Genomic DNA, 63865 nt, shown 5'->3' on the forward strand with positions numbered 1-63865 from the left:
CTGTGTTTGTTTGTTCTAGCGGCTGCAGGGACTAGGACACCCACCCTGTGCAAACACTGTGTTGGGTTTGGAGTGACATTCCACAAACACTCACAACTGGGGGTGGGGGGGGAGGGGGGTTCCTATATAATATTTTGAATACTAACAGGCCAGTGAAAAAGGTCGTAGCAGGAGTGCACGAACATGGGAAGAAATGGATCAGGTGCTTAGGTCTGGGGCAGACTTTAGGAGCGGGGCTGGGGGGTGGGGGGGTGGGGGGGTTTGAACACTGACTGGGATGGTTTAGAGGGAGAGTTGCATAGCTCTAGGCATTAAGAAAAGACCCGGAGGGCAGACATTTTCAGGGAAATGCAAGGAGCTGAGTTGAGGGCGACCATGTCAGTAAGTTGGAGGAAGGGCAGCGGAAGAGAAGAGGAGGCCGTGTGGGAGGCCAGGCGGCCAGGCTAGGGGACTGGCAGGCCAGGAGGAGCGTGAAACCAGGAGCCCTAGAACTCATCATTTGCCGAGGCCCTCCCTCTCAGGCACCCACCTGCACTGACATACTCCCAAGAGGGAAAGTCTCCTAAAATTTTGTCCCACATTTCTCTCCCCTCCCTTTAGCCCAGGCCTGGATTGTACTGAACAAACCTCGTGATGGACATTGGACAAAGAGCCCATGGCCTGGCAGCTAGTGAGCTCTCTGAGTGCAGGGGTCATATATTTTTATCCGTATAGTTATCTTTATATTCCCTCATGCCCTAGTGTTGGGCTGAGAGCCTGGCACTGAAGAGACTCTCAATAAATGTTTATTGAATGCATAAATACTTGCTTAGTGACACAGTCAGGGCAACCAAGGCAAACAAGGTAAGCAAACAAATACTGGGGCTCTAAATAATCAGTCTCCAGACAGAAACTCAGCGAGGTATAGAAGGGTATTTATTACATCAGTAATAAGAGAAGACCTTGCCCGGGAATCAGCTCGGTATTTAAAACCCATTTCCCAACGTGTGGAAGAACAAGAACATACGTAACTTATCATCAAAATATGTATAACTTGTAATCAGAATCAAGGTCTAGTACCCTTGACACTGGAAAAAATGCATGATTCAAAATACAAAGCCCCAAAGTAAAAAAATACTCTGTAAAATTTATAACATTCAGAGTGCTATCCTCCTACATCCGTTCCTGAAAGGAATTTTTTTCTTAAGAAATACAAATAGCTCTTTTTTCTTTTTTTTTTTTTTTTAAAGATATCTTTTTTTTTTTTTAAGACATCAAAGTCACTGTACTGTTAGATTTGGGATTGCTATGTTACTTAATTAAATGTTATTTCTGCTCCTCAAAGATGAAATCGTTCTTTTCCGACTCTTGTTTTCAGAATAATGTATGTGCAGCCTAAATCAATATTCATTTGCGGGAATAGATTTTTTTTTTAAGAAGAATAGATTCTTTTTTTTTTTTTTTTAAAGATTTTATTTATTTATTTGACAGAGAGAGATCACAAGTAGGCAGAGAGGCAGGCAGAGAGAGAGGAGGAAGCAGGCTCCCCACTGAGCAGAGAGCCCAATGTGGGGCTCGATCCCAGGACCCTGAGTCCTTGACCTGAGGAGAAGGCAGAGGCCCAACCCACTGAGATACCCAGGAGCCCCAGGGAATAGATTTTTAACATAAAATTTGTCACAACAAATTAAGCTTTACTTTTATTCTAACATGTTTAAAATTTTAGGAACAAATAGAAAGCTAGAATTTGCTTTTCTCTAGGGATCAAAACCAAAGAGAAAGACAGCTAATCTCATTATTCTACCCCCTCTTAGTACCATACGATGAAAGAAGCACACAATGAGTAGCTTCTAACAGATCCCTGGCAACTCTGGACGCCCTGAGTTTACACTCAACTAGACCTGAATCAATAAAAGAAGATGAGATTCAAGATACTCTTGTTCTGGGGCGCCTGGGTGGCTCAGTGGGTTAAGCCGCTGCCTTCGGCTCAGGTCATGATCTCAGGGTCCTCGGATCAAGTCCCACATCTGGCTCTCTGCTCAGCAGGGAGCCTGCTTCCCTCTCTCTCTCTCTGCCTGCCTCTCCATCTACTTGTGATTTCTCTCTGACAAATAAATAAATAAAATCTTTAAAAAAAAAAAAAAAGATACTCTTGTTCTGTGATTAAATATATTAGTTGTCTAATGGAAACAAATTCCAAACAAGAACTGAAAGTTGGAAGGGCACAGAGAGGGCTCTGCTCTCCTGCTTCTCCACCAGGCCTCTTCCTTCTCCTCCTCAGCCCCTTTGCTAGAAACAAACAAAACCAAACAACAACGACAACAACAAAACCAAAAAAGGAAAAAAAAGAAAAGAAAAAACCACCACTGCCACCACCAACAAAACAACCAAAAATCCCAAACAACCAAAAGCCAAGAAAACTGCAGTTTATTTTTAAATATATTCTGTTGGGAGATGTGCACAGCAATTTAAAAACATTTTTTTAAATAAAATAAGATAAAAACAGAAAGGGAGGCAAACCACAAGACTCTTAAATATAGAAAACAAATTGAGGTTACTGGAAGGTTAAGGAGGGCACCTGTTGGGATTGTACTGGGTGTTATATGTAAGGGATGAATCACTAAATTCTACTCCAATACTACACTACATGTGAACTAACTTGAATTTTTAAAAGATGTAAAAAACTTTCTTGGATTTTTTTCATGCTTAAAAGTGCAAGAAAAAAGAAGATTATTCTGTTTATCTCTATTCTTTTTTTTTTTTTAAGATTTTATTTATTTATTCGACAGACAGATCGCAAGTAGGCAGAGAGGCAGGCAGAGAGGGGGGGGGAAACAGGCTCCCTGCTGAGCAGAGAGCCCAATGCGGGGCTGGATCCAGGACCCTGGGATCATGACCTGAGCCAAAAGCAGAGGCTTTAACCTACTGAGCCAGGTGCCCCTGTTTATCCCTATCCTGATATCTCTATTCTGATTATCCCTGTTGATTGCTTAAACTGGAAATAATAAATGCTTTTGGTAAGAAAATTCAAATAATGCAGAAAAGTATACATTTGAACTAAAGCTTTTTTTTCTTGCCAGTTACTCACCTCCTAGAAGATTTCTATTAATGATTTCTTGAAAGTCTTTTGAGAAAAAAATTGCTTATAGATCCAAATTTTCCTCAAAAGACATTCACATACATTGAATTATTAATATATTCTCCTCTGCACCTTACTTTTTTCATTTAATAATATACCTCAAATATCTTTTTGTATTAGCATACATAGGCCTACTGTTTTTTTAAATACTGCTCCCTAGTATTCCATTGTATAAAGGTACCCTACTATATTTATTTAACCTGTCCCCTGAGGATGGACATTTGCAACAATTTTTTGGTATTACAAATAATGGTTCTATGAATACTTTTTACACATATTTTGATGTCATCCTTCATATGTATTCATAAGGAACTGGAGCGAACATATACAGTTGCATTGGTTGTACATTGAACAAAGCACTTCATCTATGTGGGCAATAGTATCTTTGTAGATATCATAACTTTAAATACTTATTATGATAATTTTCTGGCAGGTAGCATAAAATGTCTTAAGGAAGGGTTTCTTTTCCCGATTTGCACAAAATCACCACAGCACCTGGGGCTAGATGACTATCAACAGAACTACTATGTCAAAGGGCATATCCACAAAGACTTTTGATAGATATTGTCAACTTTCCCTCTAAAATGTTTGTACTAATAGGCATCAGTTTTGACAGAGAGAGCAGTGGATCCTTTTTTTTTTTTTTCCTTAAGACTTTATTTATTTGACAGACAGAGATCACAAGTAGGCAGAGAGGCAGGCAGAGAGAGAAGGGAAGCAGGTTCCCTGCCTAGCAGAAAGCCTGATGCGGGGCTCGATCCCAGGACCCTGGGAGCACGACCCGAGCTGAAGGCAGAGCTTTTAACCCAGTAAGCCACCCAGGCACCCCTGAAAGCAGTGGATTCTAAAGTCAAAAACTTGCTGTGTTGTTTTAAGCCATGATCAATGTTCATTTACCTGAAATTATAAGAAAGAATGAGAACAGGAATACGTAAAAGCTACCCAAAAGGAGTGCCTGGGTGGCTCAGGCACTGAGTCTGTTAAGAGTCTTTGGCCCAGGTCATGATCCCAGGGTCCTGGGATTGAGTCCCACATCAGGCTCCCTGCTCAGCGGGAAGTCTGCTTCTCCATCTACCTCTCCTTCCTTCTCATGACGTCTCTCTCTCAAATAAATAAAATCTCTTTAAAAAAAAAAGGTACTAAAAAAATCCCAGTGGGTATTGGGTGATTTGCTTATTACCTACTTTCCTTTCTTCTCTGGGGACAATCTAACGTAGAGTCTCTGAAAGGCACGGAGAGATCAGTGGGAGAGAGAAGAAGCTTCTGGAGACCTGAGGCCCACAGAGTGGATTCCTGTCTGTTGACAAAACTGTCTTCTCGAGTTCTTTTCTGGAGGAATTAAATGAGCAATGCTGGGAAAACACAATCAGCTGTGATGGACTTGCGGTGAGAGGCTGGGATCGCGGGATCAAAGACGGGCTTGGGAAGCGGGCTGTGTCAAAGACTAGGACGACAGCCTCCTCCCATCGCTCAAGGAAGCGTCAGCTCCCCCAACCACAGACTGCGTTTCTAATGACAGAAGCACACATTGTCAAGCCCTTCTGGACATGGGCGCATTGTTCTGTTGGTAAAAGTGTGCCTGAAATCGTGTCGTAAAATGCTGACCCATTTGTCACTCAGTGGGATTCTACTGTGAGTGTAAATGCAATCCCGAGACTGTCCAGTTGAAGAAGAAGGACTATACTAAGCCGTGTCCACAACGAACCGAAAATGGACACCAGGAAGGTGGGGCAGAGGGTGGAGAAGAAAGAGATGGCAGGAAAGGATGGAAGACGTCCCGGAAGGAAGGCCACAGAGAATCAGAGTGGCCTCTAGAGGTGGGTGGCCGGACCCACGGAGCTGCTAGCTGGTCAAAGCAGGAGAGGACGCCAAGCGCGGAGTCCCCAATCCTACCAACTGGCTTGGAGACTTCGGGCAAGACCCACTCACTCTGCCTGCCTCTCAGTTTCTCGGCTTGTCAAGGAGGCATGAGAATGACCCCCCTTTCCAACAGGACTGTGAGGACAACACGACAAATAGCTTAACAATGCCTCGGGCCATTAAGAGCAGGGACAAAGTGACACGCAGTCTTACTAGTGGAATGGATTTGGCCTCTCACGATGATGTCTGCTGTTCCGGTTCCCTTCGCCAATAGGTACACGTAGCTTTCTCAGGGGGCCCTTGAAAAGTAGGAAACTAACGTAAGAATCCTCAAAGTTTGCAAAACCGCACGGCCCAAAACATATCTCTAGCAATTATCAGGGGGTAGATAGCCTAAAAAGGTCTTATTATGTATTTCCCTCTCGTGATAAAACTCCCAACTCATTCTATGTTTCATGTTCAAGGACAAAATGCAGCTTGGCCGGCCCCACGCTTGGTTAGAGGATTGTGATGTTCCTGGGATTAGTTACATTCACCTCTGGTCAGGATGAGGTCTGAGGCAGAAGCCAGTCCCGCGGCGCTGCTCACCGCCTAGCTCAGGTAAGACCGCACAGAATGTCTCCTGTATTCAACCGATTCCAAACTCTACAGTTCTATGATTGCTGTAGATTTAACCAGTTAGCTTGAAAGATGTTTATGTACATTTATGATTATTTTTTGGAAGTCGGGACATTGGTGATAATGTGGGCATAATTCATGAGTCAGATAGGAAAAATGCTTAAGTTTGAACCTTTTTTTTTAAACCTTTAGTGGCATTTATCTTATGCTGATTTACTCCTGGGCCATCAATTTTTGTTTCTCCAGTTAATTCTGGGGTTGTCTTTTTCTTCGGTGCAATAATCTGCTCTGTTTCAGTAAGGGTCATCTTGGGGGGCAGACGAGCTTATGGGGGGGTTCATCTGACCGGGAGTTCTGAAATCCCCAGGTGCAGCTCTGGGGACTTGTTCATTTAGATGAACCCAGTGACTGATAAATAAAGGTCTAAATTCTATTTTTTTAAAGATTTTATTTCTTTATTTGAGAGAGAGAGAAAAAAAATGAGTGGGGAGAGGGAAAGAGGAAGAGGGAGAAGCAGCCTCCCCACTTAGCAGGGAGCCTGATGCAGGGCTCCATCCCAGGACCCTGAGATCATGATCCGAACTGAAGGCAGACGCTTAACCAACTGAGCCACCCAAGTGACCCTCAACATCTAAATTCTTAAGTTCAGCATTACTCTCTCCATTTTTAAGCACGTGCAGCCAAAACTCAGCCCTCTTTTGGGGCCACTGACCCTGTGTCTAGCCCCATAGTTTGGCCTGAGTCCCACACCATTGTAATGATGCAGGGGGCATGCATGGCTTCTGTAATGTGACATCTTTCAGAGACTTGGTGGCTTTTCAGAGACGCATACCTTTGATCTTCTGGGCTGTTTCGTGGATGTTTTTAAAATAAACACAGAGATTTGAACCTCTTGATTTGCATGATTGGTCAGGGTTTTTTGGGTCGAGTAGAGAACAATTTTCAGAGATCATCTCAGGCTACTTAGGGAAGAGCTGGAACTTTTCTCACATTCCGGTACTAATAATGCCTGGCAAGTAATAAAGTCCAAAACAGAAGGCAGGACAGCCAGACAGTGGGTTAGACAAGCAAATGGCTGATGGCAAGTTTCTGATCTTCGAGGTTGTCAGGCTGGAGAATCTTCACTCCACTCCACCCATCTGGGCATCAGGAGGCTTCTGCTTCCCTGTGCAAGAGGGTATTTGAAGCCAAGGAATAAACTTGGTGCTTCTCCCTATGGCATTTACTTATTCAAAGATTTGAGACAAAAAGACCATGGTTTTTATGTGGGGGAAAAAAACCCAGATGCATAGTAGAGTGGGAAGCATCCAGTGCTGAAGTTTGAGAAGAGCCTCTCATGGGATAGCTGCTTGCAGCAGGAAGCTCTGGGCTCCAACACTGCTGCAGGTGGCTTCTCGAAGAGTCTGAAAAGGTGAGATTCCCTGGCTCATCTGGTTTGTCCATCTGGGCTCCTAAACCCATGCCGCACCTGCCTCCTAGAATGCCTTTCTCTTCTGTCTGCCTCTGCTAATCTCTGTTTTCTGGCAAGCCCTGGGACGGATGCTCCTTCCCTTACAAAGGACATCCTGATGGACTAGGCTTTGACTCCGTCTCCTTGTCAGCTCCTGTCTATGGCACATGTGGATTCTCCGAACACACCAGACCATGTCTCAGCTCCTCTCTCGGTTGGCTGTCCTGGAGAGCACAGCCTGAGGGTTGTGCCACCTGGAGAGCACCGTGCCGTGTTGAGAGTAGGACCTCTGTAAACATCTGAAGAATGAACTACGGATGAGTGAGAAGTGGGTATTGTCCATTTGTGACTGAGCAAGCAGCTGATTTTATTTCTTTCTGGAAGTGAAAACCAAGGGGGCGGGGGTTGGCCTGAGCTGGAAGGGATTTCCTAAAAGAAGATGAGACGGAAGAAATGGAAAACCATCCCTTTAAGACAAGCTTCTCACCTAGACAATGCACTGACACAGAAGGAGGGAACTCTGAAAATGCTCACACTGGAGAAAAACCATTAGATCGGTGACGATTTGTCCTCATTTCCCGAGTCTAAAGGGAAGGTGAACTGTTGATGATTAATTTAGTGCTCCCTATTGCCCTTTTCATCAGTAATGCAGGCCAAGTCATCATCCTCTTTGATTTTTTGGTTACATCAGCCCCAGTAGTGGACTTTTGCTGATAAGGAAATATTAGTTGAGAAGGAAAATGGAGTTGTTTAAGCAATAAAATTAAATAATGATGGCGTGGGAAGGACATTGTGTCATCAGTGTATCAATATGTTGCAATCAAATTATCAAAGATACTTCCTCTCTCTAATTCCCTTTAGAACTGTGCTGTGTCCTAAGGCCACGTTAGGAGAAGCTTAGCTCTGCTGGGTATGTTAGGAGAAGCTTAGCTCTGTTGGGTATCACATCCTAATGTGGAGGCTTCCCAGCTTTGTGCTGCGTCTGGAACTCGCCGAGACTATTAGCTGCACCTATGCCCTTTGTGGGAAGTGTTTAATAGAACTGGAGTTGGATCAGTGAGTTTCCTGGGCACCGGTTCTGTTTCTGCCTGTGATCTTCTCTGTGGCTTTAAGCCAAACAGGGAGAACTCGACTGCCTTTTAATTTTCCCCTTTGGCAGGCAACAAGGACAGTATTTATCTGGCAAATGTTTTAAAACCTGAATAGAAAGCAAACTTAAAATGTAAGGGGTCATGCATTGTATCAGCTGTGTTCCTGTCCGTGCAGTGGGTAAATTTCAGTCCTGGTTCCGGGGCGAGATTTGGCAGGGAATCCGCACCCTTACAGGGCAGTTTCCCTTCTCCAGCCACCTCCATTGCCTGTTTAATTTTGGTCATTCTGAGCTCTCTGTGGATTTGTTCACCAGAAGAAAATGTCCTCCCAAGTCTTATTGCCACTCCTGGCAGATAACCCGACTCTGGTTTTACTGAGAAGATTAAGGCTCACTTGGAAGAATTAAACTTACTCATCTCTGTGGCTGCCTCCCAGTTTTGGATGAAAGCGGGGCCTCTCTCTCCCTTTTCTGCAGAGCTCACCCTTGCCCCTGTGTCCTGGACTGACCTCCCCTGGGTTTTATGTTGTTTTTTGGGGGGTGTTTTTGTTGTTTGTTGGTTTGGTTTGGTTTTGCCTCTTCCTCTTCCACTTTCCAGTACTTGCTCGAGCTGGGTCTCCCTTGCAGCTGCTTTCAAATACGCCCAGTCTCCATTCTATTCTAAAAAGCACACAAACACCAGAACGCCTTAGCTTGACCTTGCTCTCTCTTCCAGTCTATTTATTGCCTTCTTCCTCTAGCAAGACATCTCAATTTCCTCTTCCCAGAGGTTAGTGCTATGGCTTCCTTTCTCTTTCACTGCTGAAATTGCATTCTCAGAGGTCACCATGGGTACCCGGTGGGCCCAGGCCAGAGAGGGTTTTGTGTTAGCCTCATCCTTCTTGTTTTCTCAAAAGCATCACTTTTCTTTCCCTCTACTTTTTCTTTCACACTTCCACTCTGACCTACTTCTCTGCTTACACTGTGTGTGTCAACTAATCGTGTTTCCTAAAGCTGTCCACCACACAGCATCGTGGCTGAGTCTGAGCTCCGACATTAACCTAAGGTTGAATTCTGACTCTGCCACCAGTTAACTGCATGACATTTGGCAAAGACATCTCCCAGTGCCTCAGTTTCCCCATCCTTAATATGGGGATCATAATTAGAGTACTTACCTTAGATTTGTGGTAAGAATCAAACAAGATAGTCTACGAAGTATATACCTGAAAGATTGGCACATAGAAATACCCAATTAAACATTTATTAGCATAACAATAAACTCCAAGAGCTTTGAAAATGTGACTTCTTTTCTCTTAGGACATAGCCTGCCCACTTTGCCAAACACAGGGCCAGACAATAAATGATTAGGGATAAATAGATTTATAGGAAGTGCAGGGAGGGAGAAGTGAGGGGAGGAGAGGAGGTCTCCAAATTTGCAAGTACAATTAATTCCCAGTTCTCTTGTTTTGTTTTACCAATAAATCAACAGTTTTGTTGAGAGTTTAAATCTGTCCTCCTAGCACCGATGGTGTTTGTGGAGCAGAAGGGGGCGTCAGCGTTAAAGCTGTAGCTGTGGGTGCACCAACCAATCACAGAGAAGCTGCTCCGCCTGGAACACAGTGTCCCATCCCTAGATTAATGCTGCTGAAACTGGATTAGGGAAGGAGGCTTTGCAGCTGTGCGCTGAGCCTGGAACCCGTCCATTGAGTGATGCTGCCATCTAGTGGTGTCACCGGGGAACTGCTCTGCGCAAAGCCCTTCCTTTGGTGCAGGGGCAGAGCCTCGGAATTGCAGTCCTTTCTTTACAAAGTGTGGGTAAGACCCCAACGGAGGGAAGAATAAGGGGGAAAAGACAGCAAGGGGAAGGGGGAACGACACCTCAGCACAGTCTGGGAAAGTAAAGGACACAAGTGATGCTTGCAACCACTAAGAACAATCTCGTCGGTATTCGAGCGCAATTCCCTCCCCCACCGCAATGCGGTCATCTAAACTTTGTTTCCCCGCCCTGGGATTCTCACTTTCCAACACTCTGTGCTGACCCGTTATCCCAAAAAGATCTTTCACCTTCTCATTCCCCTTCTTCCACGTTAGGAAGTCAGGGCTGGGAAAATTGAGCCTAGTCACCCCACCTGGCGACCACAGCGGATCCGACCCGGGCTCCAGCCGCACCTGCAGCCGCTGACCACGTGACCGCCGCCAGGTAAGGGCCCGCGGGGCTCCCGGCAACCCGCCCAGCGCCCAGAGGAGGCCAAGGTCGATCGGGATTTCCCGGGAGGTTTTGGAATGTCACTCGCGTCACTAACGTCAGGGGCAGTTGACATTGTCTTTGTAAAACTTAAGTGGGCAATGTTGGCCATAAAGCCAATCTTTCTTCTGTTCGCAAATTAAGTCAGTCCACCTCTGTCCAATAGGTAGATTATAGGTCATTATATCAAGTCATCAAAGAGCTTTAGGAAGCGGGAGGGGCACTGAAGGGGAGATGTTAGTGCCAACATGTGGACACAGCACGTCCTTCCCCAGCGAGCGCGCAGGGCGCTGTCTGGGGACCAGACATCCGCCTTACACACAGTGACACCCTGCACGTGGAAGTACAGGTGATGGTCTCTGCTGTGTCCTTACTAGCGATTTGACCTGAGTTGTTGACCTTACTCTAAGCATCATTTCCCTCTTTTCTAAAATGCACATAATTAAACTGACCTCTCAAGATTACTTCAAAGATTAAATCAAGTGCAAGAAAAGGCCCTCATTTGGGAGACTCATTTGGGACTGGATTGGAGAGGAACTAATGGAAGAGGGTCGTTAGAGCAGAGAATCAGAGAAGGCAATACACGCCTCACATAGTTTACCTTAAAATATAGACTTCCCTGGTCTTTATTGTAGAGCCGTGGTCTTTTCTTTGAATGTGGATCCACGAGCTGGTGGCTTTTGAGGCGCACACATCATCTGTGAGTTCTGGTTTGGGTTTCATTCAGGGGAATGAGATCTGAAAGGCACTAGGGGAGACCCGTATAAAGTTGCTTCCGCACGGTCATTCAGATCCCAGTCATGGTTCCATGAAGACTCTTCCCCAGTGCTTACTGTCCACACCGTTTCTGTTCGCAAATTAAGTCAGTCCACCTCTGTCCAATAGGTAGATTATAGGTCATTATATCAAGTCATCAAAGAGCTTTAGGAAGCGGGAGGGGCACTGAAGGGGAGATGTTAGTGCCAACATGTGGACACAGCATGTGGACAGCAAGATCCTTCTCATTGTTGGATCTTTCCAAAACATTCCATTTTGATTCATAGAAACAACTTCCTTTCTCTGTGTATTCATTTTTCATCAATTTCTTGAATGCTGAAATGCCACAGTTACGATTAGAAGTACAGGTGTCAGAAACTGGTTCTTGGTCAGCATAAAAGGAGAAGTGAGGAGTGGGCACCATCAGCCACACTCACTGGTTGGTGCAAGTCACAAGGGTATGGAAAATACGGTTCCCCTGGCAAGTTGGCTCAGCAGAGGTCAGCTGAAACGGTTTTCCCTGCGGTGTGTACAAAGCGCTAAATGTGGTACCTAGCATACACAGTGCCCAATATGTGGTAGCTGTTAATATTTTTATGATGATTAATAAGGTCAGTATTGGGAGGGTTTTTAGAAATCTACCAGTTTTGGGGCACCTGGGTGGCTCCGTCAGTTAAGCACATGACTCTTGATTTCGGCTCAGGTCATGAGTCGGTTCTGAGATGGAGCCCTGTAGGCATGGAACCTGCTGGAGATTCTTTCTCTCCGTCTGCCCCATCCCCTCCCCACCCCTCCCCTCCCCTCCTAAAAAAGAAAAAACAGAAATCTAACAGTTTCTTCCCCTTGTTTTACAGAAATGATCAAAGTGTTTTATAATGTTGGCCTTCATAATATACCTTTTGGCTTCACTGAATAAAAGGAGTATTGACCATAAACCTAATATTTTGAGTCAGAAGGATTTAAAATTACAGAGGCATTTGGGAGTCAGCCTAAAGCACAAAGCAGTTTTCTAGGTTACCCTAAATCCATGTTTGTTCAGGAAGACCAGGAAAAATCACACCATAGTGATGAAGACAAGCTCCAGGCTCTCAGAAATGGTGAAAACCAGAGTGCAAGGTATTACACACCCAGGGAGGACTTCCTGGAGGAAGAGTGCACATGGGGATGAATGAAATTAAAAGCAGAGCCATGCCTTTGGCTTCATTGTGGCCAGGTGGTCTCCCAGACTCCATCACACCCGCCTGGGCACCTGTGATGACCCTAGCAACCCACCAGAAAAACCTAATCCCTCAAAGCAAAGTGTGGGAGTGAGTGGGCTTTGCAGCTCCAGTTAGAACACTTAAATCTTTGACTCCACAGGCCACGTTTAAAATCCTCCTCTCTGAGATCCTGCATGACAACAGACGGATATTGTCCTTTTGTTTGATTGCACTGGGTCTAAGGGACTTACAGTTGGAAAGGAGAAGGGAGGAGAACACCGCAGGCAGGAAGGAGGGGGAGCGGCAAGCTCACAAGCCACAAAACTCCAGGTGAGGGGCTCTGGGACCCCAAGCTAACTTTTATGTTTCTTTTCGCTTTTAAGGGAGCTTTTTATTTGGGAATAGTGTCCAAGAAAAGGGTACAAATTGTAGCCTGGACAGCTCAATGTAATTTTTATTGTGAAAGAGATTCAAGGAGCTTCACGAACACATGATGTCAATACCGTGTCCTCTGCAAAGACCCCGACACTCTCTCCTCTCTTATCCCCTTGGCCCCAGCTGCTCCTCTGACTTCTGGGGTCTCTCCCGAGGTGTGGGGTATGTCAGTTCTGGAGTTATTTAAGTTCCACTGTAGAGGCAGGAGGGGGAAAAAAAAGAAAAAAGAAAGAAAAGGCAGTGCTGGGGTCGGGTCTTGTGCCCTCTGAGATTCCAATCCAGTAACAATGAGGTAGGCCTGGGGTCAATACCCAGCACTGTGGGGGATTCTAATGTCGGAGGCTGGGCTGATGCGGTGAGAAACAGCTTTGTTTTTCCTGCTCCAGAAATGGAGATGAGCCCTGACAAGCTGTGTGACCGAACTAGCTCACAGTTCTCACCTTGTAATGAGAAGGTAGGGCGGTAGGAAGGGCTTGCTGGCAGAGGTGGTGAGCTAGACGCCGAGCCCTGGGCGTTTTCCTAACCTCATACCGAGCCGACCAAGAATAGCACTAAGCCCTCACGGACTTAGCACTGCGTGAGAGCCTCCCAGCGCCTTAAATTTCGACCTGACTATGAAGAAGTGACGGGGCTGGATGCTTGGCCTCTGAACCCTGGAGCAGACGGTTTGGATGGCTAAACCCCCTCCCTGCTCTGCTAATCCGACAGGAGAAGTCCAGCGTAATGAACAGGGAACCGACTCTGCTTTCCTTCTCCACGGAGAGAAGCCTCAGGTGTGATTTTCATGCATCAGAACGGAGATGCCAGCTGTCTTGTAAGGAGGCCTCCTCAGTGAGCAGCCCCCGGCTCGACCATTTTCAGCTCCCCTACCCCCAGCCAGGTGCTTGTCAGCTCTGATCAGGAACATTCAACCCCGTGAGGGGCGGGTTCTACCGAAACAGAAGGTTGTGTGGAGAAGAGCCCCAAAAGAAACAGCCAAGCCTGTCTGGTGTCAGTGTGAATTTTAAAATCCCTTCATTTTGGAGAAGACTGGCATAGGAATAGTGTCGTTTCTTTCTCTTCCTGCAGTGGTTTCCTAAGTGCGGTCCCCAGACCAGCGGCACGCCAGTATCCCCGGGAGCTTGTTAGAGATGTGGATCTGGGACCCTGCTTCAGACGCACGGAATCAGAAACTCTGGGGATCAGGGCCGGGAATCTGTGTTAGAACAAGTCCTCCGAAATAAATAAAATCTTTAAAAAAAAAAAAAAAGAACAAGTTCTCTGGGTGATTCTAGCCCATGTTCAGGTGTGAGAACCGCTGGCATTTAATGGAATGTAGAACTTAGGGGGCTGCCTTTATTCAAACAAAGTAAATATTGCTGATGGGGGGGCGATTTTTTTTTTCTGGGCTTTTGTTTGAGATCCCCATGGTGGTAGTGAGGGGAGCTCTGGTGACCAGAGATGAAGAAGAAAAAGAGCCTAAGGGGTGGAGAGGAAGAGGTGTTTTCATGGATCTCTCCAGTGTCTTCTGACCAAGAGAGCATCACCGGAACCTGCAGAGGGGGAGGGGCAAAGAGTGGAGGAACCACTCTCCTTGAACCTCCAGGTCAGAGTCAAATGTTCCAAGCTGTTTAACGGGGCTGGGTTTTGTCAGCGGCCCGTGTTTATATAAGTTTGCAATTCAAGTACAGTAAGTAGTGTGGCCAACATGTCCAGGTTTGCCTGACACCTCCCTGGTCTTAGCACGCAAAATCCCACATCCCAGGAACCGCCCCCCCTCTCCGGGGCCAGGCTTCAGGTTTTTCTCCCACACCACCAGTCAAGTCTCCAATTCTCCGCAGATACCTACAGGGCGTCTCGTAATTCAGTTCATTTCTGACACCGGCGGGTGACCAACGACCAACCAGCTAGCCTGGACGTTCCCTCAGGTCTCTCCTTGGGTTTGAGGAATTTGCCAGAACGGCTCACAGAAATCAGAGATACATTTTACTTACCGAGTCACCGGTTTATTATTAAGGGATGTTACTCAGCAAAAGCCAGGTGGGAGATGCATAGGGTCACGTATGGGGAAAGGGTATAGAGCTGAGTGTGCGACTCTCCCCAGATCGCCACGTATTCAATAGCCCGGAAGCTCTCTGAACCCCAACCTTTCGGGGTTTTGTCGAGGCTTCATTTTACCTGTGCACAGTTGATTCAATCATTGCCCAAGGGTTGTCTCCAGCCCCTCCCGCCTCGCAACAGGAGGGGAGGGCACTGAAGTTTCCAGCCCTCCAGTCACGGGGTTCGTCCCCCTAGCAACCAGCTTCACCCGCTGGTAAGAAAAGGCTTTCAGAAAGTCACCTCATTAGCATGACAAAGATTTCCTGATCGCTGTAATCAGTTGGGAAATTCTAACGGGTTTAGGAGCTCTGTGCCAGAAACAGGGACAGAGACCAAGTATGTATTTATTATAAGTCACCATACTGCGGGGCAAACCGAGGTGAATGGTCGGCACTCCCCCTCGTTCAGTGACTGCCCATTGGAATTACTGGGTGAGCTTTAAGATTACGGATGGCGGGGCTCACCTCCAGAGATGGTGATAGACTTCGTCCCAGGCACCACCAGGACATCTAGGAGATGGAAAGTTCCTCAGGGGACTTTATTGCGGCTAGCAACCGACAACCCCTGCAGCTCCTTACACGTCATTTCTCCCACTAATTTTTTTTTTTAACCAAAACAAAAGTCAGTGGTTCTGATGAAGCGAGACTCCTACCACATGCCACATACAAAAATGGACTCAAAATGGATCAACAATGTAAATGTAAGAGCTAAACTCTGAAAAATCTTGGAAGAAAACATAGGGGAATTCTTCATGACTTTGGATCTGGCAATAGATTCTATTATCCTAATTCAGACTAGTTTACACTAGTGTACCTCAACTCACACGGTAGATCAGAAATACTTTGTGAGCTGTATTTAGTTATAATATATATTTTAAACAATATATACTGGCAGTGAAATTACAAAACTGTAGATATAAAATAAGAAGCATGGTTGCTCAGATTTCTACCCCACAGGCAATTTTTGTTAAAATTGCTTGGGCATTCTTCCCTGTTCTATGCACATGCAAGCATATAGGTACAAATATGTTTCCCTTTCTCATACTAACAGTAGCATACTGATTTTCACTCAACAGCATGTTTTGGAGATCATTTTAGCATGGGTGGGTCTGCCCAATATTCTTTTTTTCCTTCCAAAAAATTATGTTTATTAAACATGTTATCCAGGAGTGCCTGGGTGGCTCAGTGGGTTAAGCCGCTGCCTTCGGCTCAGGTCATGATCTCAGGGTCCTGGGATCGAGTCCCGCATCGGGCTCTCTGCTCAGCAGGGAGCCTGCTTCCTCTCTCTCTCTCTGCCTGCCTCTCTGCCTACTTGTGATCTCTCTCTGTCAAATAAAAAATAAAATCTTTAAAAACAAACAACAACAAAAAAAACCACCATGTTATCCATATGGATTTTTCTTTTTTCCAAGTATGTTTTTACCATTTTTCCCCCCGGTATTCTCCTCAATGACAGCATTGCGGTCATCTGTAGTTGTGTAATTATAATATATAGTTCTAACTTATTTATATTAAATAATTAGTCACAACTATCAAAGGACATTATAGATTGTTCGCATTGCAAAGTGGCAGTGTCTATCGTATGCGTCTGTGTCTGAGTAAATGATGCACCAGTGTCTCTGTGGGGTCCAAGAGTGGCTGAAAGATATGCCCATTTCAGTATTATAGGAGATGATATCGAGATCCCCTCTAAAACACAGTACCAATTTACATTCTTGGGGAGCTTTTGAAAACACAACGTTTCAGGCTGCTTTTTACTTTAACGCATGAGAATCTGGGTGGGGCCCTGAATCTTTGTTTTATTTCCTTGGTGATTCCGATATAAGAAGGCTCCACGACAGAATCGGAGCCATGGGACGGACGGTCTGGGGGCTCCTGCTGCTTTTCCTCCTGCTGTTTATCTACTGCGGGGACAGCTGCGTCACCTCACCAAGGGGACGGGGTCCTCAAGGACAGGCCTCAGGGATGTTGCTTCTTTGTGTTCTTACCCCGGCACCGTGTTTTGTATGACACTGACTGTCGATGACAAGTCTTGGAGGAGTGTTTGTGGCTCATATGACGATTCTGTTTTCTTCTAGTGCCATGGATCAAACACAGAGAGGAATCCTGGGCCAGCCCAGGCCGGTCCCCACCACCCCGCCCACGAAGAAAAGGACGTCAGTGATGTCTTTCTTTTCCAAGGTCTGTCACAAAATAGTATGAACCGAGGTGCCTCCCCAACCACCACCTGTAACAGCGCCTGGTCTGCGTCGGCTGTGGTGGCTCTGCTGAGGTGCTTCTGGAAAAAGCTCGATGACGCTTCTCATAACAACAGATCGCAGGTTCATAGGGTAACGAGATAAGCAGGGAGGAATTTAGCTTACTGCAAACTTAGTCATAAAAGTATAGAAAGAGCTACAACACATGCTGAGAAATAATGATGAGACCTGGTAACCACCCAAATACCGAATAGGATTGTGGGTCCTGTCTGCAGCCCCTCGTGCCCCAGGACAGTAAGGAGGTGGCTTTTCCTGGATCTTGTCTGGATTGTCTTTGTTCTGACATCAGCATCTGTTGCTGTGGTATATGAGGCACAGAACACCGCGCCCTGCCTGGTCTCATAGGCTCACCACAGAGAAGACCCGGTTCTTGCCCTGCAGTGACAGTTAGTCCCTGATGCGACTTCCTGTGGTAGCCACATGGTGCTTTCCATTTGTCTTCCTTATGCCTATCTGTTCCTAATCTTAGTTGCTCAGATATATGCGTTCTGGGGTGGGACAGCCTTTAGGTGTCCTGAAATGTTTGTAGGTGTGCTTTGCGAGTCGGGCCAAATGCTGTTAAGAGGTTGAGGAAGACGAGCACTGAGAATTAACCCTTGGATTAGTCATGTGGGGGTGGGGGTGGGGCATCAATCTGACTGCAGAAGGTTCAAGAGATAAAGGAGAGAGGAGTCGGAGAAAACAAGTAAAGACACATCGTTCAGGGTAGAGCAGGAAAGTGGGGAAGAGCTGGAGGAGGACGAAGGGTTGGGAAAATGGAAGCCGCCCAGCATTTCTCATCCTGTGAAGGATCCCTGGTCTCAGCTCATACCAACTCTCTAAAGCCCCCTTATTTATTTATTTTTTTGTTAATGATTTTCTTTATTTATTTGACACAGAGAGAGAGAGATCGCAAAAGAGAGCACAAATGGTGGGCGGGGAACCCAATGTGGGACTTGATCCCAGGACCTGGTGACCATGACCTGAACCCAAGGCAGACACTTAACTGACTGAAGGCGCCCTTGAAGCCCCCATTTCTTCTGAGCTCTAGCACACCCTCAGTGATCCTGGAGCACCTGTCCCCATATTTCCCCCAACCTTTCTCAACACCAGCCCTGCATTATTTGTCTCTACCTAGTTCCTCTTCCACCAAAATTCTTCATTATGTAGATCAAACTAATGTATTTCCAGGAATAATCAGGTGATTTTTTAAAAAAAGATTTTATTGGGGCTCCTGGGTGGCTCAGTGGGTTGAGCCGCTGCCTTTGGCTCGGGTCATGATCTCAGGGTCCTGGGATCGAGTCCCGCATCGGGCTCTCTGCTCAGCAGGGAGCCTGCTTCCCTCTCTCTCTCTCTCTGCCTGCCTCTCCATCTACTTGTGATTTCTCTCTGTCAAATAAATAAATAAAATCTTAAAAAAAAAAAAAGATTTTATTTATTTATTTGACAGAGAGACACAGCAAGAGAGGGAACACAAGCAGGGAGAGTGAGAGAGGGAGAAGCAGCCTCCCGCTGAGCAGGGAGCCCGATGCGGGGCTCGATCCCAGGACCCTGGAATCATGACCTGAGCTGAAGGCAGTTGATTAATGACTGAGCCACCCAGGTGCCCCAGATCAGATGTCTTTAGGTGGAGAAAGAAGGGCTGAGTTGAGCAGGCCACACAGCATTTTATTTAAAGGGAGGGATTGGGTTTGGAATAGGTATGACTCTGAGCACTCCCCAGATCAATACATTTTTTACTTACTACACAGGTCTCTTGGACACTGAGGTTCCAGAAGCGGGAGTCTCTGAAGAATGTGTTTTCCATCTTGGCAGAAAGAGCCCAGGACCCCAACGCTAAAAAGCGCCACATGGCAATGAGAGGCCTGGGAACCATGGCCTGTGAGACCCCTGACAAGGTAGGAGGGGAAGGTGGCATGGACTCATGGCCTGGAGTCCCCAGGACCGGGAGATGGTGCTCCATGTTATCCGCTGCTGTGCGACAGATCACCACAGACCTAGCATTCATCCTCTTGTAGTTCCCTTAAGTCAGGAGTTTAGGTACCGCATAGCTGGGTTCTCTGCCCAGCATCTCACAAGGCTACCACCAGGTGTGAGTCAGACTGCGTTCCTTTCTGAAGCCTGCGCTCTTCTTCCAAGCCTCTGTGGCCGTTGGAAGAATGCAGCTCCTTCCAGGTGTAGGACCAAGGTCCCTGCTCTCTTGCTGACTGGCTACCTCAACTCCTTGAGGCTCTTCTCTCACAGCATGTGAGCTTTCTTCTTCAAGGCCAGCCCGAAAGCTTCAACCGCTCAAGCCTGCTCAGATGAACTCTTATGTAGTGTGATACAACCATGGGAATGATATCCCATCCTTGTTGTCATATTCTAGAGGCTAGAAGAAAAGTCACTGCTTCCTTCCACATTCAGGAGAAGAAGAGTGGGCAAGAGCGTGACTCATTTGGGGTTATTTGGGGGATCTTCACACCTCAGTAGTATCAGCCTTGGGAAACAGAGTGGCAGATGGGATTAACACACACCTGGACATCACCCTCTTGGGTGAATTTTATTTATTTTTGAGTAATTTATGCCTATGTAGTAAAAGATGTTTTCCCTACCTCTTTTAGCAACTGTCAACTTCAGTGATCATTTCATCTCGCCCCCAATAAAAGTATCTGCTGTGCCCCAGAGGCCTAGATCATCCAGCCCACCACACTCCTTGATGCTCCCTTCCCGCCCTCATCTGCTCATAGGCCAAGCTCCAGACTGCTCTTCTGTTGTTCTTCCAAGATTGAGCTGGATCTTGGGTCAGGTTAATGGAAAGCATTTGTATTTCAATGAGTGTTGTTGCCGTAGTACCTGAAGAAAGCTGTGCTCTCAGCCCAAGTCCTAGGTTATTGGAGGATTAGAAGTAGGATTGCTTTTCAACTCGCAGGGAGCAATTTCTGGACTACTCATGCTCTTCAAACTTGTTAACAGGTGAGAAAGTATAAGAAAATTGTCCTAGACCTGCTGGTGCATGGATTGTATGACCCTGTGAGTGCTGAAGTCATCCACGAGAGCTTGAAGACACTGACCATCATTTTGGGCAAGATCCAGGGGAAAAGTCTAGGCTCTTTCTTCGTAGACATCACTCTCCAGACCAGGACTTTATTAGATGATGTAAGTGAGACAATTCAGAAGAATTCTGGATTATTAAAGTTGAGGTAGGATGAGATATATATATAAGCCCTGGCTGGTGCGTTGCTCAGAGACCATGGTCTGTATTATTCACTTCTTTATTAAGAAATCATTGAGAGACTAGTATCGTACTGGCAGTTATGGAAGACATATAAAGAAGGAGGAGTTTTTGTTGTTCTGGAGAAGTGAATATATACACACCGATGATGAATATGGTGATGAAGATGATGGTCAAGGTGATGGTAACAGTGCTGACACGTATTGAGTGCTCTGTTAAGGTGTGACGATAACACTAGTTAGCATTTAGCGAGCCAGTACTGTGTGCCAGGCACAGTGCTAGGCAGTTCTCATGGGTTATCTCATAGAATCTTCTCAATAACCCAGTGAGGTAGGCACTATTATTTATCTTCACTTTATAAATGAAGAAACCAAAGCACAGAGAGGTTAGGTGACTTGCCCAAGACTCACAGAACCAGTGAGCAGATATGACCCCAGACTTTCTGACTACAGGACCTGGGCTTTTCACTGCCACGGGACAAGGTGGGCTAAGTAGAAAGTGCACTGATACGTTGTTTGCTCTGAAACTGTGGGGACTCTGAGATACCTTCCTTTCAATCTGACCAGTTAGCCTGCTGCAGACAGACAGACAGACAGACACACACACACACACACACACACACACACCCTAACAGAGAGATAATACCTGTAGAATAGGAAACAGACCTACAGACCTTTTATTTACTCACAAAGCACCTTGCGTGAGTTCCCCCACTGAATTCTCTGGATGAACCCGAGCCACATGAAAGGAACAGAAATCTTGAAATTATGAAACTCAGAGTTTATATAGGAACTTTTGACCCGTTTGCCTCTCCTCCTGCTCAGAGAGACAGAAGAGACCTTTGCTCTGGAATGCAAACCAGTCATCTCTGTGGTTAGCAAGGAGAGGAAGGTCTCTACCTCCCTGGAATGTAAACAAATATCTCCAGAGAGATGTCTAAATCTCTCTGCAGGGCCTATCTTAATTTCCAGGGCTTGTTTGCCATGCAATCACCTTTTTTATACCCAGATGAACTATAATTTTTGACCAGAAAGCCCTGGGTGTATAGTAACCTGGAGATACTTGTGGAGAGTTGTTTCCTGACAGTGTATATCTAGTGGAGCCTTCTTGACTGCCCATCTCACCCTATGCTCTCTCATGCATGTGTTCCCTGATATATGATTATCAGGCCCCGAGCAGGCCAGGCACCCATCTTATGTGTCTTGTACCTCTTAGAGTGGAAGGGTAGCAATGAATTGAATTATGCACATACACATACACACATACACACACTGGTAGAACAGTGAAGAAAGTGCACCACTAAAGCAATTTGTGTAAGTGTCCCATGTGCTAAAAAATATTTTTCAGTTCTTTATGAAATGGTCAGTGGTCTTTGGTCTTGCTGAGTGTCTGTGACCCCCAGTTCTAGGTGCTCCTTGCCCCTGAAGAGGCTCAGCCCAGCTCAGTTCCTCCTGGTTTGCCTGGAGATTTCATGGGACCAGGAAACACTGATATAAAATCCCTTCACCAACAGTCAGGAGACTGGGTGCTACCCTGGTTCTTTGTCACCCAACAGTGAGACTTCCACAAGTCACTGAAATGCCCTGAGCCTTGATCTGCTCATCAGGAAAGGGAGATACTTGGAACAGACCTCTCACCTTGGAGAACAAGAAAGGACTGCACCCACTGAGATGCCCTCAGAGACCATTCTGCTAACTAAAAGCAGGGAAAGTTGGCAAGGTGTCAGGAAAGAAACAATTGTTATTTCTAACACAGAAGCGAGAAATTCAGACCAGAAGTGAAGGAGATGCCCTAGTAGAAGCACTGGGAATAATCAAAAGGAGATGGGTCAAATGAATGCAAATTGCAGCTACACTAAATTTCTTTAGGTAGTGACATGGGATGAGCTCCCAGATAGATCATTTGATAAAAAATCAAAGTACATGACAGTGGGATGGTGTGCTTCTGTTTGCCTAAATATGTGAGAAAGGACTATATGATACATATTTTATTCTTTTTCTTCTTAATTTTTTGGAGGGATATGCACAAAATTTATAACTTTGTTCATTCATGGGAGGGAAATTGAGTGGCAGGCAGAAAGGGGTAAGAAGGAGACTTACTTTTGTTAATAAAATGAATTTATTATTTTGAATTTTGAACCATACAAATGTATTCTATCTCCAAAACTTTGAGTAAGAAAGAATAGAGTTGGGAAGCTTGGATTAGCACAGTGATTCCCCCAGTCTGCTTGTCTTGTCCTGTGGAGAAGACAGTCGGTCAAGACTGTCATTCAAAAAAAAAAAGACTGTCGTTCAAGCCAACTAAGTGCTTTAGACCGGATCTTGTGATCCACACCCACCCATGCAACAAAGCACAATGACTGTGATGTCCTGTGATGCAGTGGCCTTATGGTCATGACCTGGGTTCTGTTGTTTTGTTCACCGGGGATCTGCAGGAGAATGACAACATGAGGTACTCAGCCTTTGTCTTGTTTGGCCAATTGGCATCCTTTGCTGGACGGAAATGGAAGACATTTTTCACCAGCCAGGTCAAGCAGACTCAAGATTCCCTCCTGATACATTTACAGGACAGAAATCCCCAGGTTGCCAAGGTAAGTCTGTGAGAGTCCCATCTACTTTGCTAAAGCTCTGGCCGTTCCTGAAAGGGACTGCGGTGGTGCCCTGTTGCGCTGAGCCACTAGACCTCTTCCTGCCGGTTCCGTTAGGGACACTCAGAAGTGTATCCACGTGGGGTGCCTGGGTGGCTCAGTGGGTTAAAGCTCTATCTTGGGCTCAGGTCATGATCCCAGGGTCCTGGGATCGAGCCCCGAATCAGGCTCTCTGCTCAGCAGGGAGCCTGCTTCCCTTCCTCTCTCTCTGCCTGCCTCTCTGCCTACTTGTGATCTCTGTCTATCAAATAAATAAATAAAACCTTAAAAAAAAAAAAAAAGAAGAAGAAGAAGAAGAAGTGAATCCTTGGAAAGGTCCCTGCCCAGGGACTCATCTCTCTCTGAGCCAGCGGGCTCTTTTCCATCTGCTCCTGCCCCATGGGCCTGATCCAGTGCCTGCCAGAGGTAGATAAACTCAAGTTACTGGAGTGTTGGGGACAGAGAGGCCCTAACTTGGGTCTAATTTGTGGGGCAGTAGCCCACATGACGAGGACATGAGCTCATACCAGCTAGCTTCTGACACTGTGTATGTTCCCCACCCCTGGCTTCTCAATCCCCTCTAGAGCTTTTGTTTTATTCTTAGAGAAAACATGTCCTAACAGGGTTGGATCTATGTAGGTTTTCAAAAACCACCGAGAGTGAAAGGTTCCACTAAACCACTTGTGTTTTTTAAATTAGTGCACACGAGGGGGCGCCTGGGTGGCTCAGTGGGTTCAAGCCTCGTCCTTTGGCTCAGGTCATGATGCCAGGGTACTAGGATTGAGCCCTGCATCGGGCTCTATGCTCAGCGGGGAGCCTGCTTCCTCCTCTCTCTCTGCCTGCCTCTTTGCCTACTTGTGATCACTGTCTATCAAATAAATAAAAAAATCTTTAAAAAAAAAAGGTTAAAAAAATAAATAAATTAGTGCACACGAGGGAGAGAGAGAGAGAGAGAGAAAGAGAGAGAGAGAATGAATTTGGGAATTTAGGAATCCAGAACTACTTTTGATGGGATGATAACCGGTGGTAAACTATAAAGGGCTGCTCTCCTCACCAGCCCCAACTTCTAGACACGGTCATTTTAGAAGAAAAATCCTTTAAGGCTGACGTCTTCAGACTTTCTGGAGGTTACTTTCATACCCTCAGTGGCCCCCAGACCACAGATCCGGTACAGTGCTCTTCCTCAGTTGGATTCTAGAACTCTCTAATGTTTTTGACAATAAGATGGTAATATTATTTTTCTCAGGCTTGCAAAACAACATTTCGAGCCTGTTCTCCGTATCTGAAAGAAAGAAAGGAAACCGGCTTCCAGACTGAAGAAGATCAAAGGAACCCTAAACTCTGCCGGCAGCTGGTGAGTGAGGGGGGGGGAGAGAATTCTCCCAGAGGTCCCCCCCTCCTGGTGTCAACCCAGAGGCTGGGCAGCCACACTTGGGGGTTACTCCCCATAAAAGAACTTAGGCCAATTGTGTTTCCCTTGTAACTAACCCATCATGCAATGTAAATGACAAAGCGCCCGGAGGATTACACACAAAATCTACTGGTACTCCTAGCCGAGACTATTAGATGAACACAGGCCATGATCCGAGAGTCTGAAGACTGATAGTCCTCACGCTCTGCCTTTGACAACGGCCTACTCGTCGTAGAGTCAAGGAGCTGTGTTGAACCCGTCCCTCACGAGCGCTTTTGCTGATTTCTTTCAGAGCCACTATCATCCCGAGCTCCTGCAGTTCTTCTATGCAAATAAGATTCTGTAAACACAGAGCCGCAGGGAAATTGTTCCAGTGAGCACCTTGCTGGGGGGCTGATAGTCCTCCCTCTTTTAACTCTTCGGATGCTTCTGCTTGCCTCTTGGGATTGTACTAGCAAACGGGATGCTGGGAGAACAATTGATGGCAATTGCATGGAATTGTATGATTCTATCTGAAGTAAATTCTCAATTGCTTTTATGTATCTCATTTCCTCCCCATGCAAATTTGATGAGAAGGTACCTGCTTTGTTGAAAATATTGAAAGCATACGTAGATTCGGTGCTTATTGTTCTTTTTGCTTCTTAAGTTTGTCTCTGTCACCTATCTTGTATTTTTTATTTTATTTTTAATTTCTGAGGTTTAGGAGAAGATTACCTCAAGTGATTTTTTTTTTTAAATCTGTCATTGATACTTTGCAATTTGTTATGGATGACTTTATTGGCAGGATCTATTTAAAGTTGGTGAAAGGCCCAAGAAGGGGGTTTGGAGACTACCTTTAGCTTCTCATAATCTTCAACAGTCATTGCCTCCAAGATCATCCCAAACACAAATTAATAAAGAGAAAAAAAAATCTAGAAAGTGTGTGTTGAAAAACCTCAGGCTAACAGTAATATATGCAATAATAAGTAACATTTTTAGAGAATGTTTATTGGACACTAAGCGCTTTGCAAGTATTATTTAATACTTAAAACAACCCTATGAGAAAGGTACTATTATTATCCTCATTTTCCAGGTGAGAAAAACTAAGGCACAGGGAAATTAAGTAGCTTGCCCCAGATGACCTGGTGAGAGACGGGGCTGGAATTCAAGCCCGGACAGTCTGACTTCTGGAGCCCATATTCAATCACCATATGATTCTGCCTCAATGTAGAATAATTGACAGATGGCTAGAAATGTAAAAAAAAAAAAAAGACAAAACAAATAAAAAAAAAAAACACTCAGCTTCTGCTCTATTTAACTCAGTTAACTTTTTTTTTTTAAAGGATTTTATTTATTTATTTGACAGAGAGAGATTACAAGTAGGCAGAGAAGCAGGCAGAGAGAGAGAGAGGAGGAAGCAGGCTCCCTGCTGAGCAGAGAGCCCGATGCGGGACTCGATCCCAGGACCCTGAGATCATGACCTGAGCCGAAGGCAGCGGCTTAACCCACTGAGCCACCCAGGCGCCCCAACTCAGTTAACTTTTGCTTTTATATGTATTAAGTACACATCTCTATTAATTTAACTGGTGGTCTAAGTATATATTTTTACTTGTTACCTCTTGGCTAATTATGTCAATTTTTTTGGCAGTCAATTCTAATTCCAGGAGGGATCACATGGCTCATGTAAAAAGTTTCAAGAAAAACCTCAGCCCCTCCTACTTTCCCTCCAGCCAGTTTGCATTCCAAGCTTTTCCTATAGAAATCCTGATATTATCACCAAACTTGGCTTTTAGGCCATACGGGACAACTGTGTCCAGTTTGGGAAATGGAAAGCACAAGAGGGTCAAAAGTGCTGCAGAGGGATCTTAATATTGTTCTGAAAACTGAGAACTTAATCTTCCGCTCTAGCTTTCTGGAGACAGGACTGTATAACACAGATGAGGGGTGTCTCCTAGGGGAGACCAGAATGTGGCAGATGGCAGAAGGGGAAGCAGGAACCAGAAGCATGAATGGATTTTCTTCTTCCTATTTTGAGGCTGGGGTACCTGACCCAGGGACTCGGGAATGGCAAAGACTCCGGAGCAGGTGGGGTGGTTCTGAGCTGAGAGCCCTTTCCCTTCCCAGATGTTGGCCTGTTTGAAACTATGTTGCAAGGTCCCAGTAGAATCTGATGCTTTCTGCTAAGCGATCAGTGAGTGGCCTGAGAAACAATTGCATCTGGCCAGCATTCGACAAAGCTGGAGGTGGAATGGGACAGGCAGGTTATGTGCACTAGAGCAGAAACATCTATGTACTTAATGCCCCTTAGCTGAATAAAATTGCGGAAGATGCTATTGAATTGGCTTTAAGATCTGTGGTGGACTGTTCACTTGGGTGGCCTCCAATGAATCATGTCTCCTAACCCTCATGCCCTGTGGAGACCCTTCCCGTTGCATCTGGGCTGGCTTTGTGGCCCACTTTAACCTTGAGAATGTGCTGAAAATACCAGTATGCCAATTTCAGGCTACTCTGTAAGAGCCCTGGCAGCTTCCTTTTTTGTGCTCCAGGTGAAGCCAGCCGCCATGTAAGAAGCCAGATTACCAGGAACGAAGAAGAATGTCTGAGATCACCGTTTTGGAGGAAAGACCAGGCTAACTGCGTGGGACGCCACATGGAGAGCTGAGGAACCCAATCCACAGTGAAGTCTGAGGTCCAGGCGCGGGACGCACGTTGGCCGTTCCAGCCAGACTCCGGCTGTCCACGTGACCCAGCTAACACCAGCTGTCTCCATGAAGCCCATCCCAAATTGCAAAATTGTAAGCAAGGGAATCAAGTGATTGCTGTTTTAAATTGCTAACTTCCGGGATAGTTTGTCACTCGGCAATAAGTAACCAAAAGAGGTTCCTAATCACTAATTTTGTCATTTGGCCAGTTTTGTTTTGCTCTTAATAAGTCCTCTTTGAGTTTAAACTATATTTCTAGAAAGTTGTATTATGATGGAATTCTGCGGTGAGAGCAAGGGATGCCTTTTTTGGACGTTGTTGGACCTTTGGATGCCTTGTTCTCCTTTTTCTAGATCACCCTGTGCATCACAGCACCCAGTGTGCAGCAGCTGATCCAGAAACATTTGCTCAGTGACTAAATAGTTGCAAATTGTAGCAGGAACAGCGTCCAAAGTAGTTTGCTACTCTGGGATCTTAGCCATGGGCTCACACTCTTCCTTTCCAGCTTTTTCTTCTGTTACTCTTTTTGCTTTAGCCAAGTTTGGCTCCTCTCTCTCTTTAAACCCTTCTTGGTCTCTTATGCTCCTTTGCCTTTGCTCAGTCTCCTCCTTTTGCTTTGAATTCCCTACCCCCAGCCATGCATACTCACAGGCACACCCACACACACATCTCAGGTGTATATCTTCTCTGTACTTTAAGACTGATCATTGCCCGATCCCCTCAATCAGGAAAGAGCTCGCATCTCTGAATTCCCAGAACATTCTAGCAGTTTTATGCTGCTTGACATGTTTGATCTCTTTGAAAGTTTTTACCGCCATGTCTTTTTCCCCCTGGTTCAAGAGAAGCTGCTGAAGGAGGGATCCTACCTTGTATAGCTCTGTCACGTGACCTCAAAGGTACTCAGTAAGTGCTTAGTGAATAAATGTGGATTGGGGAGGAAAAAGTCCGGAAGTCATCTGAAGCTACTCCCCCTTGGGAGAAGCTCATTTTGTGAAATGAGGACCATTATTTCTCTCCTTATAACCCATCTGCTGGTGACTTTTATGCTTGTGTACTTAAGTAACCCTTTCCATGTAAGATGCCTGTTAATTTGCTAATCTAAAGGTAAGGCTTTGATATTTTTTTACTTTTAAACACTAGATATGCAACAGTTGAGTGAATTAAAGAAAGAAAAAGGAATGTTCAGGTGCTACCGTGCTATGAGCTCAGGGTAGAGATCCACATAAAACATGGTCCCTATTTCCTGTTGCCCACATGATGGACCTTTCTTTTTTTTTTTAAAGATTTTATTTATTTATTTGATAGACAGAGATCACAAGCAGGCAGACAGGCAGGCAGAGAGAGGGACCTTTCTTAAAGGGAAGGAGAAAGAAGAGAAAGACAAAGAAGGAAGTAGAAAATCGAACAAGTAATCAGCACTGTGAACAGAATCCAGTGGAATTCTGGTCCGTATTGTTGAGTTATAAAAAGCATGAGTGTGTTTTACAAGGAGAGAAATAGTAGCTGTGTGGACAGCTAGCAGATAGTGCTAGAAATAAGGCAAATATGTATTTGAGCTTTTCTGCATTTTCCAGGTTTTCAGCAATAAGCATGTATTACTTTTGCAATCATAGAACACATGCAAAAATGCTCTTTAAAATAAAAATGGGGGGGCGCCTGAGTGGCTCAGTGTGTTAAGCTGCTGCCTTCGGCTCAGGTCATGATCTCAGGGTCCTGGGATCGAGTCCCGCATCGGGCTCTCTGCTCAGCAGGGAGCCTGCTTCCATTCCTCTCTCTCTGCCTGCCTCTCTGCCTACTTGTGATCTCTCTCTGTCAAATAAATAAATAAAATCTTTAAAAAAAATAAAATAAATAAATAAAATAAAAATAGACTCTGTATTGGTGTGTCAGGGGCGTGCTGCTTATTGGTGTGTAGGGCGGCGTGCTTCGGAGAGCCTGGGATGGTTTTCGCTCACTCTCAGTAGCATGTGTTTGCCTTTGTCCTTTTGTGACATTGTCATTTTAGCCTACTGATGACAAATAAAGTGACTTACGGTTGATTGTCATTGTATTTATGTTACTGACTTTACATTCTTTTGGTATGACCATAGGAGAATAAGTCTTTTGTTCCTGTTTTTATTTATGTGTTAAACGCTCTTAGAAAAAACTCGGGTTCTAGAGAAACTCAGTGCATCCCAGTTTACTGAAGAGAGAGAGTTTGATATTGCAAAGGCCCCTTTAAATTATTGGGTTAAGCAGACTCCCAAGCCTGACACGTAAGATTCTTCATAACGGACACCAACTTGTGTTTTCCCTTGGCTCTTCCTAAATTCCTCCTACCTGGAATGCTTCACCCTCCTTTTGCTTGTTTCTATCCACCATTCGCTGGGTGGATAGACCATTCCGAGTGTCCTTCTTTTTCAGAGGTAGAGCAGAACAATTAGGAAGATGGGAAGATGGGTCCTGATCAGGCCCTCCTCATTGTGAATCTGGCTTTGCCACTTACTGGTATGAACTTGGGAAGGCAGCCTTCCAAGCCTCAGTTTGCTGATCAGTGAGATGGACATAATAATCCTACCCATAGTGGTGGCATGCTACAAAGATTCAATTTGCATAGTGCTTGGCACATAGAAGATGCTCAGGAAATGTTGGTTAATTTTGCTCCTGACCTCCAACCAGCTCTCTGGTTCCCATTCCTTCTTTTCTCAATGCTGCCCAGGTCTCCAGCGAGGTCCATCCTGGCTTTCAGTGTGGGATCGGAATGTCATCTTGATCCTCCCCAATGAGAGATTGTAGTCCTAGAGTCAGCTCTGCCTCTTTCTCCCTCCCCACGTCCTGAGGACTGTAGCCTTGAGCCTTGCCCACCAGGGGGGTTCAATAAAGAATATTGAATTTGTGGAGCTGCTAATACTGGTGTCTTGCCTGAGCATGAAACTAGCACCTGTGGTTGGCTTTAGAATGGCCCAATACATTTTCATAAGAATGAGAATCGTAACTGAACAAGAAGAGCTAGTCGTTTTCTCCCACTGGGCTCTTGTCTGGGTGTGTTCAGAGCGAGCAGTGGCTTTTTATGCTCCAGAGCCGGCTTCAATAGGCTCTTCTCATTCTGTCTGAATGGCCCCAGTGGCTCTGTTAATAATTCTGTGTTGTATCTTTTGGGCGATCTCTTGTTAATAATTAACACCCCACCTTCTGTTTCTGAGTGTGATTACTGTAATCATGTTCCTTTCAAGCTAATGAGTTTCCAGCAGCACTTTGCAAATGTTAACCAGGTAATGGCCCAAATGTCTCCCTGCAAGAAGAAAATGTTTTTCAGAAACGTAGATCAGAGAGTTAAAATGTCATTTCCTAAGCCATGCGGCTAGAGGCACATACCTCTGCCCGGGCGAAAATGCGATAGGAAATCCAGGGCCTTTCGACATGCTTGCATGGACTGACTACATCAGCAGGCATGGTCTCCTTGGAGAAAGAAAGCAGCTCAGTCACAAAGGCGACATCACGTGTGCTGGGAGGACCCATGAGCTGGTGTCAGGAAACCTGGTTTTGTGCCAGGTACCTTCATCAAGTCACATAACCACTCAGCGCCTCAGGGTTTTCATCTGTGAAATGGGAGGAAGAACCTACCACCCAAGGTCCCATGATGGTAAAATGAGACAGTGGATGGAAATGGTATGGTGTTAGCCCATGGTGAGCTGTGCTCGTGGGCACGGTAGCCACTGATCAATGGAGCCTTTTATACAAAGGAATTTGTGGGAAGAAGGAAAGACAGCACTAACAGAGACCCTGATTTAAAAGTAATATGCAATATTAAAAATCTTAAAAATATAGAAACAGTAAAATTGAGTATAATACATTGTTCTATATATCAGGGTGCTTCTCCAGATAATAAGTACCCCTGTCACAATGTGAATTAGGATCAGTTTACAAGTTTAACATGTATCTATTTTATATAATTTAGTTACACCCAAACTTTATGGATAAGAAATAATGACTAACATTCAAAAATTGTGGAAATTCTGGCAACTCTTTCTTTGGGCTATTCTAATATTGGGGTCAAATTCGATTCAAGATACTTAGGACTCTGTTAGGGAAAAATGAAAATCTTGATCTGTTTGGATTTAAAACTCTCAGAGTGACAGTTTATTTACTAACCCTTTACAAGCCTGAGGAGACTAAACCCAGGGATCTGAGATTTTCCTGACCAGCAAGAAAATCTATACAATGTGCAGAGTCCTGGATTAAATGAACTCAAAGCAAATGAGCTTATTACTTTAGTGAGCAGATTCAATTTCATAAACAAAAATTGTATGACTTAAGAGAGCAAACCCAATTTCCTGTATTAAACAAGGGTTACTTGTTTAGATGGTTAACCTATCTTATTTGTAAGTGTTGCTTCTCATTAACTCTCAGTAAACAAAGAAAGGATTTTATCATGAAGATACTAGAATATGCACAGTTAAGTCTGTTTAATCTTTTTCTTTTTTTATTTAAGATTTTATTTATTTATTTGACAGAATGAGAGAGATTACAAGTAGGCTGAGAGACAGGGCTAAGCAGGCTCCCTGCTGAGCAGAGAGCCCAATGCTGAGCTTGATCCCAGGACCCTGAGATCATGACCTGAGCCAAAGGCAGAGGCTTAACCCACTGAGCCACCCAGGCATCCCCAAGTCTGTTTAATCTTAAAGGCCCTTTGACCTACCTAGATCTGTGTTTATGCTTCAACATAACTCTTGGTTGACCTCCTTGCTCTTACCTTTCCCAAGAAAAGGAAAGGCTGGCCTAGCATTTTGGATTTCACATGACTTTTTCTTAAATCTGATTTAAACATGTATGTCAATAAATGAAGTCAGCCTAAGAAATCAAAGCCTGGTATCTTTTGGTTTCCCCAGTGTTGGTTCAGGACGGTCCCCACCTGGCTTCAAGGAAAGCCCTTCTCTTCTGACTAGAATGGGGAGGAGTCTGAGGGGGAGGATGGTTTATGTTCTCTCTCAGGGACATCCAGATCTCACCCTCTCTGCTTCTAAGTGTCCTAGAGCTGGAGTCTTCGGTGTAGCCAGCGGGAGGCAGCTGAAGGCAGAGGGTTCAGCTTCCGGATGTCCTTCCCCCTCAGAGTTCTTTAGTAAGAGATCATTAATAGTGATCTCTCTCAAGTAATGAGAGCAACAGTCAGTAAATTTTTTTTTTCATGGCTGGGCAGAAAACAACCATTAAAATTAAACCAATCAACCAACCAAACAAACAAAAAAACACCAACTGACACCCCCCCTTGCCTCATTTCCGGCTCACGCACCCACTCTCCTTCTGGCCCTTCCCCGGCTGCGCTGAGGGAATACATGCAGCTTAGCGAGGTGTGGTATCTTGTAGCAAAACACAGTGGGCAAGGCGTCACGTGCAGCTTACTGTAAGGCAGGGGCCGGCGACTGTGGGATTTTCCTGCTGGGTCTGTGCCGTGAGGTGATGGAAGTTATTTCTGGCCTCAAAGCTTAACTCCTCCCTCCCCAGGACGAACACAGCCCCCACTAGGGCCCCACCAGGCACACTCCCTTGTTCTTCTGAATACGACCCTTTCACGGGAGGCTCACTCTGTCAGGGAACAGGAGTCACCCAGCTGAGCTTCGCCCTTCTCTGCTGGGTGATTCGCTGTAGCCCATCACCTCCTGCAGCAGGTTGGAAGGCTGCCTCGAGGACTCCGGATCCCTCCTGCTGCCCTGTGGAGTGTGTGTGTGTGTGTGTGTGTGTGTGTGCTGAGTGCGCGCATTCAAGTATGTTTGGGCAACTGCAGAGAGAAAACCTCTTCCAAGTACATACCACTTATCAAAGAACTAGGGTTTCAAAGAGGTTGCTGGAGAGTTCGGTGGAGCTGTTTAGAAACCACCACCATCCCACCACCACAGAGAGCCCAATATTCCCAGGGTTCCTTTTATTTTATAGATTTTTTTCCCTGAGGCACTTGAGATTTTAACCTTTAGGCTCTAAGAACCAATCCCTTCTCTGATCCATCATTACAGTCTTCAGAATGCAGGGCCCTTAGAGACCCGCCAGGTCCTTTGCGTTCTTTTGATCTCTTCAAGAAGGTGTTCTCTGTTAAGATCTGCCCATCTCTTCCCGGGCCCCGCACTTGGAAGCACTGCCTGACAGATTCTGCTTCCATAGCAGTCTGGTGTAATGGCCTCTGTGGAATGTTCCTGGGAGGAGAGGTGCTCTGTGTGGGATTATGGCTCACAGAGATGTCAGCCGGCAGCCTCAGCCGAACGGGGAGGAAGGCACACATGAAGTTCTCCTCACTTCTCTGTACGGCTCTACGACACCCCTTCTCACTTCCTTCTTCTCAAAGTCCTGCTCACCAGGGGCCCTCGGTCCTGTATAAATACCCTTAGCAGCCCCCTAGCCTGCTGTCCTGGACCCCGGACCCAGGCAGAAAGTTTGTAGTGTGGGTCCCCTGCTCAGCATCAGGTCGTGGCAGCAGCCCTATATGAGTTTGAATTGCTTTTCTTGTCCTGGCCTTGTCTTCTTTCTGCTAAGATCAACAACGAATCATTGCATATCCTGTTTTGTGAAAACCTCGTTCTCTCTGACCTTCAAGGGGTCAGAGTTGGAGCAACAATCCCTGAGCAGGGTTGTGTGGTAATCCTTTTCCCAGGGATACTTGCATTGTGTCCTGGGCCCATCATATGTGCCATCCAACATGGTAACCAACAGCCTCATAAGACTACTGAGTACTTTAAATACGGTTCATTTGAGGGGCACCCAGTGGCTCAGGTCATGATCCCAGGGTCCTGGGATCGAGCCTCACATCGCAGGGATCCTGCTTCTCCCTCTCCATCTGCTGCTCCCCCTGCTCATGCTCTCTTTCTCTCTCTCACATAAATAAAATCTTAAAAATATGTAAATAAACGTGATTCATCTGAATTAAGATGTGCTGTACGTGGAAGACATACTGGATTTCAAACACCTCGTATGAAAAAAAGAATGTAAACTATCTCATCTCAAATGTTTTCTACTGATCACACCTTCAATGACAATATTTTAGCTATCTTGAGTTAAATACAAGATACTTTTCAAAATTAATTTCATTTGTTTCTTTTTACTGTCTCTCCGTATGGCTGCTCGGAGGTTGAAAGTCATCTCTGGGGTTTGTGTTTGTGGCTCACCTTCCCTTTCTCCTGGACGGGGCTGCTCCAATATATACTTTCAAAGCCAGGCAGGCCAGGAGATGGTTTTGAGGCAGGGATTCCCCCCAAGCAGATTTTGGGGACGGTCACCTGCGCTCTCTAAGAGCAAGGTTGCTCTGATGGGGGTTGAGTGTGTTTGGGTTAATGCAGCAGTCTCTGTACCATAACCTGTGCGGCCGGCAAGGAGGGAGGGAGGGACAGAGGGAAGTAAGCCATTGGTAGGGGCACCAATTCCCGAAGTTGGAGGAGATGGTTGTAGTCGAGGCTCATGGTGGCCCTCCTTGACTAGGAGCCAGGGCTGGGAGACCGAATTCAATTTGTCCCTCTGCCTCTGAGAAATACCAACTAAGTCATTTGTTGGTGGTGAAGAGCCAGGCTGGGACATCACTGCGCCTGACAACAGCTCTGTGTCTTTGGACGAGTCACGGGGGCTCATTTCGCTGATCTGGTCTCAGGGGAGGTGTTAATACAGGAACCCCCTCGTCCTGCTCCCACTATTCTCTTACCCTTCACAAGTTCGCCACCTTAGTGGTGTCCCCCAGAGTGACTGATCACCCCAGTCTGCCTGGGATAAAGGGGTTTCCTGGGTCAGAGGACCTTCAGGGTTAACCTGGAACAATCAAGGTCACCCTGCCTAGGAGAGCTCAGCTGCAACTAGAAAGTTAAAGAGCTACTAACTGGCCAGTGTGGGGGAGGGTGGGCGGTGCATGGGAGGCGGTGAGTGGGGGAGAGAGGACGTGGGCAGATGAGACCACCACTCTCTGACGCCTTCCCTCAGCTTCCCCTGGAGCAGCAACTGTCCCTGGGGAGGGACACAGGAGTGGGGAGAGATTGTATGGGTTGGCGTCCTGGACATTTATTCCCACTCCTCTCTCCACCCTCAGGCAGCCGGAGGTTGACACCCGGGCGCTTAGATCCCACTCTGAGGAGGTTACAAGAAACAGAAAGTCTGCTCCTATAACCTCCCTCCCCAAATCGGATCATTTCAGAATCGAGTCTATCACAGGAACTGTGAAAATGATCATTCTCACTATAAAAAAAAAATAGGAATTTCTCTCAGCTTTCTCTCCATAAATAGTCTATTTTCCCCATTCTGTTTCCACAGTACCCAGGCGGGACAGCCCCCATGCACGTCACTCCCTGATGCGGGGTCCGGACAGCATGCTGAGTTCCCACACTCCCCCAGCAGAGTGTGATGTGGGAGAATGCTTCCCAGAGGCTTCTCAGCTCCAGGATGTCTGCTGGGAGTCACTCAGAATGTTGCTTAAAACAGCATATTCCTGAAAATTCTGAATAAGTCAGTCAGAGGTGGGACCTGGGGTGTCTGGGAGCATCTCAGGTGAGTCTGATCTGGGAGCATGCGCAGCCGGGCCGAACATTAGAATCCCCTGGAGCATCTGAAAAACCAGGTGACCTTGAAGTCGGGCTTCCTAGGGGAAGACTTGGGCATCAGTGTTTCTTAAAAAGCTCTTCTGGTGCTTTTAAAGATAGAAAAACGTACTGATGAAGACATTATACAAAGTGAAATAAACCAGAAACAAAACCACAAATAACTGTATCACTGCACTTACATGAGGGACCTAGAGTAGTCAGTTTCATAAGGATTGGCTGGGTCTGGTGGGGGGCAGGGAATGGGGAGCCAGTGTTTAATGGGGAGAGAACTTCAGTTTGGGAAGATGGAAAAGTCCTGGAGATGGATGGTGGTGATATTGCTCAGCAATGTGAATGCGCTTAACGCCATTGAAGCATAGGCTTAAAAACGGTTAAAATGGTAAATTTTATATTATGTATTATATGCCTTTTACTACAATTTAGAAAAGGAAATATTGAGTAAAATGTGACTTTCTCTTCCTTATCCTCTCATTCTCTTTCCCATAAAAATCATATCATCAGTTTATTGAGTTTCCTTCCAGGCATATTCTGTGTATCTATAAACACATATAAATCTATATCTTCATAAATCTACATACTTCCATTCAAATGGAAACATTACACTGTATGACCCAACAATAAACCTGGAAGATATTTTCCCATTTGAGCATAGTAAAGAGCCTCGTTACCAAAAGAAATTTATGATGTTCTGTGGGTGGTTGTGATGGGATTTATTTGACCGTCTCCTAACGATGAAAGTCAAGGATTTCCCTCTTCTTCTGTTACTACAAACTGTGTTGCAATACACAGCCTTGTCATTGGATCCATGTACAAGTACATTGTAGAATAAATACTCAGAACTTGAATTGTTGGAACACGTATTTAAAATTTTGACAGATAGTGCCGACTTACTCTTTGTAGAGGTTGTACCAATGGGCACCTTCATGTGCAACGGAAAGGGAAGGGTCTGTGTTTATCCACTTGCTCACCGACATGAGGAGTTATCAGACATTGGATCTGTTCCAGTGTTGTAGTGAAAAATGACATCTCCGAGCAGTTTTATTTTGCATTTCTCTTAGTTGTGTGTCGGAACATCTTTCTGATGGACTCATCGAGGTGAAGTGGTCAGCTGGTAAGGGAACTATCTTTGGGTGGGCAAGATAGTGAAGCTCTCTGCAGGCACCCTGAGCCCGCAGCTCTTTAGCTACATAAAGGCCAGGCCGTCTCGGATCCAGAGGGAGGGTCACCAGACTTTCTGGTGAACTGGATAGCACACCCCTTTAGGTCTTCATGGAGGAAATTAGACCACCTCAGACAAAGGGACACGTTTTGCCCAGTCCGATCTTTATCACCGGCCTGGGGGAGAGGGACCTTCTTGGTGAAGAGTCCATCTGGCCCTGGGAGGATTGTAGGACAGGGTGACAGGGTGTTGGAGAGTTCCTTCCTCGGAACCAAAAGCTGGGGTTCCACCCAGCCCAAAGTATCACTTGTAAAGGGGGAGGCCAGGTACCATAAACTGGGAGCATTATATCTTTCCAGGTTCTCCGTAGAGATCAGCAATACACATGGAAAAGGGCATGAACTTGTCTTTCACGCAGTGAGTAGAGGAACGTGGCTGTCTGTGGGGTCATACGGGAGAAGTGGGCAGGCTGAGACCCAGGAGCCTGCTTCCTGGGCAGATGGAGGGCCCAGCAACGCCGGTGTGTGTGTGAAGCAGAGTGAGGACGACCAGGAGGGTGCTAACTTCATAACCCCTGGTAGTTCAGCTCCCAGACATCTCAGGACCCAGCTCTGCGCACCCACCAAGGAGAGGCTGCCCAGCCCGCTCCAGCCTGCGGTTCCTCTCCCCTTAGAGGGAGTAAACCAAAGCCGCTCGGTGACCAGAGGAGGGCGACAACGTCCTGCTTTTGACCCTGTAGGAGCAATTCTTCAGTCAGGGCAAAGCAAGGTTTAGGATTTCCAAGTCATTTAGAACGTTTTGTTTTTCCCCAGCAGTCAGGGGAAGGGGAGGTGTCGCTCTTCATAGCGCCCGCAGAAAATCAGGGGAGGGGGAGGTGTCGCTCTTCATAGCGCCCGCAGAAAACGTCTTTCTTTCATGTCTCCAGACTTTCGAGAATTTTTCAGAAGCCCTTTGACACGCTTGGTTAGTAACTGTCTGTGGGTCACTCTGCCTTGTTATGTGAGAGCCACAGGTGAACCTCTGGACCTATGAGGCACCCCTGCCCTGTACCTCAACCCCACCCACCACCCCCAGACCTGGGCTGTCCCACAGAAACCACCTCTTCCTGTTCTCGGGCTGGCTCCTTCCTCCTTCTGCAGAGCCCCTTCCCTGTTGTTTGTTGGTTTTTTGGTGGTTATATTCATATAATGTGGAACTCACCACTGAGATAATTTCAAAGTGTACAATCCAGTGGCATTCACTACATGCTCCACATTATAGGATCACCAGAATCTAGCTCCAGAACGTTCTTCCCAGTGATGGAGAGCTTTCTACCCTTTAAGCCTCCACTCTCACTTGCCTTCCCTCTCAGCCCTGGGCAACCACTAATCTACAGTTTGTCTCAATGGAATCACCTATTCTGGACATTTTATATAAATAGAATCGTGTCATATGTATACACACACATATGGTCTCTTGTGTCTGGCTTCTGCTCAGCATAGTATTTTTGAGGTTCATCAACGTAGCATTGTTATGACTTTGTGAAGTTAACTCCTGTTAAGTGGAGCCCAGGGTACCCATGGGGAGCCCTGATTTGACAGACCACATGAGGAATTGAAGAGGAGCCATTGGTGACTCTCAGGTCCCGGAGGAAGGACAAAGCACACCTCCAGGGGCCACACGAGGAGGTGAAGGCAGAGTGCAGAGAAGGGCATGACCTGAGCCGCGGGCCTCTATTAGGGTCTATGGGTGGAGTGCTTTGGGGTTCCTGAGCTAGGGTTGGATTGCTCAGTTGAACCCTCCAAAGCATGGTTTTGGTAAGCCCCACGGGGATCTCATCTAAGAGCTACATAAGTCAAACAGGCACTGGGAGGCAGGAGTGACTGCTGATCCCAACAGCTGTTGCAGAAATCCTATTGGGAGCTTTCATGTTCTCAAGACTCTGCGGGCTGCTATCAGGTCATGGGCTTGCACGAAGGGGCTAGTGTGACTTTGACGTCCCCAAAGGATGCCCGACCAAATGAAATGTATGCCAAGGCCACAATACCATGACGTAGTTTAGCTAAACTCTTGACAATCATGCATGAGGTCTTCATTCCTTTTTAGGGCTGGATAGTATTCCATTGCATGGGCGTACCATATTTGGCTTACCCATTCATTCTCTTGATGAATGTTTATGTTGTTTCCATCTTTTGGCCATTATGAATAATGCTGCAACGAACATTGGTGTACAAGTAGCTGAGTCCCTGCTTTCAATCTTTTGGGTATACTAGGAGTGCCATGGCTGAGTTAACCCAGTAACTCTCTGTTTAACTTTTTGAGGAACTGCCCAGCTGTTTTCCATAGTGGCTCACCATTTTACATTCTTACCAACAATGCATGAGAGTCCCAATTTCTCCGCATCTTCATCAACGTTTGTCCTTTTTGTATTATTGTTATTATCAGTAACTTTATTACTATATCTGTCCTAGTGGGAGGTGAAAGGGCATGCTTTTGTGGCTTTGATTACACTTCCTTAATGATGACTGGTGGAGAGCATTATTTCATCTGCTGGTTTCATTTGTTTATCATCTTTAGAAAACTGTCTGGTTAAGTCCTTTGCCAATTTTAAAATTATTGGATTGGTTGTGTTTTTGCTGTTGAAGTTTAAGAGTTATTTATATATTCTAGATAGTAGAACCTTATTAGATGTATGACTTATACAAATTTTCTCCTGTTCTGCGTGTTGTCTTTTCACTTCATTGAAAGCTGCATTAAAGTTTTTAATTTTGATGATACCCAATTTATTTTTTTCTTTTGTTGCTGCTATTTGGTGTCCCATCTAAGAAACCATTGCTAAATTCAACGTAATGAAAAATTAGCCCTTATGTTTTCTTTTAGCAGTTTTATAGTTTTAATAATTATAGTCAGGCCTTTGATCCATTTTTTTTTAAAGATTTTATTTATTTATTTGACAGAGAGAGATCACAAGGCAGAGAGAGAGAGAGGAGGAAGCAGGCTCCCCGCTGAGCAGAGAACCCGATGCAGGACTCGATCCCAGGATCCTGAGATCACGACCTGAGCCGAAGGCAGCGGCTTAATCCACTGAGCCACCCAGGTGCCCTGATCCATTTTTTAAAAGCATTTTCCAGGAGCACATGGGTGGCTCAGTCAGTTAAGCATCCGACTCTTAATTTCGGCTTGGGTCATGATCTCAGTGTTGTGAGATCCAGTCCCATGTTGGGTGTGGAGCCTGCTAAAGATTCTCTCCCTTCTACACCCTCTGCCTCCCTCCCCCTGCCCCCAACGCTTGCAATTGTATGTGCGCTTGCAATTGTGTGTGCTCTCTCTCCCTCTCTCTTTAAAGTATAAATAAATTAATTAAACAAAACAGAAGTGTCATCCCTGTGGGTTTTTTAAATTGAGGTATCATTGACATGTAAATTACATTAATTTGAGATATAATGTGATAATTCAATATTTGTGCTTTTGATCCATTTCAAGTTAATTTTTGTATATGGTGTGAGACAAGGGTCCAACCTTATTCTTTTGTGTGCAGTATCCAGTTCTCACAGCACCATCTGCTGAAGGGACCGTCCTTTCCCCCATTGAATGGTTTGGTATCCTCATTGAAAATCAGTTGACCATTGCTGTATGGTTTTTAGACTCCTAATTCTATCCCATTCTCTTTGTTTTTAAGCCTGCCTGGACTATTTGAGAATAAGGTGCTTTTCTTTTATTCTCCAACCCCTTGGCACTCTTCTTACTTACTACTCCCAATGTTTTCTTTTCATTTACGATGTGATTCCTTCCAAACCTTAGCCCAAGATTCTGCAATATAATTATTTGTGTAGAGAATTCCTTTTCTGACCTGATCTCCCAGTTCTCAAGCCTCCTCTCCCGTGGTCCTTTTCCCCAACCCTACCACAGCCACCAGCTTCCACTGCTGTTCCCTTGTCCTTGTCCTCACCAATAACTTCACTCTCCATAACTATAGTTTCAGACATCCCAGACTCCAACCACTACCTCGTATTTATTAGAGAACTGTAAATTAAAACAATGAGGCACCACTACACACCTATGAGAAAGATTAAAATCCCAAACACCGAAAACACCAAATGCCAATGAGGCTGTGGGGCAATAAGAACTTTCATTCATTGATGATCGAAGTGCAAAATGGTTCAACCACTTTGGAAGACAGTTTGTCAGTTTCTTACAAAACTAAACATAGTCTTATCATATGACCCATCAATCACCCTCTTTGGTATTTATCCAAATAAGTTGAAAACTTATGTCCCCACAAAAACATGCACAGAAATATTTATAGAAGTTTTACTCATGATTGCCAAAAATTGGAAAGAACCAAGATGTCCTTTAATAGGTGAATAAACAGTGTTGCCTTCAGACAATAGAATATTATTCAGCAATAAAAAGAAACAAGCTATCAAGCCACAGAAAGGCAGACAAAGGAATCCTAAATGCATATTACTAAGTTAATTATTGTTAATTATAATAAGTTATATGTAATTATTTATTTATTTATTTATTTTAAAAGATTTTATTTTATTTGTAAGTTAAAGCAGGCAGTCTGAAAAGCCACATCCTACATGATTCCAAATATATGAGGTTCTGGAAAAGGCAAAACTATGGATCAGAAACTTGAGGGGAGGATGGGAGCGATCACTAGGGGGGGCAGGGAGGATTTTCAGGGTCGTGGAGGGATTCTATACAAGACTGTAATGGCTTGTGTAATGTGTAATATAATGTGTAATGACATGTATCCATGTCATTACACATTTGTCAAAACCCAGAAAATGGTACAAAACAAAGAATGGATCTAATGTAATTATGGATTTCAGTTAATAATTTGTCAATATTTGTTCATCGGCTTTAACAAAAGTGCCACAGTAATGTAAGAGGTTAATAATGGGAAAGACTGAAGAGGAGAGAAGGGAGTATGTAGGAACTTCAGTTCTTTGTAAACTTAAAACTGCTCTAAGAAAGAGTTCAATTAAAAAAATTTAAAATCTCAACACCAGGGCACCTGGTGGCTCAGCTGGTTAAGCGTCAGACTCTTGATTTCAGCTCAGGTCTTGATCTCAGGGCTGTGTTTAAGCCGTGTGCTTGCTCCATGCTGGGCAGGGAGCCTGCTTAAAAAATAATTTAAAAAAAAAAATCTCAACAGGAAAAAAAAAATGTTTGGAAGATGTTGAAAGGTAAGATTAAGCATGTAATTGCCTCATCTCCAGAGTTGTGTTTTTTTTTTTTTAAAGATTTATTTATTTATTTATTTGACAGACAGAGATCACAAGCAGGCAGGGAGGCAGGCAGAGAGAGAGGAGGAAGCAGGCCCCCCACTGAGCAGAGAGTCTGATGTGGGGCTTGATCCCAGGACCGTGGGATCATGAACTGAGCTGAAGGCAGAGGCTTAACCCACTGAGCCATCCACGCGCCCCCTCCAGAGTTCTTGTAAGAAAATAAATCATTATGTATTACTTTTAATTAGTTTTCACTTGCCTGCAGTTGAGAACATCCTAATTCATGTATTAATTGTGTACTAATTCATGTATTAATTGTGTACATAGGTAAACTGAGGTCAGGAGAGATTCAGCTACTTGTCCAAGAACACAGAGCTAGGAAGTGGAATGGCTCGGCTTCACATCTGGTTTTCCTAACTCCTAATGCTCCATAGTCTTTCAAGCTATTATGTGCTTTCCTTGAGTGTAGACAGGACTTGTGATTTGCTTTTAGCCAATGGAATGTGGCAAAGGTGTTAGAGGAGCTCTCATTGCTGGCTTGATGAAGTGTGTGGCCATGTTGGAGAGGCAAAGAATTGCAGAAGGCCTCTAGATGGTAAGGGTGACCTCCAGTGGACAGCAAGCAAAAATCTGGGTCTTCAGTCATATAGCTCAACAGTAGAATGAGCATGGAAACAAATTCTTCCCCAGTTGAACCTCTGTGAGAATGCAGCCTGGTTAATGCATTGATTACAGCCTTTGATCCCAAGCAGAGGATCCCACTAAGCTGTGTCTGGACACGTGACCCCCAGAAATGGGGAGGTAATAAATGGGTGATGTTCTAAGTTATTAAGTTTTGGCATATTGTTATGCAGCTATAGAATACTATTAGTACTACCTATACCTTGCATGAGGCGTATTTTGAGTCTCTGTAATTAATTAATTAATTATTTTAAAAGATTTTATTTATTTATTTGACAGAGAGGGATCACAAGTAGGCAGAGAGGCAGGCAGAGAGAGTGAGAGGGAGCAAGCTCCCTGCTGAGCAGAGAGCCCGATGCGGGGCTCAATCCCAGGACCCTGAGATGATGACCTGAGCCGAAGGCAGCGGCTTAACCCACTGAGCCACCCAGGTGCCCCTCTGTAATTATTTAAATTGTGTTTTACAAATCCTGACATTGATGCAAGTGTTAGACTTATGTTACAGATGGGTAAACAATGATCCTGGAATAAAACAGTTCCCTAGCCAGAGTTCTTTTCTTTTTGTTTTGAATTGCAGGAAAACACAAAAAGAAATGTGTGTCATTTGAACAGAGCATAATTCAATTGTCTTTCTTGAGACCTTGTGTCAATCTGATTTGCAAGCAAATTGTTTTTTCTTCTGGCTCCCTAGGCGGTAAATATTCTCTATCTTCGGACTCCTTTTTCCAGAAGGGATTTATGTGTGTGTGTGTGTGTGTGTGTGTGTGGTGGGTGGGTGTGCGCATGTGTGCATGTGTGTATTTATGTATATGTGTGTGTGTGTACATGTGCATGTATGTTATATTAGTCACCATACAGTGCATCATTAGTTTTTGATGTAGTGTTCCATGATTCATTGTTTGCATATAACGCCCAGTGCTCCATGCAATACGTGCCCTCCTTAATGGGCTCATCCATCCCTCTACTCCCCTTCCCTCTGAAAGCCTCAGTTTGTTTCCCATAGTCCATAGTATCTCATGGTTCATCTCCGCTTTGATTTCCCCCCTTTGGTTTTCCCTTCCTTCTTCTAATGTCCTCCCTGCTATTCCTTACATTCCACATATGAGTGAAATCATATGATAATTGTCTTTCTCTATTTGACTTACTTCACTTAGCATAATCCCCTCCAGTTCCATCCATGTCGATACAAATGGTGGGTATTCATCCTTTCTGATGGCTGAGTAATATTCCATTGTATCTATGGACCACATCTTCTTTATCCATTCCTCTGCTGAAGGACATCTTGACTCCTTCCACAGTTTGGCTATGGTGGACATTGCTGCTATGAACATTGGGGTGCATGTACCCCTTCTTTTCACTAGATTTGTTTCTTTGGGGTAAATACCTAGTAGTGCAGTTGCTGGGTCCTAGGGTAGCTCTATTCTTAACATCTTGAGGAACCTCCATACTATTTTCCAGAGTGGTGGCACCAGCTTGCATTCCTACCAACAGTATAACAGTGTAAGAGGATTCCCCTTTCTCCACATCTTTGTCAACATTTGTTGTTTCCTATTTTGTTAATTTTTGTCATTCTAACTGGGGAATGTGGGGAATGTGAATCTCGTTGTGGTTTTGATTTGTGTTTCCCTGATGGCTAATGATGTTGATTCAGAAGGAACTTATTACAAGAAATAACAAAGTACTTCCAGATCCAAATGATGTGTTTCACATTTCTCTTTTAATGAGAAGCTTATCCTGTTTTCAAGATACCCAAGTGCCTGATTTTTTACTGCTCTTTCTAAAATAGAGACTTATTTATGCTGATTCCGTAATCTTCATATAGGCAACTCCTGTTAACGGTCTTCCACTGGACAAAGGGTAAAGTCTCCTTTATTGTGAAAATGTAAGCTCGGGAGCAAGCCGGAGGGAAGAATTTTAATTTTCTAGTCTGGTCACTCCAGTTTGCAGGTTTGACTTACAAAAGTGGGCAGCCTTAGTTTTTATCATTTATTTGTTTGTATTGAACTATAGTTGACACACAGTGTTACATTTGTTTGGAAAAGTGGGCTTTCTTTAAACCTAGGTCCAGGGGGATAGCCAAGAACTCTGGTTTTGAGTTATGAGCATGTGGCATTGACTAGAAATGGGCCAGAGGTCTATTACATTTTAAGGAAGCTTTATTGCCAAAGAATCCCAGAACTGGCAGGCAATCACCAGATTAGACATCAAGTTGCTCACATAGAATAGGCTGTTGAACCTCATGCACGAGAAGTGGTCATGAAAGACAAGCTTCAAGGGAAACCTTCAGGAAGCAGAAGTGAGGGCAGCCAGACTGGGCTGATACCCATGCAGGGAGCCCCTGCTACTTCTGTTCCGGTGGTCCCCATGTTCTTTCTCCCTTTTACTTATGGAAGTGTGGATGGCAGTTATCCTGTTCTCATTCACCACTGGGTTTTGGCCATGCCTGGGTAGATGGCTTATTCTTTAGCCTTTGGTCATTGACCTGCTCCACCAAGGTCTCTCAGAGGATTGCTTATCTCTCAGAGATCCTGCATTTGGAGGTGGATGAAGCAACTGACTCATTCTTTTGGGGAGAAGCTGAGCATACAGTGTATGACCTGAGCTTATCAGAAAGTGTGGCTTATGAGAAGAAGGACATAAATGGAGATCAGGGAGCCAAGGAGTGAGCTCCATTGGAAACTTTCTGGCTGTCTCTCTGGCTTCTAGGTCCTGCCTCACTCTTCCCAATAGTCTCAATTTCCACTGAGGATCCTCTGGGCTAAGCTCTTCTGAACCTTCTTTCCCACTGGCCAGAGGAATTGGTTTTGACTGGCTAAGTCGCTCTAATCAGAATGCTTCTCAGGACTTTCGTGGAGAGTCTGGACTTCAATGATCTTTTTTGCTTTCCAAAATGTGGTATACAGATATGACGCCCAAAATGGTGGCTGCCCTCTTGTTTTCATGAAAGAAGCCAGTCTGCAATGAAACTGACATATCAGGGGCGCCTGGGTGGCTCAGTGGGTTAAGCCTTGGCCTGTGGCTCAGGTCATGATCTCAGGGTCCTGGGATCAAGCCCTGCATCAAACTCTCTGCTCAGTGGGCAGCCTTCTCCCCCCCCCCACCCAGCCTCCTCTGCCTGCCTCTCTTCCTACTTGTGATCTCTCTCTCAAATAAATAAATAAAATCTTAAAAAAAAAAAGAAACTGACACATCAAGAGGAACACGGCTAAGAGAATAACAGATAACTAGAGCCTAATCCTGATCAGACCATGCCTAAAATCCTTCTACCTTGGGGTGTTCTTGTTATAGAAGCTTATAAATTCCCCTAGAGTTTAAGGGAATGTGCATTGCATTTTCAGTTATTTGCAACAAAAAGCATCCTCATTGGCACAAGAGGTCTGGTTGCTACCACAGTTCTGGGAGGAAATTCCAGGATTTCAGAAAACTTACAAAGCTGGAAGGGCAATGTAAGTGGTTTTATAGGTAACAGGTAAGTCTAAGGAAGTCAGCTGAAGCAGGCAGGGCCACACAGGGCCCAAGAGGTCAGGGGTTTGGTTAGAACTCCATTACAGAGAAGTCAGGAAAGGTGAGATTTGCTCTTTCTAGAGACATAGGTCCTACTTTTTTTTTTTTTTCAAGATTTATTTATTTATTTTAGAGAGAGAGTGTGAGCATGAGTGGAGGGATGGGCAGAGGGAAGGGGAGAACATCTCAAGCAGGTTGCTTGCTGAGTAGGCTCAATCCCAGGACCCTGAGGTCATGACCCGACCCAAAACCAAGAGTTGGATGCTTAGCCAACTGAGCCACCCAGGTGTCCCTATTCAGGCTCTACTTTAATTGAGAACAGGTAGTGGGGGTCTGAGTGAGGGCCCTTGGCTGAGGGGTGGAGCTCTCACCTTGATTGTTGGGGACAGGTGAGAACAGGTGCCACTCATCACCAAATGTCTCACAGCCTTGCTTTCACAGTGGTTCCTCCAATTCTTTATAACCTAGTCTTCATAAAGACCATGGCAAGGCACTACCCTAGCAGTACCCCCCTCCTCTTTTTCTCCATCTTTCCCCTTCCTCTGTCTAAGACTATCTCTTTGGACTGTGAGGTGAGTTAATGGGAGTCACAAAGAAATATCTTGTACCATCTTTTAGAAGCTGAAAGTGTCCATGACTATTACAACTAGAACCTGGTGTCTTCCGGTAATAAATGATTTGGCCTGGCTTTCCAGACACTGGAGCACATCACAGGGCTTATAGACACACCGCATGTCCTTGAATGCTTAGCACACTGTCACCTTGGGCTTTTGTACTTGCTGTCCCCTTGGCCTGGAATGTTGTGCCCCACCTGTCCACAGAGCTGTGTCTTCTCTTTCTCAAGATGACCTGATTAGGAAGACAGGCTTCTTAAAATAAAACAGCACCTTCCATCACCCATCTCCATCTGCCAGCACTTCTGAGCTGCACTGTCTTCTTTATTTTTGTCTAATATTTGCCATCTTCTGCATATTACCCTGATGATTGTCTATCTCCCCTCTTTAGAAAGCAGGACAGAGACTTTGTCACTTTTTTTCAGTGTTGTGTCTTGGGTACCCAAATTAGGGCCTGATGTTCAATAAATACTTGAACAATCTACTCTACAGCTAGGAAAATTGAATTTTTTAACTTTTATTTATTTAAGTAATCACTACCCTCAACATGGGGCTTGAACTGGTGACCCCAAGATCAAGTGTAGCGTGCTCTTCCAACTGAGCCAGCCAGGTGCTCCAGGAACACTGAATTTTTACAAGGCACACAAGGGGGAAAAATGTGCATCTTGAAAAGTTGTATTTGTTATTATTATTATTTTTTAATATTGATTGGTTGATTGACTGATCTTTTTGCTCTCAGTGCAGTGATCAGGAATTTTGGCTCAGTCGGGTTCTGGCTCCAATTCTTCTGAATGCGGAACAGCCTAAAATGTGGGATATCGGGGTGTAGGAGATATGAGAAGAGACACTGCAACTTTGTCCTGTCAGAGGTATGGTGAGTGTAACCAGTAGCCAGGCACCCAGTTCCTCTGGAGCACAATGGGAAAATGGCGTTGTCATGAGACAAGTTACCAAGACACAGCGGAGGGCGAGGTGCCAGAAAGAAGAGAGAGAGCCTAAGGAAAAGTCTGCCTACAGAATGGCACAAAATCCAACATTATGGGAAGCATCAGTTAAGACAAAAATCTTGGAAATAAAACTAAAAATATGTCAAATGATGGGATGATGAAGTTGGAAAGTGTCCTAGAAAGTACAGCAACAAAAAGAACAATGAGGAAGTCGAGAGAAAATAAAAGACCATTCCAGGAGGCTGACATCTGATAGCCACTCTAGAAAGATCCAAGAGAACAGGAGAAAGAGACTTAGCCAAAAATGCAAGAGTATTGACCAGAAGGCAAGTGAGTAAGTGTCAGATCCAAAGTGTTCCGCAAGAGCCTAGATGATAAATGGGCGGGAAATACTTATGCAGGCATGCCACTGTGAAATATTCTAACAGCAGGGATAAAAGAATATCCTATCAACTACCAGGGAGAGGAGAAAAAAATCCAGCAACAACAGTCCGGCTACAGAGCGTCACCACACAGACGAGCCTGAGACTTTCCTACAGCTCGAAGCTGCAGGATTCTCGAGAACTTTCTCCTCAAAATTCTGGGAGGAAATTGTTTCCCATTGGAGTTCTGGTCCCAGGCACTATTGATGGAGTATGAAATGCAAGAAAGACATTTTGGGACATGCAGATTGTTTTTATTTTTATTTTTTTGAAGATTTTATTTATTTATTTGAGATAACAGAGAGAGCAAGATTGAGAGAGAGAGAGAGAGAGAGAGAAGGAGCACATGAGCAGGGGATAGGACAGAGGCAGAGGGAGAAGCAGGCTTCCTGCTGAGCAAGGAGCCCAACGATCCCTGGGATCATGACCTGAGCCGAAGGCAGATGCTTAACCAGCTGAGCCACCAAGGTTCCCCGTGCAGATTGTTTTTAAAAAATTAACTTCCTGCAAAATGTTGTTAGTGCTGTTCATCTAGTATTTCTGTCTCCGTTTGGGAACTTCCCTTTCCCCTTTGAGTTGCTGTGGCTGTGAAATAGTGCACCTTCAAGTCCTGGGATTTGATTTGATTTGATTTCCTTTCCTTTCCTTTTCTTTCCCTTCCTTTCCTTTTTTCTTTCTTTCTTTCTTCCTTCCTTCCTTCCTTTCTTTTTCTCAGTCTTTGCTTTTTACTTTTGGAGGTTTCTGTTGAGATATCCTCAAGCTCAGAAATTCTTTCCCAGGTTGGGTCCAGTCTACTAACAAGCCCATCCAAGGCATTCTTTGTTCTGCTACAATATTTTTTATCTCTAGTATTTCTTTTCGGGTTCTTTCCTAGGATTTCCTTCTCTCTGCTCACATTGTCCATCTGTTCTTAAATGCTGTCTACTTCATCCTTAAAGCCCTTCGTACATTCATCATCGTTGTTTCAAATTCCCAGTCTGATAAATCCCACACCCACGCTGGGTCTGGGGATCCAGCTCCAGAGAGAGGAGAAGGGTGATATGTGAGGATGAGAGCCAGGCAGCGGGGCTGAGGAGTCAGGAATGTTGGTGCAGAGTGGAGCAGGAGGATGCGGAGCTCCAGGAGGGACCCCAAGGAGAAAATGGACCTGACAAGTTATCTGATAAAATGGTTTGGGGGGTATAGACATTTTGAGTGAGAGCTGTTATACAGAATGGTTGGAGTTTGTAGGAAAATTTACCCACACCTTTAAGAAAATGACAGCATTTTAAAAAGAGACAGTTATTAACTCCAAGAAAAACAAAATATAAGAAAAGAAATGTAATTGTAGAATACCACTTAGCTCAGTGATAAACACTGTCAGTGATAAATTCTAAATATAGACTTCATTCAAAATCATAATTTCATTGGGGGCAGGTTCTTCACGGGTGGAAGCAGAAAGGGATGTGGTATGAGGTCTTAAATTTTATTTTTAAAGATTTTATGTCTTTATTAGAGAGAGAGAGAGAGTGCACATACACATGAGCAGGGAGGGTGGGGAGGGGAAGAGGGAGAGGGAGAAGCAGACTTTCTACTGAGAAGGGAGCCCCATGCAGGGCTTGATCCCAGGACCCCAAGATCATGACCTGAGTCAAAGGCAGACACTCAACCCACTGAGCCACTCAGGTACCCCTCAAAATTTTATATATAAGTCAATAGATAATGTTTAAAGTTGCTAAACCCAGAGAAAGCCATGGAACTATATTAGACATGGTCAACAGGCAATAAATATTGACTATAATCATGATCATTTCTAATAAAGACATAGCTGTCTTTATTATAGGAGGTTGTGAAAGTGTTGTCAAGTGGCTTATCACATCTCTGCTGCTGTGTGGCTTCCTTAGTGCTCATGCTCTCCTGGTTGTTGTCCTAGTGTTGCTCAGTGGTCAGTGGTGTTACTGTTGTGATTATCTTCCCATTCACTAAGCATGGTTCGCAGGAAGGGATCCAGACAGTTCAGAAACGATGGGTGTGGCTTCCTCCACATTGTCTCCATCCCTGGGTGTGGCTGGGTTGTAACTTGCAAGGATATGACTTTGGAGATGTTTCCCAAGTTGAAGGGGATGAACACCCATTATCCTATTTCAAAACCTTGAGATGACTTTCAAGCAGAATGAGTCTTCAAGGGATCACATTTGCTGGGCAGAATTGAAACCAAGGAGTGAACTGTCACCTTCTCGTACCCACATCGGACACTTGAGAGCCACAGGAATGTGCGTGTAGTAACCTAGAAAGGCAGAAGAGAAGCAGCAACAGTGAGACTCCTATAAAGGCATGACAACTTGTAATTCCCACAGTTTCTCACGAGTACTTGACTGAGTCTTGAAAGTGGATAATGCGTCAGCCTTGAGCCCGTGGCCAGCTGTCAACAGTAGTAGATTGGAAAGACCAGGAAAAACTGTAAGTTGCACCAGAGGGGGCAGAATGAGGATGTGATGGAAGGGGCGGGGATAGTTCTGTTGGGTCCAGAACTGCCCCCAGGAGCAGGAGGCTTGGGAGTAAGGGCGTTCAGGTAGTCTGAGAGCTGGGTTTGTCTCCTGGGAGGTAAATTGAGTGCTATCTGACTTGAATGGCCAGGAGAGCCTCTGGTGGGTTGGAGGTGGGTGGAGGATGAACCTCAAGTGCTCTTTGAGAAGCCTCCAGAATCAAACAAACTGCCAGGTGGTCTCTGTCAAATTGAAAGATGTGGTTCCCACTCCAAGCCTGAAGTCCCAGGAGCCTCACAGTCCAGACTACCTCCAGATAGCCCTCGCAGTGGGGGGCCCTGGGCTCCGTGCACTGAAGGCAAGCTGGAGGAAGGTGAGGGAAATGACTATATGAGGGGGAGCAAAACCTTCAAGAGAGGCATCAGCTCCCCTCAACCTCCCCATGCTTTCTTCACCGTATCTATTTGTTTGTTCAGAGCCTGCTTCCAAAGAAATCAAGGTGGTTTAGGCATCTTGACTGACACCTGCTTAGTTGTCACCCCTCCATCCAGCCATGGGCATGTATTTCTGGGTGGCACAACTGTCTGTGTCTTGGAAGTGGCCACTTTGTCCCTGCTTGATCTTTCAAAGAGTTTAGATTCCTGTCAGTAAGTAAGAGGTATTTTACTGTTGAAAAATGAGACACAGGCTGGGAGACTTCTCTGCTGGTCAGCCGGCCTGGGGCAGGGGTCGGGGGGAGCAGCCCAGGTAATTCAGGTTGATGTTAGCAATATTTGCCTTGCTCAGCCAGAAGCTAATGTGTGGGTTTTTGCTTCATTACTTCCAGAGACCAGAGAGAGGGTCTTTTGGTTCAAAGTGCTCTAGAGGCAGGGAGCTCTCTGAAGCTTTTAATATGATTTATTCCAATATAATTTAATATATGCTTTCCTTTTAATATAAATGAAACCCAAATACACAATGTTTGCCAACACTGCACTGATTTTCTTTAAGAGGTTTTAACTATTCCCTGTAAGGATCCAAACTCTTGGTTCATTATTTATTTTTCAGCTCATCTGTGATTCAAGTGGATGCTCATCTGATAATATTTCTTCAAGAAGTCAACCTCGGGGTGCCTGGGTGGCTTGGTTAATCTTGATTTCTGCTCAGGTCATGATCTCAGGGCTAAAGGATAGAACCCCCGCATCAGGCTCCGCACTCAGGGGGGAGTCTACTTCTCTCCTCCCCTCCATCTGTCCTTCCTCCCTCTTCCTCTGCCCTTCCACTCTCTCTCTCTCTCTTTCTCTCTCTCTCTCTCTCTAAAATAAGTAAATAAATCTTTAAAAAATCTTTAAAAAAAGAAAGAAAGAAAGAAATCAACCTCTCTCATGTCATTTGTATGACCTTAGAGGTTATGACTAGTAAGCTAGATACACAGTCAGAGAGATCTGCAGAATCCAGTCAAATGTCATTTTGATAGGTTCAAATGGATTCATGGATTATAGGGAGACTATGAAAGATTTCATAATAGAATCAGGTAAACAGTCAAATCCCATCAAGTTGCTGTGACTTAGGTACAGAGTCGTTCAACTGAAGAATGAGGTCATGTGCAACTTGAACTCAAGCAACTTAGTAAGATCACCCTGTCAGACTATGACTAACATTAATCTGTTAGAACCACTTCAGAAATAAATGCATGTTGTAAGAAAAATTATCCTTTTAGCTATATTCTTAATGTTAAGAAAACTGGTTCAATCTTTTTGAGTTAGTTTGAGCCAGACAAATAATGTCATAGTGAATCTGTCACCAAGATTGTTGGGAAATACCAACTTCCTGTGACAAATGTCGCTTATAACTCCAAGTGAACAAACACCATTTTCTATCATAAACATTCTCCCAAATGTAGTCACATGTTATTCTTAAGAGTGTGAGTCAAAATCCTTGATATAGAAGAGTAAAACATTAAGCACTTTTTAGCAAACTAGACAGGATTTTAACTCTGATGACAAGATGCAGAAAGTGGGTAGAATTAGGGGCGCGTGGGTGACTCAGTGGATTAAAGCCTCTGCCTTCGGCTCAGGTCATGATCCCAGCGTCCTGGGATCGAGCCCCACATTGGGCTCTCTGCTCTGCGGACAGCCTGCTTCCTCCTTTCTCTGCCTACCTCCCTGCCTGTTTGTGATCTCTCTCCTGTCAAATAAATAAATAGAATCTTAAAAAAAAAAAAAAAAGAAAGTGGGTAGAATTAGCTTACATTATTTGTTTACAGGTGTGTAAATATTCACTATTATTTCTTCTACCTAATAAGATTTATTGGTTACCTCAAGACTTGTTTTTTTTCAGAGCACCTGTATCAACAATCGGCATTTTTTCCAGAATTCTTCTTTAGCAACAACTAACTGGGTCTTAGAGATTCTGCTGCCTCCCACATTTTCTAGACAAAGCTGAGTGAAAGAATTTGTGGCGTACGATGTGTTTCACAATCCCATTTGGAACGCATGGACTTGGACTTAGACTCACATTGGCACCATGACTATAGAAGATGGCTCTGTTTCTCCTTGTCCTGGAGAATGACAGTCCCTGTTCTTGTATCTTCCCACAGTCTCTGGCCAACTTGCAAACTGGCCATCTTTAAGAAAACCTCAGAGTTTGCTTGGAAATCCTCTCATTAATTAGAATTACTTCATTGCTCCCTTAGTGGATGTTATAGATTAAACTGTATCTTCCAAAAAATGATCAATTCAAGTTCTAATTTCTAGTACCTCAGAATATAATCTTATCTGGAATCAGGGTCTTTGCAGATTTATTCAGGTAAAGATGAGGTCATTCTAGTGCGCCCTAATCCAATATGAGTTGTAACCTTGTAAAAAGGGGAAATTTGGAAACAGACACATACAGAAGGAAGATGATGAGAAGACACAGGGAGGCCATGTGAAGGGGGAAGGCAAAGACGGAAGAAGGCAGGTATAAACCAAAGACCTCCAAGCATTGCTAACTGCCACCAGAAGCTAGGAAGAGGCCAGGAAAGATTCTACCCAGAGTCTCAGAGGAATGACAGCCCGGCCAACACCTTGACTCTAGACTTCTAGCCTCCAGAAATGGGAGAGGATAAATTTCCACTCCGTTTGTGGGACCTCGTTATGCCAGCTCTAGTGGGTCCTTGAAACCTGAGGAGAACGCACAATTGAGAACAGAGATTAGGAAGCCAACCAAACCCATGGTATGACTATTGTGTGAAATCTGGGAATAACGTGTATAGCCAGTATCTGTCCTAGCCAGCATTCCCCCCCACCCTAGAAAGCAGAGCTACAATGATGGCTAGGGAACAAGTGGTTTATTTTGACAAGGAATCCCAGGGAATAGAAGTAAAACAATAGAACTGGGCGCAAAAGTGAATTGGTCATTCCTGTGGGCAACTGAGGCCCCATCCTGCTCTCACCTCTGAGGAACATTCTGGAATGCGCCATGGATCTGCCCAAGGAACGGTAGAGAAGTGCATCGAAAGAAGCCCTGGTGGGGCGCTCAGTTGTTAAGTGTCTGCCTTTGGCTCAGGTCGGGATCCCAAGTCCAGGGATGGAGCCTCACGTTGGGAATCCCTGCTCAGCAGGGAGTCTGCTTCTCCCTCTCCCCTCTGCTCTCCCCTCCACCTGCGCATTCTCTCCATCTCCCAAATAAATAAAATCTAAAAAAAAAAAAAAAAAGAAGAAGAAGAAGCACTGGTGTTTTTTTCCCACTGGATTTCCTCTCCATGTGCATGTGGGAATGCAGAGTGGCTCCCAGGAGAGCTTTGCTCTGGGTCCGAGACAAGGACAAGAAGCAAGAGAGGTGGGGTGTGGGGTCTGTCAGCCTCCCCTGAGAGGAACTGGTGGGCTGCAGTCGTGGCTGAGTGTGGCTGAGAGGCTGTGGTTAGGGCATGAGAGTTATCGGAAAGTACTTGGAGATTTTGTCTTATGAGGGTACTGGGCAATTAATTCATTTAGGTTTTAAGCTAAAAAGTGCCAAGAGATTTTTGACCTATAAACAGCACTGCAACACTGAGAAGAGCTTACCCATCATTTTTATAAACTTCATTTATTAGATTTGTAAGAATTGTTTAAGTGCTTGCAAAAGCTGTTTGGTTTGCCAGACAATTGAATTAGTTCAAAAAGGAAATTGAGTGCATTGGATTTATCAACACAGTTAAAATATTTAAGGGAATTTAATTAAGTTAAAGAAGTATCCTTAAAAATTATTGTGAACATTTGTGAAATTTATAAATAGAATTTTTCTCTAAATTGAACTTTAAAACGTAGGGAAAACTAGACCTTTGAATGATTTGAACATTCACCTTCAATCTCAAACTAGCTCCTGAATATTCTTTTCTATACAAACAAGATGCTCCTAAAGACTAAAAAAAAGTCATAATTGTATCTTCCAGTGCTATGGAAATCTTTTTTCGCCTATCCTGTTCATCCGAAATGTGAGTTCTTCAGAAGTGGAATAAATACAAGATAGCCATTCATTTTGCAACTTAAACTTTGTATCATTTGGGGTCTTTGGCCACAAACAAGGAAAACCAATTTTGGCAAAGCAAAGGGAATCTACCGAAGGATTCTGGACAGCTCAGAGAATTAATGAAAAGGCTGAGGTCCAGCCTCTGAAATGGAGAGGCCAGTCAGCCCTGGGACTCAAAGCAGGTGTGTGGACTCTGTCCTAGGCAGATTCATCTGCAGGTGTCAGAGGCCACTCTGGCTGTTATCTGACAAGGGGACTGAATACTGCGAGTTGGGTGCTAGTCAAATTCATGAAAGGCCTGAGGAGTGGGCTCTAGACCACCACCACAAGGCTGACCTCCTCAGGAAGCACTCATTTGGTCACTGCCAGGAAGTCTGAGGGTTCTATCAGCCGTCCTTCCTCCCCCGCCAGCCTCGCCTTTCGGAGGACCAGAGCATCTAAGTCTCCCACCGTCTCTCCCGCTGCTAGAATGACCAGAGGTGCAGCCATGTTCTCTCAGCATGCATTGGAGAGTCTTCCTCACCACTTGGGGCCAGCCTAGCAGCCTCAGCCCCCGCCCTGACTTGGTTCTGGTTGCTCCATTGCTGCAGAACCACGGCCTGACAACTAGCGGTGTAAGACCACGAGCAGGTCATTATGTCACTGATTCTGTGGGTCAAGAATACAGATGGCGCACAGAGGATAGGGCTGTCTCTGCTCCGTGCGGTCTGGGAATACTCGAACAGCTGGACTCTGGAGTCCCGGGAAGGCTTCTTGGCTCACACATCAGGGGCATGACTGAAGGACAGCTCCATAGGGGTTGCTGACCTGAGCACGTGCTTGAGGTCTCCTGGGACGCCATCTTGGGAGGTGGAGTTTCTCACGTGGAGTCTCGGTTCTTCAAGTGCACAGGCTCCATTGAGCAAGATGGAAACAACTTGGCCTTTTGTGACCCAGATTTGGAAGTCACACAGTATAACTTCCACTCTGGTCAGAGCGGTCACAAGCCTGCTTTGATTCAAGGGGAAGGATGCAGACCCTGCCTCTGCATTGGAGGAGTGTCAAGAAATGGCAGCGTCGTACTCTTCTGAAGTGACACTCATGGTCTTCCATGAAGCTCCACTGCCCCATTGGCTGTAGATCAGCCTGTGGTCCTCCACCTGGAGTGTCCCAGCCAGTGTGCTGCTGCAAGTGGGTTACTGCAACACGAATCCTCACAGCCCGGGGGTGGGGCGGTGGTCCCAGGTCAGCCAGAGAATCTGGGCTGGTCCCCTATAGCCAGAGCAACCTCATCATTCACCCTGCTATGCAACATGCGTGTTCTCATTTCCTAGGTGTACATGAGGTGGGAAAGTCGGAGTCTACTGCACTAGACCACACACTCCTTGCCGATGAGAGCTTTGTCTGCTTTCTTCATCACTCTATCCCCATGGGGCTTGACCCAGAGCAAGTGCTTAGCAAACAGTTGTTGAATGAATGAATGAATGAATGAATGAATTTACTCCGAGGCTCCCAACGTGAAAGCAGCATTACAGCTCAGCCTGGCTTTGTCTGTCAGGAAAGAAGGGCTATTCACAGCTAGTTACCAGGAATTTCCTGAGGTAATGCTGCGCTCTCCCCCACCGGAGGGCTTTGACTCCACAGGGCCGTTTACCAGTACCCCTTTATCCAAGGGCTCTGCATTCTCCTCATTGCTTTGGATCCCACTAGCAACTGGTGACTCCTGAGGCCTCAACCAGCTGAGAAAGCAGAAAAAAAGCCAGTCTGAGGAGGAAGAGAGGCATAGCAGAAGCACGTCAGGTGAAAAGGCGTTCTCTTCAGCGCTCCTCGTTGCTTCTGGGCCCCCCTGCATCCGCATAGGCCTTGACAGGCCCTTTATGGCAATGTAGGCTCGTCCTAGCAGGAACCCCCAAACCCTTCCAGCTTCTACCCAGTTCGAAATCTGCTTCCACATTTTTAGATCTTGATTATGGCAGCCCCCTACTTCATGGACCAATTTCTGTTTTATCTTTTTTAAGACTTTATTTATTTATTTGAGAGAGGGAATGAGAGAGAGAGAGCATGAGAGGAGAGAGGTCAGCGGGAGGAGCAGACTCCCTGCTGAGCAGAGAGCCTGATGTGGGACTCGATCCCAGGACTCCAGGATCGTGACCTGAGCCAAAGGCAGTTGCTGAACCAACTGAGCCACCCAGGCGCCCTGGACCAATTTCTGTTTTAGACCGTCCAGGCTGCTCTAATAGAAATTATAGTCAAGGTGGCTTATAAACAACAAACATTTATGTCTCACAGTTCTGGAGGCCGGGAAGTCCAAGATGAAGGAGCCAGCAGATTCAGTGTCTGGGGACCACAATTCCTCATAGACTGCTGTCTTCACACTGTGTCCTCACATGGCAGAAGGTGTGGGAGCTCTGTGGAATCTCTCTTAGAAGAGCACTGATCCCACACCTGAGCACCCACCTTCATGACCTAATCACCTCACAAAGGCCCTACCTCCTAACACCATCACCATCAATGTGTGAATGTTGGGGGACTCAAACATCCAGTCTATAGAACTTACCCCCCCAACCTCCATCATAGGCTATCCCTAAAGCTCGGACCCGATTCCATACCCCAATCGAGCCACAGACCCGCTGTGGGGTCATGGCCAGAGCAGGGAAGCTCTGCTCCCTTGGTGCTCCCATCTGGAACTTTCCAGCCTTTCTCCCTGTCTGGGCTGAGGTCATACATGGATACTCTCTCTGCAAGCTCTGAAGTCTTCTCACAGGGAAGGAGGACATGTGCTTTTGGTTGTTCAAGGACTGTCATTCTTATGTCATCCCAGCCCTTGACCCAGTCTTTGGGATATAGCAGATCCTCACCCCATGTTTTTTCATTGAAGGAATAATTAATGTATTTATGTATGTATGTATGTATGTATGTATGTATGTATTTATGCATGCATGTGTTTGAGAGAAAGAGAGAGCTCCCGAGAAAGCAAGAGCAGGAGCAGGGCGAGGGGAAGGCGGGAGCAGAGGGAGAGGGAAAAGCAGACTCCCAGCTGAGCAGGGAACCCTTGGGGCTCAAAGCCAGGATCCCAGAATCATGACCTGAGCTCAAGGCAGACACTTAACCAGCAAAGCCACCCAAAGGCCCCTGAAGTAATTTTTAATTGTCCTGGTTTTGCAGGTCAAGAAACAGGGGCACAGAAGGATGACCTAAGCTCACAGGGACAGGAAAACTTTCAGATGAACACTAGCCCAATTGCCAATTACCTCTCCGCCTCCAGATGTCCTCATTTCCTACTGTCCGCGTCCGTTGGAACAACGAGGCCCAAGGATCAGATGGGAACGGCTGCTGCAGGGCACCACCTCTATAAACCCGGCATTGCTCTCTCCGACACTCAATCAGTTCCTGCTCATTTAATTTCTTCCCTGATTCTGAGGGAGGTTTGGCTCCAGGTGCTGGGTCTGCAAGTCAGGGTCTAGGAGGCAGAACGGACATTCCTGGCCTCCCAGAGCAGGGAAGAGCAGAGACCAGCGTGCTGGGAGTCAGATGAGCGGAGCCGACTTCTCCTGCAGGGGCCCAGGGCCCACAGCACGCAGGGCTCTCCCCCACATCGTTCCACAGTTTTTTATAAGTCGGTTTCCCCGCTTGGTGGGTGTGCTGTGCGTGGGTCCGGATAGATCTCCGTCCTTGGCCTCCAGAAGGGCAGGTCGCGAAGCGTGGAGCCAGCTGGGAGTGTGCCATTAGAGACAGTCATTAGGACGAATAGCTCGTGGGGGTAAACACACAAAAACCAAATTGAGTGACATTCTAATTCACAGGAAAATAAGCCCCTTTGCAGCTTGCGCCAGATGAGGTAAATGGAAAAACATGATGTCACTGTTCGGCAGGAGTCTCTCTGGCGCCCCTCCCTCCCTCCCCTTTTCTCTGAGTCTCCTCCTTCCATCATCCCTTTCTGTCTCCCTCCCTCTCCCTGTTCCTTTCATCTCAGGGTCAGCTGCCCTCGTTGTTCTCTTGAGGGCATCTTCTCTCCCTCCCCAGTGCCCTTCTGAGAAGACCCAGGCAGGCTCTCTCCAGCTCTTTAAGAGAAACTCATTGACAGTGAGAGGCAAACCACTGACAGGGTACCAAATCCCTTGGTTTCCAAGGGCACTCCATTGGTCTTTGGACAGGTGATAAGCATCTCAAAGCCCCCTCCCCAAGGGAGAAGGGGTCTCTAACAGTGGAGATTCCTTCCCCACCTTACGAGTGGATGAGGGGTTCTGGGGGCCCTATTTTGAAGTCCTTGAAATCATATTCTACAGATCCGAACTAAAGGCTGGCAAATTCCAAATTCTGCTGAGTAGAAGCATTTGGGCAGGTGGGAAAGGAAGCGACAAAGCCAGCTTGGCTCAGAAGCAAGTCTGGCCCACGTGTGGCCCGTGGGGCTGCTCACTGCCCCCTCCAGCCTAGAGCAGGTGCTCAGCAGACGCAGACAGGACGCTCTGCCTTCGCTCAGTCCAGTCAGATCTCATTATCCTCTCCTTTGCCGCAGCTGCTGGCTGCTTTCTCCTCAACTCTCCCTCCCCTGCCTGCTGCGCACCCCTCAATTTCTCCCCACACCCACAGTCAATACTCCCTGTACTTCCTGGTAATTCCATCACCAGGCATTTGACCTAATTTGGGGTGCACAGCTCACCAAACATGGCAGATGGAAGGCATCCGAGTTCCCAAATGAAGAGCTGGCTCGGCCGTTCGCCTGAGTCAGACAGGCGATGCTCGATGCATAGGAATAGCCATGGTGGGTGCGTTTCCCACACCCCTCACCGTGCTGCGAGGTCCTTCCGGGCAGGGGCGGGTCGGCTCTGTTCATGCTGCATCCCCAGTGGGCGTTGGCTCGCTGTGCCGAGCCCTGTGCCCCGTGGGCATTTTGTGGGGTATGTTGTTGCATTAACCAAGTCCGTTCTCATCTGGGGCTCCTGTTGTCTTAGAGACTTGCTCCGAAGAAACCTCTTGAAGTTGCCGGGGGCTTCCATCCAGGTGTGTGTCCACCTGAATTCCTCCTCTTTAAGTAATGCTTTCCATTAAATAACCATACATGTGTACCAGACCACATAGTATGTTGCCTTCTGGACCCGTCATCTCCTGGGACCATCTTTATTGGGCCATGTGGACAGACAGGGTCCCCATTCCCCATGCTGCAGGCAGGCGGGGGAACCACCCAGAGCTCCTGTCTCCTGGCGTATAGTCTGCCTGCTACTACGCGTGCCTGTACCCCGAGGCTTCTTCCCCACATTTCCACTTCCCTGCAGTCCATCTCACCTGGAAAGGAATCCACTCTCCTTCCCTCTATCCTGACCAGCCCCTTGGGTTTCAGCCTGGCCCTTCATCTGATCGCGCATCTCAACCAGCCCTTGCTTCCCTTGTCCCTGCAGCTCAGATTTCACGACCAGCGCGACCTCAGTCTCAGCCAGGGTTCCCATTCCTGCCACCCTCCCACCACGGCCAAGGCCATCTCGGGGGCTCAGGCCTGAGAATTGGCCTTGCCCTTCACACCACCCCCACCTTTCCCCTTTAACACTCATTTTGAGGCTGTTTTCCAGCAACCACTTAGGTTTCTGAGATATCAACTTTTCTTCATAGATCATCACCCCCCCCACTACCCCCATCCCCCGGCTGGCTAGGAACAAAACAGCAGCAAAGGTAGAAGCCTGTGTTTCCCTTAACAGTGGTCATTGTGTCTTCCACTTTGCCCTCTCTTCTTCCAACAGAGGGAGCTGGGGGGGGTGGGGGCCAGTGTTGTTAGAAGGTCAAGGATGCTCTGGGCAGGTGAGTGCTCTTTGGGGGCAAGGTGTTCCCAGTGGAAGTCTAGAGTGACTGCTCGGGGTTGGGGGCGGGGGCTGCCTCACCCCGCAGTGGTTTGCTGAAGACTTCCCCCTCTCAGTTTTGAAAGAGATAAGAATATGTCTCTCACAAAATATACCACTTGGGCATAAAGATTATTTTGAGCTGAAGGCAATTGAGAATCAAAAGATGCAGAAAGAAACCTTCTCAGAGCTTCCCTTATCTGACTCTAAAAGCAATAAAATCTGGGAAATAAGGCTGCGATAAATTCCTTCTTCAGGCCAGACCTACTCCCAGAAGGGAGAATGTGAATAAAATCTACTCCAATCCCTTCTTCAGGGTGGTTTTAAGGCCCTGACAGAAACAGAAAGTTCACTCATAATTGTTTAGAAAGATGCTATCATGAACATTATCTCTCGAGTGTTCTTCTAAAACCCATTTATTTTCTCCTAAAAGCCTTTTCTTCCCCCACCCTCTCTCCTACTAAATTTGGTGCATAACCTTCTAGCTTCAAGTGTTTGAAGAGTCAGCTACTTCTTCTGTCAGCTCCCATGTGTATACAAATAAATCTTGTCCTCTTGTTAATCTGCCTTTTGTCAATTTAATTCACAGACCCCAGACACAGAGCCTAAGTGGGGAGAGGAAAAGTATTTCCTCCCCAGCAGTTGCATGTCGTGACATGGAGAGTGACAGCCAGTAGCTTGGCTTCTGCCTCCTGTTGGCAGATGCTTGGTCTGCAACAACTCCTGGTCTGTGGGCACCTGCTGATGATTTTCACTTAGAAGAACACAGTCTGGGGCGCCTGGGTGGCTCAGTGGGTTAAGGTCTCTACCTTCAGCTCGGGTCATGATCCCAGGGTCCTGGGATTGAGCCCCGCATTGGGCTCTCTGCTCAGCGGGGAGCCTGCTTCCTCTTCTCTCTCTCTGCCTGCCTCTCTGCCTGATTGTGACCTCTGCCTGTCAAATAAATAAATAAAATTAAAAAAAGAAGAAGAACACAATCTTCCTTTGCCCATTATCTCAGCCCCCAAACTGAATATATTAGCCTTCATCTTAAGAGGTATACAGAGGTCGATCTATATACAATTTTTTAAGAACTTTCTGCTATATAATCGCCACACACGACAACCCTTACTCACACTCATTATTTCTCACAGCGTCCCTGAACTGGAAGGATAACCATTACGATCAAGGCCTCCAACAAGCAAGGGCTTGTCACCAAGTCCCAGTCTGATGGTTTCTAATTCATCCTTGTTGGGTTCCCGTTAAATCTCTACAGTGCTCAAGTCACACAAACCCAGTTAAAAAGAAGTACGGCGCTCTCCAGGGGAGGTCAGGGGCTGATCCCGCCACAGTGGCCGTAATGGCGTGAGTGGTGGCCTTGGAGAGGGTGAGATGCGGGAGCAGTGGACGGTCTCTGGAAGACTTTCGTCTGTTGCCATCACCCTGGCCTTTGGTCCAAGAATGACACATTCCATTGCAAATCAGGGGCCCCACAGGTGCAACGGTCTCACAGGGTTATTCCAGGGCTAGTTCCTCCTAAACAAATCCCCTTAAGTGTAAATCCCTTTAGCATACGTGAGTTCTACGTCTGTGGTAGTCCTCTCTGGTTCCTTCTCTTGCCGCTGACTTGTTACTACAGACAGTGGAAGGTCTGGCACTCTTGGGCGACGCGGCCACATCAGAGCACTAGCCAGGATTTTCCGGCGGCTCTGAGACCCATTGGACAGGAGATAGGGCTGAGTCCGCACTTGAGGTAGAGCATTCCGAGCCCAATTCGGATCTGTCAGCCCAGCCTACTCAAGGAATCCTCCCCGCTGCGAAAAAACCCAGTTCCTGAGATCCCAGGCCATGAATATTAATGGCCATTCTGTCATCCTGCTGGTTTGTGCAAACAAAATGTCTCCCCCAGGCTGGGCTGAAGCAGGTGGGGGCGTAAGTGATGGGGAGACACCGAGGTGATGAATTTTGGCCAGCGGCCCCCATAGAGGAGTGTGAAAAGAGAAAGGAAAACAGACATTGCACAAAGCGATCTGGAGGCTTTCCCGGCAAGCCGCCAGAGGTGTTAACAAGTGAGAGTTGTCCGCTAGGAACCGCTCTGGGCACAGAGGCCAGAATCGTGCTTTGCCTTTCAGAAGCAGAGGGGGAGGCTGGAGGGGGAGGTTGGAGGGGGAGGCTGGAGCAGGCGGCCGAGCAGCTGGTGGGCTGCAGGCTAACTGCCCTCACAGCCAGGCTGGGCTCCATAAAACTTTAATAGCGGCTTCACAGAGCCTAATCCTATGACCCTAGCAGGGTTTCCCCCCTCCCTCTTTTAAGTCAATAGGATTTCTTTCTGGAAAAGAGGAGCCAAGGGGTAACCTTGCACAGCCGAGACTCTGGCTTGAGCCCCAGAAGAGGGGGAGGCTGATGGGGAGGGCCCTGCTAGCAGTTGGTTTGCCTCAGGGGACCAAGCCCCCCTCCTTCCCTCAGTCAAAGGGAAGGGAGCCTTGACACAGGAAGAGGCAGCAAAGACAGGATGGCTGTACTTGGAGAATTTATGAGTGCCTCTGGCAGTCCCCGGAATAGGCTTTGTACAGGTTTCCCCATAACTTTCCTGCAGTTACTACAGCCCCTGCAGCTGTCACTTGGCCATTAAATCTGAGGCCTCCTTCGCAGTCAGGCCTTGCAGAGCCTGAGCTGATGGGGGAGGACATAGTAGGCGTCAGGCCCCAGGCGTCAGGAATCAAGATGGCTTCTTTGGTGCTAACGCAGGTGTTCCTCTTGGTAACCACAGGACCTATTGGTGGAGAATTTAATGAAGGCTAGAAGTTCTGCATTACCAGGCTAGACTAGGGACAAAGGAATGCCATCCTTTTGCTTGTGGTACAATGGGCCTGGGAAATGAGGTAACATAATTTTTAGAGGGAGAAATTCACTCAGGCTTTGCTACCAAGGAAATATCCACTGTGAGACTTCAGATTGTGACCAGGCCAACCCAAGGAGGCAACATCGGAGCTACTAAAGGCTCCTGGTGCCGAAAAGGGAAGGTCAAGCTCTGGGGCCCCGCAGTGCCTGGAGTTTCCCG

The 63865-nt window shown here is 45.9% G+C and overlaps 1 protein-coding gene across 3 annotated transcripts; it reads left to right on the forward strand.

The window, feature by feature from the left end:
• Positions 1-5024: 5024 nt before the first annotated feature.
• MRO (maestro) lies at positions 5025-28329 on the forward strand. Of its 3 annotated transcripts, none has more exons than XM_044242961.1 (9): positions 5025-5252; positions 5443-5578; positions 10207-10315; positions 16907-17009; positions 18817-18963; positions 20021-20203; positions 22714-22869; positions 24152-24259; positions 26842-28329. In XM_044242961.1, the coding sequence occupies exons 4-9, from the start codon at positions 16911-16913 to the stop codon at positions 26860-26862; spliced, it is 714 nt and encodes a 237-aa protein (XP_044098896.1). In that variant the 5' UTR covers positions 5025-5252; positions 5443-5578; positions 10207-10315; positions 16907-16910; the 3' UTR covers positions 26863-28329. The 3 variants fall into 3 exon arrangements, with proteins under 3 accessions (XP_044098896.1, XP_044098894.1, XP_044098895.1); XM_044242959.1 differs by lacking the exon at positions 26842-28329 and adding an exon at positions 24609-24893; XM_044242960.1 differs by lacking the exons at positions 5025-5252; positions 5443-5578; positions 26842-28329 and adding exons at positions 9771-9930; positions 24609-24893.
• Positions 28330-63865: the final 35536 nt, after the last annotated feature.

Source organism: Neovison vison, chromosome 3 (assembly GCF_020171115.1).
Source record: "Neovison vison isolate M4711 chromosome 3, ASM_NN_V1, whole genome shotgun sequence".
Classification (NCBI taxonomy): Eukaryota; Metazoa; Chordata; class Mammalia; order Carnivora; family Mustelidae; genus Neogale; species Neogale vison.

Excerpts from the sequence above, each read along its gene's own strand:
- MRO (XM_044242959.1), top strand. The coding sequence starts at position 16,911 with ATGGATCAAACACAGAGAGGAATCCTGGGCCAGCCCAGGCCGGTCCCC. Across the intron at positions 17,010-18,816 it reads TGATGTCTTTCTTTTCCAAG|GTCTCTTGGACACTGAGGTT; the intron begins GTCTGTCACAAA and ends CTTACTACACAG. Across the intron at positions 20,204-22,713 it reads CCAGGACTTTATTAGATGAT|GAGAATGACAACATGAGGTA; the intron begins GTAAGTGAGACA and ends GGGGATCTGCAG.